Source organism: Chelonia mydas, chromosome 10 (assembly GCF_015237465.2).
Source record: "Chelonia mydas isolate rCheMyd1 chromosome 10, rCheMyd1.pri.v2, whole genome shotgun sequence".
Lineage (NCBI taxonomy): Eukaryota > Metazoa > Chordata > Testudines > Cheloniidae > Chelonia > Chelonia mydas.
Window position 1 is genome coordinate 26,435,659 of NC_051250.2, and position 72,089 is coordinate 26,507,747.

The following is a 72,089-nucleotide window of genomic DNA, read 5'->3' on the forward strand; positions in this document are numbered from 1 at the left end:
AATTGTGTAGATTTTTAAGGGTTTTATTGTTTTCTTAAGGTGAGAGCACTACAGAGAAAACATTAAAAACAAAAACATGTTTCCTAAGGAAGAGCTATGTGGTAACTACTGGCAGTTACACTGTTCATATCTCTAGAGCAAAAGCTGGCTTGTAATGTAGTTTGGCTTTCTGGGGATATCACGGTGTAGACAGGGAGCTGTGCAGAATGGAAAAATCCCTCGTCAGAAGAGAGAGACAGATATGGGTCTCTTCCCAAGGGAGGTGAAGGCTGAGGAGTTGAACCTAGAGTGGGCCTCAAGAGATCACAGAGGGGAACAGAGGTGCTGTTTCCCTGAACTGTGACAAGCACTATGCCTTGGTTCCGCAAAGGACTCGTTCAGCAAAGCACCTACATATGCATTTGGCTTTAAGCTTCAATAGGATTGAAGCACTTGCTTATGTACTACGCAGAATCAGATCAGGGCCTATCTCAAGGAGAAGGATGCTTGGCTCTGAACTTCATTTCTCCCCATTGTTATGACATAACTTGAGCCTAGTGACCTTCAATAAGAAGTTTTTTTTTTTAAATGATTGTAAATGGGCTGAGGCATACGTCTGAAAACAGATCACTAAATAAGTACAGTTCATGTTGTCCAGGCAGTGGAGAAAAGCACACTCTGCTCTAAGCAGCTCAGTCTAGTGAGTAGGTGTCACGGAGTCCCCAGGCAATGCTCTGGAACTGCTCCCTATGAAGCCAGTTAGGACTCTGGTGAAGTCTCCTCTCTATGAGCAGACTGTCTTCAGGGCAAAAAGCTCACACGGCTTCCACCTTCCTGGGTTTGACCTCAGAGAATTCAGCATCCTCTGCTCCTCCGTGCGCTTCCCACAGCAAGTCCGCCCAGGCAGGGTCCTGGGGAAGCCAGAGGGTCCTGCACCCCAACTTTACAGTCAGACGTGACTCTTAGTCAGCCAGCAAAACAGAGGTTTACTAGATGACAGGAACATGGTCTAAAACAGAGCTTGTAGGTACAGAGAACAGGACCCCTCAGCCGGGTCCATTTTGGGGAGCAATGAGCCAGACAACCACGTCTGCACTTCACTCCTCGTCCCCAGCCAGCCCAAACTGACTCACCCTCCAGCCCCTCCTCCTCTGGGCTTTTTCCCTTTCCCGGGCCAGGAGATCACCTGATTCCTTTGTTCTCCAACCCCTTTAGCTATCACCTTGCAGGGGGCAAGGGCCCAGGCCATCAGTTGCCAGGAGACAGAGTGTCGGCCATTTATGTACACTGGCCCTTTGCTCTGTAACAATTACACCCCCTTATCCCACTACCTAGAGACTTAATAAATGCATAGGCGAAATTGAGGCACCCCTACAGTATTCAGAGGAAACATTAAGAACAGTCCCACTTCGTCACAGTAGGGCATTGGACTGCAAGGCAGGAGATGAGGCTTCGCCTCCTTGCTTTGGTGCTGACTTGCTGCGTGACCATAGGCCAGTCACTTCCCCTTTTTCTGCCTGTTTCTTTCCCTCCTCTTTGTTCTCTATTTAGATTGGCAGGGACAATATCTCACTGTGTTTGTACAGCACCTACTGCAATCTCTGTTGGGTTTTCTATACACTATTGTAATACAAATTCAGAAAAAAAAACCTTACTATACTATAATTGTAAGGCTCAGTAAACCTGAGAGGTAAATATTATTCACATTTTACAGAAGGGTAAACTGAGGCACAAAGCAGCTGAGTGACTAATCCGAGGCCAAAACAGAAGCCTAGCCAAGAACTATCAGAGCTCAGAATAATATTAAATCTTATTGTAATTGCCAGCCACATTCCCCAGCTGGTCTATCACAAAGCCTGATGATTGTTAAACAGCAAAAGGAAATGGCAAAAAAATTTTAAAACTACATATATAGTGCGATATTTTGGATGTTAAACCTAAAACCATCATCAAGTAACAGCATGACAATTAATTTTTTACAAGTCAAATATATGGTAGGCATGGAGAAAACAAATCTTATGTCTCTCAGAGATTATGGACATAAAATCTTATGACAGATTTTCACAACACATCATGCATGAATAGCAAAAGAGCTGCCACTGTGCAGTACATTGCTAAGCACTCAACAAATGTACCTCCTTATCCCCTAAAACATACTACCATTGTACTTCGTTCTTGCTAAATCTTTTTTGCTTGTTGACTGATCTTTATATGACTAATATAAAGAGTCAAATTCTTAGCAAGCATCAAGCCATCCTCTGTTTTACATGCTCACTTTTGGGCACGCACTTGATTGCACCTACAGAAGTCTATGCATGCCAATGCCATACTCCATGTGTGCTCACCAAGCACTGAACCGGTGACTCATCTTCCCAGTTTGCAAAGGCAAATGGCTATGTGAATGTGTACAATAAGCGTGCATCCACTTTTGGAAGCACTGTTGTGTCAACGGAAGATATATACAACTGATCCAGGTATAGATAACAAAAAGGATGTGTTTTTCCAGGTAGTTCACTCAGAGGAAGCGAGTCTCTGCCCAGCTCATAACTGCCCACAAGAGACTGCATGTCATCTCTGAGCTAGAGGATAGAAAGCAGCATTGTCACAGATGTGGCATGCTTTAAGAGAGACAAACACATTGAACAGTGTTTGCAAACCAACTTTTACAGAGGCACAATGAATTGCACATGCACACATGGAGGCCCAAAGTTACGTGGAAAGTCTTTGTGCAAAAAAATTGCTCAAAATTCTCTACTTTTGTTTTGGTCTGCTCTGTTTCTGAGATGAGCTAAAGACAACACAGAATTCATAGGCAGTTTAATTTCCAAATTTGTACTTATCCATCTCCTGAATCCTTTGGCTGTGGCTCACACTCAAACACTCTGTCACAAAGAAAATCATCAGTTTATCATAATGATTCTTAACTTATACTCCAGCAGCTGTAACTCCTCCCTTCCCAGACAGTGTGAAATATTCTGCCTTTTTGGGGAAGTGTCAGTGACACCACTTCTGCTCACTCTTCATACCGCATCTACAGGGGGGAAAAATGACGTGAACTAATGAGTCAAAACTTGTGAGCTTGGATGGGCATGTTCTCCAGAGTCCACATCTCTGTTGGAATCACTCATTGCAGCTCTATTCAAAAATTATCAATTGATTAAGCACAGTGACCTTTACAGAATAATGAGTTAGGAATAATGCCAAATGTTGATTAACTGTCACGTCCACATGTCCTCCCTGTGACGGAACTACAGAGGTATCCATATGCAGTAAACAACTTAGCTAAGGTTGAAAAGTAAAGGTAAAAAGAACAGTCAAGATGAGGGACAGAAATTGTCCTATCTCCAAAAATACCACTACAGGAGCTACATATCAAGAGATGTCCATAAAGAGAGACTAATACCAGCAAAAAAAAAAACCAAAAACAAAAACAAACCATGGGTATATGTCTACATTGAAGCTGGCCTGCGTGAGCTGACTCGGGTTCATGGGGCTCAGACTGTGGGGCTGTAAAATTGCAGGGTAGATGTTCAGGCTTGGGCTGGAGCCCAGACTCTGAGACCCTCCCTTCTTGTGGGGTCCCAGAGCTCAGGCTGTTATCAATGCAATTTATCATATTCTCCCCGCCTCTGAGCTATCAACAAAACTTCTGCAATGATCATATAACAGAATCTGCAATTTTAAATGTAAACCAAAAACAGTTTACTTTGGAACAATTTAGTCATTTTCTCCTTCCAGTTTCCTGGGTTTTTCTTTCTTTGCTACCGTCAGCAACTTTGCAGTATAGAGGGGGGCAACTGAATTTCACAACCTAATAGAATTAGCTACCTGCAGATTTCCAAATAAAAACTCTCTCTCTCTCTGGAGCGATCAAAGACACTTTCTTTTTCATCAGACCCAAACGTGTTATCTAAATCATCATGACAAACACAGTACTACTGCAGTCAAATTTAAATGGCTGTTCAGTGATGCACAACAACCTCTTGATATCTCCTTTTACATTCCAGCTGCTTTGTTTCTCTAACATGACTAGTTACAATTATATTTTTCATTCTTCCCACACCCGCACCAAAGACCTATAGTCAGAGGCTGCGTTTCTCATCCAACCAGTTCATATTCTGTGCCTGCTGATGTGGAGATGACCTGAAGTAAATAGATAATACAACCCACCCGCTACCTAATTCTAATGTAGAGGAAACAACAGCTGAGTTTTTAAGAGCTTGAATAAGGCAGCTTCCAATTGTCACCTTAGGGAACATATACGAGGTGAGCAGATTAGGTCACAAGTGAAAATAAATTTTGTGGTCTCAGCTTGGTCATTATGGGCCTGATTTTCAAAGGTTCTAAGCACTTCCATTGACTTGAATTCATTGCAAGTGCTCAGTACTTTTGGGAAAAATAAATCAGGCCCAAATGTATCCACTTCACAGAAACCACCATCCAGTTTAACACAAAAGGGAGTCTTTAACCAAGAGAGGCCCATTAGGCCCCATATTGCAGGTAAAGAAGGAAGGCAAAATTGCATATAGGAACCTTTCACAAAACCGTTCTACACCATTCACAGCACAAGACAGGTAAACCAGTTGGGATAAAGTGAGAATTAGCTTGAATCATCTTAAACTCAAGACTGAATATATTCCTCTGAGATGCATTTCTGATGTAATTCAGCAATGGATTTCAGAGTCCTTCAAATTCTTCAAACCCTTTCTCTAACTCAAAACTAACTTCCTTTATGGAGTACTTTATCCAAATCTGCAACCCAGGCCCTCCCCAATGGCCCTGTCACATCTTTCCAGTGTCTTGGAATCACTGTTTTTCATGTTACCTTTACACTTGAGGTTACCATTTAATATTTCTCATTAAATAATACAGCTCAACTCTGAAAGAGTCTGATAACATCCAAAGAGGTACCAGATTAACAGCCTTTCAGACTTATCTATTTTTAAGACAAGGCATACAACACTATTAACAGAATGTGCTGCCTACACAATGCCCCCAGACTTTGGTGAACCAAGCACCTTCTTCTGCAAGAACACATGCAGAGGAAGATCTTATCTGGAGAACCTCAGGGCCTGAGTTCCATCAAAAGTACCTCCACATCTTTCCCTGCTGTAGACTAGGTATGTCAGGGCCCGTTTCAATGGCTTTCCGTTTGTGCATGCTCCCCACAGCAGTGGTAACACAACTCCAGTACCTATCATACTGCCATTCAAATCTATCTTGCAATGATGACCTGTTCTCAATATCTCAGGGCGGGAAAGTTACTGCTATTCAGAGCAATAGCAACCTATGATGCATTTTCGCTATAAGTTATGCTTCCTGGATACAGGAATCTAGTGCACAGAGCAGAGGTATTCCCAGTTTGATTATGCTCAGGTCCCACCTCTTCTACACAAATTCATAGAGCTTAGTCACACAATACAGCCACAGAAGGGAAAGAGATTACTATGCAACCATGTTTATTTTCCATGCAACACCCTGACCCAATTTATGCAAGAATTTTTGTTGATCTCCACAGCACAGGTGATCACAAAATAGGCCCCAAAAGGGCAACATACGGACTCAGAACCCCCTTCCTCTACCTACCATTTCTGCATGGCAGTATAGTGTCCTGCCACTTCACTGCAAGCCTCTGTTTGTCATCATCCCCCTCCTCACCACTGTATGATGGTTTGATTTTCAGTTAGTAATTTCTTATTCTCCTGCAGGAAAACAAGAAAAGAAAGAAATCCCTTGAAAACAGACTTAAATAAAACAACAAACAGCTTCATGTGATGTGACAAACTATCCTTTGGAGGACAGTAATATACAGGAGTGAGATGAAGTTAGCCAGAAGTATTTTGCCAAGGCTTGTGACATACTGTCAAATGTGAAGTTAGCACCTTGGCATATAACTAATTTATAGCTTTTTCAGAGCAATTCCAGCTCTAATCATGTTCCTCTCACACTATTTAAATATATTTTAAAGAACAAAGAGCCCTGCAACACTTACTCCCTCATGTGCATTTGCAAGCAATGCATTTATAGTTCTATCAAATCCCGCATGACTCACGTTACAGAGCAAAAGGGATAAGATGATTAAATAGACTAGCTCACCCAGCCAGTTTTTACACATCAGTAAATAACATCAACACAGTAGAAAGATGTGGCTTTCTATTTGGAATTAATTCAAGCCCTGGCTCTTCTTCAGATCTTCTACTCTGTGTAAACTAGATCTGGGCAAATAATTCATAATGAATCCTTTATCAATTAAGTTCATTTTGTTCTGTTTGCTCATTTGGCAATCTCAACTTCTTTGAACGTTTTCTTTACTGTAAACTATGAGGTAAACAGTTTCAATGAAACTTGGTCTGTAGATTTTTCACACGCACATGGATGCAAGAACTCACAATTGTAAATTCAAGTTGTGTCGATTAGTTTTAATTGGACACACAAATCACATGGTATATTTTTGTCCCCAGTTGGAGGAGTATAAAATCAGGGATCTGGTGCATACATTCAGATTTTGGGAGTTGCTTGCTATGCATATTTTCTAATATTCTTGTCAGAGGTAGTTGGCCCTTTGATGGGATCAGGCACTCAGCCTACCTGTGACAGGCTTTGCTAAGCCACCTGTGATTCATTTATTGCCTATATGGCTGGGCGACAGTTAATTAACTAAGGAATACTTGGGCCTAAGGAAGTGTTGTGATAGCTCAGATCAGGAAACCTCAAAACACAGGGAGCTTCTGAGCAGAGGGACTTCTGAGGGGAGCAGGCTAGTGGGCTCACCAGGAAAAGGAGTTTGAGAAAGGTACTGCTAGGGAGGAGGTCCCAAAAATCAAGTACCAAGTTCACAGGGAGGCCTGGTACATGTGAAAGTATGTTAAGAGACTGCGACAGGTGGTTCAGATTGCAAAGGCACACCATAGTGCTTTGAACTGCCCCTGTAGAGGTCAAACCCTTCTTATTGATAAGGAGCCTGGATGGAGGAAACAGATGGACTCAGGTGGGGCAGACAAATTAAGATTAACTCTGCCTCCCTCCAGCCACAATGCTGGAGTGGAGGCTTGCTTGCATACCATCTTTTGGCCTTTAGTTTAATAAGTTAGACCCCAGAAGGGCACTCTCCACTAAGCAGAAGTCTCACTCAACTCATTGAAAGCCCATTAGGGGAAAACAGATAGGGACACAACTGTGGTTCTGCATGCCAGGGTGACAGGTCAGCCTTGACACAAAGGGATGCCCCAGGGGTGAGTGCTCACCCTAACAATGCTTTTTAACAAAGGGTAGATCTAGCCTAACTCTTAGAAAATTAGAACACTAGCATTCTCTAGAGTGCCAGAGAGTAAGACACAAAGCAGTAACATTTAACTTCTCTTGCCCCCTCTATAAAGAACTCATGCCCTCCATCTGCCATTTTAGTACATAAGACAGAGAATCATATACAGTACAACAATGGTTGGGGCACAAGCAAAGAGAGCAAAAAGCTCTCCAATCTTCCATTGACTATGCACAGTAAACCCCTTCTGAATCAAGATTGAATTTTCCTCCACCCCCAAAAAAGAAATCCAGTGGCAAACATGGATATAGTCCTTTCCCTCCTACAGTCATTGCATAAAGGGGAAGTGTAACAGTGTTGCACTCACATCTTGCAGGCATCCTCTGGCTGAACACATGTGCCGTCACTCTCTCTCTCAGGGGTCAGCAACGTGTCTGTACACAGCCACAAGTGTCCATGGTAAAAATGTTGAGGTCCCTGGTAATTTTTCAAAAAATTGAATGACCGAATGACACCCCCTCCCCCACAATGCCCATCACTAAGTTCTGGTCTACACTACAGAGTTAGGTCGAAGGAAGCCACCTTAAGTCGACCTGTTAATTTATGTGTCTACACTACCGGGTCCTTTACATCAGTTGTTGTTGTCGACTTCTGTAATCCACCTCTGCAAGAGGTGTAGCACTTAGTTCGATTTTCATGGGCCAACTGTGAGGTAGTGCAGATGCAGAGTTGTATAATTCGACTTAATTGGCCTCCAGGTGGTGTCCCACAATGCTCATCTGTGACTGCTCAGGAGATCATTCTCAACTCTGCTACAATGCAGCCAGGTATACAGGAAACAGCCCCTTCCCTGCTAAAGACCCAGGAACTTTTGATTTCCCATTTCCTGTTTGATTAGCATTGGGAGTGTGCCAGCTTGAGCACAGCTGATCATGGAGACTACACGCTCCAAATGCTCTCCAGCCTGGTCTGCACAGGAGGTGGTGGATCTCCTCGCTGTGTGGGGAGAAGCGTCTGTGTAGGCAGAGCTCCAATCCAGCAGAAGAAAAGTTGACATCTATGCAAAGATCGCTCGTGGAATGCGGGAATTAGGCCACACGAGGGACACACAGCAGTGCCGTGTGAAAATAAAAGAACTTCACCAAGTGTACCAGAAGGCAAGGGAAGCAAGCAATAGTTCTGGTGCTGAACCCCACACATGCTGGTTCTACAACAAGCTGCATGCGATTCTCAGGGGTGACCCTACCAGCACCCCCACAAGCAACGTGGACACCTCACAGGTGTGAGTCTAGGGACAACAAGGAGCATGATATGGTGGATGAAGAAGAGGAGGAGGAGGAGAATGGGAGACAGGCGAGTGGTGGATCCATTCTCACTGAGAGCCAGGAAATATTTTTAACCTTGCAGTCCTGTGGGTCACAGGACATCATGGCGGCTGACCGTGATGCTGGGGAAGGCACCTCTGCTGAGTATACAATTACAATGAAAGTCCAGTTAAACTTTAGCGGGCACACACATTCGGTGGTATTGCATGTTTACTGTGAAGAAAAAGTGCTTACAAGAGGCCGCTCTAGCTATGCAGAGGGTTGGCCCCGGAAAAGACTGTTTATGTGGACGGGGATGGCCTGGGAATCCTTCATGGATATAGCTAGGAAACTTTCATGGAGGTACTCTGCAATCCTTTGCAGAAGGTTTCTGGGCAGGGCAGTCTTATTTCTTCCACCAGGACACTTTCCCACGCAACTCCTAAATTAATTCTGCTGGCATCATTGCCGTACACAGCATAGCAGCATAAGGACCGGGTCTATACACAGATGCTTGCAGCATCCCCTTCCTTTCCGCCTCTGTTAACCTCAGGAGACTGATATCACATAGGATCACCTAGGGGAAGTGGGGGAATTTCTCATTAAAAGTGCTCTTATATGGGAAAAAAAGGGCATGTGAACCCACCCCGCCCCTCCCCACATTCTGGATTGCCAAACCACATGGCCGCTAATGTGCCTTTACTGTGCCCAGCATTGGTTGGCAAGAAGTTTAAAGTGTCTGATAGGGGACTGTGGCCCCACATGACAGATTCTGCAATTTGGGAGTGAAAACATTCCCCTCTGCCCCGCCCCATTCGTAAACAGCTTCCTGTGGTGCTATGGGGAAGGGCCAATGTTCGACTAGCTACCTGTGCTCACTTCATTAAAAATGTGGTCACCATGGCTGGGGCAGCAAAATGGCACAGTGAACAGTCATGGATTCTGATTATGTTATGGCTTGCACCTAGTGTAATAAGGGTTTCTTTTTTATGAAAACAGCCTTGCTGTGGAAACATTTTATTCAGGTACAATGGCTCCTTTATTTTTTCCAACCGACAGCTGGAAATGCGTCCTTCAGCGTGTCATCAACACCTGAAAGCAGACTTTCAGTGATTAGGAAGAGGAAAAAGAGACCACAGGAGGACACATTCGCCGACATAATGAACGCCTCCAGGACAACTGACAGAGCTGAGATGGTGGAAGATTTCACTGTTTGAAAAGTTAGACATGGACATGGAGAGCAGGAAAGCTTCCAGTGAGCGGGAGCGTGCTGCACAGGATGAGATGCTTCGGATTATGAGGGACCAAGCAGACATATTGAGGCGTCTGGTTGAACTGCAGGAACAGAAGCAGGAGGGTAGAGTTCCTCTGCAGAGCCTGGTGGACAGCCAGCCAGCATCGCCTGCTGCAGAATCACCCTCCCCCAAGTGTTGCATGAGGTGTGGGGGAAAGTCCATTATCCCTTTCACTTAACTTGGTTGGGGGGAGGGTACAAGGAACAGAAGGTGCCCATTCACAGACCTTTGATGGTCTGGAATGAGGTGTTATGTTACACAGATGAAAATAAAACCAGGAGTACTTGTGGCACCTTAGAGACTAACAAATTTATTAGAGCATAAGCTTTTGTGGGCTAAAGCCCACTTCATCAGATGCCTTGAATGGAACATATAGTAAGAAGATATATATACACACTTACAGAAAAGATGGAATTTGCCATGCAAACTGTAGGAGGCTAATTAATTAAGATGAGCTATTATCAGCAGGAGAAAAAAAAATTTGTAGTGAAAATCAAGATGGCCCATTTAGACAGTTGACAAGAAGGTGTGAGGATACTTAACATGTGGAAATAGATTCAATATGTGTAATGACCCAGCCACTCCCAGTCTCTATTCAAACCCAATTTAACAGATGAAAATATTTCTGCCATTCCAACTTTACAACCCCTTTTCCCCCAAGGTTACCTTTTCTTTCTGTTCTCCCTCTTTACTTATGTTTGTTAAATAAAGTAAATGGATTCAAGAAATAAATGTTTTGTTGAGTAGAAGCAGTGGGCGTGGTTGGGGGGTTGGCTTTACAGGGACAGTGACACAAGACAGGTGAAGGTTTGGGAAAGCACAATGCAGAGAAGCAGCTCACATTACTGTGACTCGTTATTGAAACGGCTTTTCAAACCTCACGGATACGCAACGTCCCTCGCTGTGCTCTTCTTATTGCCCTGGTGTCTGGCTGCTCAAAAATGGTTGCCATGCAACCTGTCTCAACTGCACAACCCTGGGTAAAATTTTCCCCCTTTTTCTCACAAATATTATGGAGCACACAGCAGGCAGCTATAACCATGGGGATGTTCTCCTCACTAAGGTCCAACCTTGTTAGTAGACTTCTCCAGCACCCTTTCAAATGACTAAAGGCACATTCAACCACCATTCTACACTTGCTGAGCCTATAGTTGAACCGTTCCTTACTGCTGTCCAGACAGTCAGTGTATGGCTTCATGAGCCATGGGAGCAAGGGGTAGGCTTGGTCCCCCAGGATAACTATAGGCATCACAATGTCATCAATGTTAATTTTGTGGTCTGCAAAGAAAGTCCTGAACTGCAGCTTTTTGAACCGACCCAATTTCCTAAAGATACACACGTCATGAACTTTTCCCGACCATCCTATGTTGATGTCAGTGAAACGCCCCCCTGTGATCCACCAATGCTTGTAACACCATTGAAAACTCCCAGCAGCCAGCTTGGAGCACCATCCACTCTTCTCCAGCTCTAGCAAGGAACTGCCCTCACTCTTGCCCTGCAGCTCTTCTTATACCAGCCTGCTGGGCCCGGATTGGCTGCTTCCCACACAGCTGCTCTAGGCAGCTTGGAGGACCTCTCTACTGCCCTTTTCTGGGGCGGGTTGTGGCAGAGCCACGAGGCCACCTGCAGGGGGCCTCACTGCCTAGTCCACCCTGTCACAGGGAGATATACACTCACTCCCACTTTGCCAGAACAGACAGGGCCAGGAATAATAGTCTTCAAAAAGATTGTCTCTCCCCACATGAGTAGCTATGCATCTTATGCCTGCATAGTGTGTAAATTACTTTTGTTTGGCTTCAAAGCATCAGCTTGATCTTGAATAGGCAGGGTCTGTGCACACCCCATGTCTAATTGATGCGAACTTATGCTAACCATAGGGCTACATCTATGCTTCGCCAAATAGTCCTTAAGATACCTATTCTCATTGAGTTACAACTGACTCTGTTAAATGCCTCATGATAGTACATTTTAAGGATACGATATAACATAGTCCTTAGCTGCTTGAGTTAAAACCATTTTTATCTCAGATCTTGGAGCTTACCATATATTTCTGTAATATTATTTTCAGTCAAAAACAAAGAAATATTACCCTATTCTACTTTAATTCACATAAGAGCTCACTGGAACACAGTAAGGACACTTATTGATCAGCATCCCCAGCGGCTTTCTTAAATATTATGAGCCAACTTTAATTCAGTTCAGAAAAACAATCTTGTTCATTGCTTGGCGAGTGGAGTTTCTCCTATTAAAGCTATGGCTTACGTGTTACAGAAAGCAGAAGCTCTCGATGACAATAAGCATAATGAAGAGGCTTCATTCCTTACAGAGAAAGCTAATTAATCATTAGGTGAGTTCTAGTAAATTTTCTGAATCACCAAGCTTCTGACAGACCCGCTGTTAAGCCAGCAAACTGCCCACAGATGTTACTTGCCCTTCAGAGGGGAAAGTATTCTCTTGTGGACTTTAAGCAGCCTGTCACTATTTTTTAAACAAAAACAAAACAAACAAAACCGTGTAAGACTAATGTATCTGTGCAAGCAAACAATGCTCGCATGGAGCCTAATAGTGCAGGAGTTTAAGGTATACTGATGGAAGTGTGAATTGTTTTTTAGTGGATCAGGTATGGTGTAGGAGATAGAGCAACTACAGTTTCTGTTTAACACAGTTTAAAACCCAATTTAGAGAAAAAAGTTGCCATTCTAGCTGCAGAGCTGGTTGTTGAGTTTCCTTTGTCATGCCCTTAGCTCCTTTATTATGCTACTGGGTCACTCTCCACACTGAAGTTTTCTCAGCAAGGATCAGTAGCCTGGCTCACCCGCTCCCACAGAAATAAGAAGAGGATCTAGGTACATAAAAACTACCCCAACACCCACACAAGGGATGGAGATGGAGATATCTGAACGAGGCTGCCCCATCCACTCCCATGTTCGATAGGAACAGAAAGCTCCACAAGGACCTCATTATGGAGTTTTTCTGGGTAGTCCATGGGCGGGGGAGGGTTGCATGTCAGAAGGAGTGCCCGTGGTACAAGACGGGGGGGAAGGAAGAGGGCAGGGGGAAATGAATTTTAGCAGTTCTTCCCCTACAACTGATGGATTTGCAGGAAGGGGAGATCCATGTGAAGCTGACACACTGGAATCCCAGTCAGACAATGCCCATCGATACATATAAAGCCCAGGTTTGCCATCCAAGGCAGATGTGGGCCTCCAACTGAAGTCAGTGGGGCTGCAACAGAATGCCCAAGGTCAGAATTAGAACCAAAGTGCATGGATTCTGTAACAGATCAACTATTTTCACCCTATCATTGCAGACTGCACGTTATGGCAGTGTAGGTCTCAGAACTACTCGTGTGCACTACTCAAATAACATCCCCTGATAGATGCACCAATTTGTTTAGATTATCATACTCTTTCACAAAATGTCTCATGCTCACTTTATATTAATATTACAAACCTAATAGTGAGAATGATTTTGTTGTTATACTTGTGATGAAAGGATTTGTGCTCAAGTATGGGAGTCCAATCAGATCTTTTGCAGAATAACAAACTGGTTGGTTTTTTTTTAAATACTCCATTTTTCGTTGAACACTCTTGAGACCTTCTTTCAACTTCCACTTTAATGCATATCACAGACTATGGAGAATGAAAAACATTGTTTCATTTGTTTCCCCCCCCCCCCCCCCAGATATTAATTACCTTATAGTTCATTAGCTGACCTCATTAGGAGCATAGTATAGGTAGTAAGTAGGTACTTGGTAAAGTGCAGTTACTCTATTAATATAATTAGCAGTTTTATGCTTTATTCAGAAAGGTGACCTCTTTGGACATAGGAATGGACTAGCTGGATTGCAAGTGGGTGAGGTTTGAGTACCAATCTCCTTAGCCTACTACAGAGCCTACTGCAGAGATCATTGCACAGTGCATAAACAAGCAACATGCAGAAAAGCATGTTGTCTTATAGGGGATGTTTAACAGAAAGTAGAGGAAAGGGGTCTGATTTATCTTCCCATTAGATCAATATATCATCTCCCACTGACTTAACTGGGAGTTGGACCAAACCCCAAATGAGCAAAACAAAACAAAAAAACCCCATGCCCAACTATTTGGCTGTTGTCTTTCTATATGAAAATGTTTTTGTTTAAGCTGTAAAGCAATTTCTACAAAAGATGCCCCCTAAAACAAAAATTCCAAAATTGAAAATCTGAGCTGTGAGAGCCAAAGGCGCATACACCAATACAACTTCCATTAAGATGTGTTGCACCAAAATAAAAGGAGTATAATTTGTCACAAAAACTTGGAAAAAAAATCTTGCTTTTACTTGCTCCCATGATGCTTAATTTCAGGGATTTTGGAGTGCTGTGGTAAAGCACTTAAAAAAAAAAAGACTATTTTGGAGCTTAATATTTTTGTGGTTGCAGAGAATCACACATTGCTAAGGTGATAGTTATGTGCTTACCACTTTTCCCGTATATAACCTCCCAATATTCACAAATTCCATAAATAATGCCTATCTTCACTACATAATTCACATGGACCAGCAAGCAGCACTTCTTGATTCATGCTCTGTAATGAGAAAAGGAGTACTTGTGGCACCTTAGAGACTAACAAATTTATTTGAGCATAAGCTTTCGTGAGCTACAGCTCACTTCATTGGATGCATTCAGTGGAAAATACAGTGGGGAGATTTATATACATAGAGAACATGAAACAATGGGTGTTACCATACACACTGTAACCAGAGTGATCACTTAAGGTGTGCTATTACCAGCAGGAGAGCGGGGGGGAACCTTTTATAGTGATAATCAAGGTGGGCCATTTCCAGCAGTTGACAAGAACCTCTGAGGAACAGTGGGGGGTGGGGTGGGGGATAAACATGGGGAAATAGTTTTACCACTTTTAGGTCTGTAATCGAGTGACCAAAGAGATTGAAGTGTTCTCCAACTGGTTTTTGAATGTTATAATTCTTGACGTCTGATTTCTGTCCATTTATTGTTTTACGTAGACACTGTCCAGTTTGACCAATGTACATGGCAGAGGGGCATTGCTGGCACATGATGGCATATATCACATTGGTAGATGTGCAGGTGAACGAGCCTCTGATGGCGTGGATGATGTGATTAGGCCCTATGATGCTGTCCCCTGAATAGATATGTGGACACAGTTGGCAACAGGCTTTGTTGCAAGGATAGGTTCCTGGGTTAGTGGTTCTGTTGTGTGGTTGCTGGTGAGTATTTGCTTCAGGTTGGGGGGCTGTCTGTAAGCAAGGTCTGGCCTGTCTCCAAAGATCTGTGAGAGTGATGGGTTGTCCTTCAGGATAGGTTGTAGATCCTTGATGATGCGTTGGAGAGGTTTTAGTTGGGGGCTGAAGGTGATGGCTAGTGGCATTCTGTTATTTTCTTTGTTGGGCCTGTCCTGTAGTAGGTGACCTCTGGGTACTCTTCTGGCTCTGTCAATCTGTTTCTTCACTTCAGCAGGTGGGTATTGTAGTTGTAAGAATGCTTGATAGAGATCTTGTAGGTGTTTGTCTCTGTCTGAGGGGTTGGAGCAAATGCGGTTGTATCGTAAAGCTTGGCTGTGTGCCAGCAATGCCCCTCTGCCATGTACATTGGTCAAACTGGACAGTCTCTATGTAAAAGAATAAATGGACACAAATCAGACATCAAGAATCATAACATTCAAAAACCAGTCGGAGAACACTTCAATCTCTTTGGTCACTCGATTACAGACCTAAAAGTGGCAATACTTCAACAAAAAAATTTCCAAAACAGACTCCAACAAGAGACTGCTGAATTGGAATTAATTTGCAAACTGCACACAATTAACTAAGGCTTGAATAGAGACTGGGAGTGGATGGGTCATTACACAAAGTAAAACTATTTCCCCATGTTTATCCCACCCCTCACTGTTCCTCAGATGTTCTTGTCAACTGCTGGAAATGGCCCACCTTGATTATCACTACAAAAGGTTCCCCCCCTCTCCCCACCACTCTCCTGCTGGTAATAGCTCACCTTAAGTGATCACTCTGGTTACAGTGTGTATGGTAACACCCATTGTTTCATATTCTCTGTGTAAATACATTTCCCAACTGTATTTTCCACTGAATGCATCCAATGAAGTGAGCTGTAGCTCACGAAAGCTTATGCTCAAATAAATTTGTTAGTCTCTAAGGTGCCACAAGTACTCCTTTTCTTTTCGCGAATACAAACCAACACGGCGGCTGCTCTGTAATGCTATCACGTAGGGAGCTGCATTTAATATACTAAATTATCACGAGCCAAACATGTGGCAGAAAACATAGGCTTGTCAGGTCACCTGGAGCAAATTGGTATTATGCTGGAACAAACTGGAGTACTAACAAGCAATACAGAGGAGCTCATAGACGGGTGACGCAGATCCATAGTTTATATTCCAGAGAAAGCTAATGTCAATGTCAGTGGAATTTTCACAAGCAACAGACCCTCAAACTCAACTCTGCACTAGCTGACATTTCTCTTTGAAAATTGGCAGCATGAGTTGTGGAACCCAAATTTAACCTCTGGAGAATACGCCACATGACACTTGTGTTCCTTACATGTTCAGCTTAAGACTTTGAAAGCTAAATGTGCACCTCCTTTATAAGTAACGAGACTAGCAACAGCTGAACTTCTGTGACTTGTTAAGCTTCTCTAGTCTCAATCTTTCCCTCTTGGGGACCCATTTTTTAATAAGGACCATCCTTGGTCCCAGAGGATGACACTAAGTGTTTGAAAATGCCAGAAACAGCACTGTTCAATGATTTTTAAACAAACTCCACTTTTGGTAGGTGACCATTACGCTGATGGATTTTTGGATGAATTATGCAAGACTTGTTTTAATAGCTTTGTCTGAATTTTCACACAAGCATTTCAACGAACACACTTACAAATTTCAAAGCCAAATTAAAGATCTTTCAAGGTGATGCTTCCAGAGGCTCCATACTACAGTTTAAGGAAATAAATAAATAAATATTAGAAGGATTATTCTCTGAAAGAATTTCTGGTAAATGTGCAAGAGGTTCTCTTCCTTTTCTATTAAACCCCTTACCAATGTTATATCATTGGCATTGCTAGAAATTTAGCTGGAAATTCTATTCAAATATAATGAATCTCAGAGTTACCCATTCTCATTTTATTAATCATTCATTCAAACTTCTCTGTTCTAGACATTAACACCAATACTCAAATCACAGGAAAACTGAGCTATAAACAATTATACTGTGCTTCATAGTTTTTTCAGTCCAGTGATGGAACGAAGGACAATGCTTACCAATGAGGGGAAACCTGTTGCATCCAGAAGGATGGACATACTGCCTTGAGATAGCCAACAATCAGAGAAAACAGGCATTACAGTACAACAGGTCAACCAAGGACCTACTGGCCCTGGGGACAAGCACTCCTATGAGGATCTAGCCATTAGAGAGACACTAGAAGGAGTGAACTAAAGGATTCATGAGGGGTGCAGTAGTTCCGAGGTGACATGAGGTGTTTCAATAGGGAAAGAGGGATAAGCAATTCAAAGAAACAGGAGGCCAGCATCCACAACATCCAGAGAGAGCCTACCGAGATAATCACAGAACTAAGTGGCAGAGAATCAGTCAGAGACCAACCCCCTGGGGAGGGAGGAGACTCCACAGAGAGATAGTTTGCAAGACTTGAAGACAGAGATAGTTTCAGGAGTGGCCTATCTCAAAGATTATGTAACCAGCTGAGCCTATGGTGAAGATGAGACTGCAACTCTGCTATGTGCCAGCAACCTCTGGTTGAAGGCACACGGGATGGGGCTCTGGGCATCAGTTATTTGTAAAATAGGGAAGATGTATCATGATCAGTGGAACTGGAGTCAGGGGCTCATGTTTCATGGAGGGTCTATTATGGATGGGTCATCAGAGCAGTGGGTGGAGTTCGTCTGGAAGCAATTCAGCCAGGTGGACAGAGCAATGCACATGATTTAAATCAATTTCCACTGCAGTCAGCTTCACTCTGTCCTAATGAAACTCTGCTGACTCCAAAAAAGAGTTTACATTCCTGGGACTGGGGACAAAACTTCCTCTCAGGGAACTATGTCAGGGTTCCTTCCCATTGGGAAGGTGTCACAGCCTTTAGAGGCTCTCAGTGGATGTGCCACACAGAGGCTCAGCCGGCATAGTAATTCTGTTACAATATTCTGTTCTTGCAGCAAGAGAGGAGGACACATTTAGATGAGTTCTCGGTTCATTTCGCAGCTTCTCACAAGTCTCTCCATGTATGTCCTTGCAATAGTGTCTAGTTCCCTTTTGTCTCTCTTGATACTTCCTTACATCTTTACCAGACCTGCTGTGGCACTGCTTATGGAAGAAAAGTACATCTATTTCCATGCCCATGACCTTGCTGTTCTCAAGTAGTTACTTATGCCTTTCTCTGCCTCCCTTGATATTGCATAGACTGGCACTGAGCTGAGTTACAGAGAGCTGACATTTTATCTGGGCTTAGAGCATTATATTAGCTTGACTCTTTAATAACCATTGTCTCAAGTCAGCCTCTAAGAGTTAAAATGGCTCCCAGACAATGGCCGAAGTACAGAGAAAAATCAATGGGACTGACTGTAGAAATCCACACACATCTTTCATGTAGCCGAGAGGGCTCCAATAAGCTGAGTTCTGTGCCATAGATGGGGCTGCACACTTCCTGTGTGGAGCCCTTATGTTCCAGTGTAGCCTCTGTAGCCATGGAGATTGGGCAAGATTTGCCCCAGCATTTGTCTGTTAAACTGCCCCAGTCACTTATGACAGGGTTCCTCCACCCCCTCACTCACCACAGTGTGGTGCTTGTTTCAGGTAATATGCGCTGGTTAACAAGAACGAACTTTATGCTTGTAAAACTAAACTGCCTTTTTTTTTCTTCTTCAGAGAACTATTTAGAGATGCTGCAACTGCAGCCAGCATCCTAGCCATTTGCACACAAATGGACTTCCCTGTGCTTCCTCCGAACTTCTCTCCTGTTACCTGTGCTCCTTCCTCCAAATTCCATGCAGTTTGCTACAGTGCTTTCCTGCCTTTAGAGTCAATAGTTATCTCTTTGTAGCAATTTCAGCTCCTTAGCAATAATTCACATTCACTTCTGAATATCAGTAAACATTCTCTCTCAAGCATCCATGAACTTTAGTCAATATTCTTTCTGGGCAACGTTTTTCCAATGTGTCTAATTCAGATTGCCTTAGGGATATGTTGCTCTTTTAAGCTTTTCTTGGACTGAAAACATTACAAAACCCCATTTTTGATGAATGAGTCCACATGTCACCTGGGCAAGCTCCAGTAGTTCTGAGGATCACACACCCATGGCCAACAGAAAAAAAATTGTTCAAGATACCACACAGAAATTAATTCGAGAAAATATAGTAGGTGAAATTGAAAACTTGATATGTTGGGAGCACTTGTGAATAGCCCCACTTTTTCAGTATGTGTATTAAATAGAAGGATTAGGATGCTAGCTTGCATTTAGCAGAGCTGGCTTCAATTCCATATCGAGCCACAGATGTCCTGTGTACCACTGGACAAATCATTTCATCTTTGTGTCACAGGTCCCTATCTGTACCATTGGAATAATGGTACTAAGTTGCCTCTCAGGAGTGTTGTGAGGATCCATACATTGGTGCTCAGATTCTGCAGTAATGCAGGCCACATAAGTACCTTAGAACGATAGACAGTTACAACACTTTATATATCCTCTTACTCTTTCTTAAGGAAAGCACCAAACTGCAACCAAATATATTAGCAGTAAACCATATTCTATTGGAACATCATGAGAACAGGTAGGTGTTAAGATGATTCTTTACTCACTTCACATTTACCCTAGGGAGTACCTGATGAGCAGTAGCAATAGAAGGCGTAGTTTTAGAAATAATTAAATAGGTCAACTAAAAAGGAGAGAGAAAACATGGTCACACACAGTGAGAAAGTGTTACTGCATACAATATAGGGATCAATCTTGTAGAACAGGTAACTGTTTCTATCACATCCATGATCCATGCAACAACAGGACTAATTTGTTTCATTGGGAATCCTGCTGCCATAGCCTTAGGAAAACCGTCCGAACTACCCAACCTATTTGTGGCGACTGAATAACAAAATGCCTGTGGGTCAGCGGGCAAGCAACTCTATATTTGGAAATATATGAATGAACATCCTGTTGCACCTTATCATTGATTTAGGCTCCAACCCTGGAAACAATTAGCATATGAGTATCTTTACACGTGATTACCATCGCTGAGTCAAAGGGGTCTAGTCACATGCATTATGGACGTGAGACATGTAAGTGCCTGCAGAATCAAGGTACTAGATGGTAAGTTCTTTAGGACATCTCTTTAATACATATTGATCTAACTCTTAGCACAACAGGGATCTGGTCCTATAACTTAAAAACAGCATTTCCAAACTAGTTTGGCCCCTCTGTACAAAAAAAGCTGTATTCATTTTATAGACCAATACAAACGAATATATGAACAAGGCTTGGGATCCTGAAAACCAGGTCAGAAAAACAATTCAGGTCAAATAAAAACGATGGCTTGAAAGAATGGCCTTCATTCCACATTCTTAACTCAAGAAATATACTATCCAACCTGATGGAATAGCTGGTGAAGGGAAAAATGGCAGCTGCAGTGTGAAGAGCTTAATGTATAATTGCTGGCAGATATTAAAGATGAAAGGTTCTAAAGGTCAGAAGGTTTCAAGGTAGCCATTTCTTCCATCTGGCTTTCATCATTGTGAATTATTTGTTTATCTGTCTAAATCCTGTGTATACCTCTTAAAACAAAATAACTCACCCTTTTAAAAAAAACCCCTTTTGGTACAATTTATTTTCAGGGATGCCCATCAATGATTCACAATGAGATTAATAATGTATTTATATCACATGCTAGTAGTAGCAAAAATGTCTATAAATGTTTAATACATATTCTGTAATGCTTCTGGAGCACATGTTATAAATGATAAATAAGTAACAATAGATTCCTTATGAAATATTTATATGCATTGTGGTTATTGTTATGCTATAACTGTTCAAGGAGCCATTACTAACAAAGTGACTAGAGTTATCAAGGTTATAGATATGTTCAGTAAGCCATTTATAATGAAATGAGTAACACTAAAAATAATGTAAATGCATTTGTAGCAGTTGTTGACAAAGTATACCTGTCTAACAAACCATTCATACTAGGCTACATGCAGATATAAATGATATGTAGTCATTTAATAAGTCATTTATAGTGAGATGTGAAACCCTACTCTGCTGTAAATACATTGTTAATTATTTGTAAGGTATTGTATATTACTGTGCACTACCCATAGCATACTTATAAATATATGATTAATTCTCTACAAATCCTTTACAAGCCACTCTCTTAAATATTAGTGCTAGCTATCATATCCTGGCTACCCAAGCCACTCGGGGATATGGAGTGTGCGCCTCCACAGAACAAGGAAGGGAAAAAAAAAAAACCCACCAGCCACAGATTACTTCCTATCCTGAAAGTTGCTAAACAACCTCAGCTCTCTTTGAAGGCCATGGAAGCTGAAGGCATGCAGCACCTCACAGAATGAAGCCCTAATGGTCTAACAAGGATTATATTTGTCATGGAGGCAAAACCTGCTTTTAATCTCTTTAGTGAAATAGGGGCTCCATCACAGTTGTATTGATGGTGGCTTAAGAAGAAGTTGCACATGCTGTCAAGAAAGTGTCAAAATGGTGGCCAGGTGTATAGCATGATTTAAAGGGGGAGAAAAAAACACTATAAGGAATGTCTGAATGATGGACAACAGGGACATCTACCATCTAAGTTCAAGTATTTCACCATACATCTTATTATCAAAACATCCCTTATGTTTCAGGTTTCATAACATTGCTCTTTGGGATGAGAGGCACTGTGTTTTGTTGATGTTTGTTCACCATGTTGCCATTTTCTATGCTAGCTGCCTTCAGCACTTTTGCAAGTTGGATAAAGCATATTGATTTCTCTAGTTTTTGCTGCATGTGACTCTGACAAGCAATGACTCAGCTACTCTGCACAGTGGAATTTTTTACATGGCAGAAAAATCAAAGCATCTTCCTGTATTTGGAGGAACTAGTAGTAAAAGGAATTGAAAGGTTTGTTGTTGTTTTTAAATTTTATTTATATTATATATTATAAATCCTTTTAACCATTACTTTTTAAAAGCAGGAGAATTTCCCTCCTCTACACAAACACAGCCACTCAAGAAGAGCTGAACACTGAAGACCTAACCTTAAAAAATTGTGACAATAATGGAAAGCTCCGCCATTTCTGTAACTCAGTCACACAAAACACTGGTCTACAGTAGTCTGACAGAGAGATGCACTTGGTCACTCTGGATTTACAAAAACATGTTTTTCAGCGTGTCATAAAGATGACTATCTGGAGACCACTGGAAAGATGATGACAGCCCATGAGGCAAAGCAATCAAGTAACTTTTGTAATACCTGAGACCCCCATGGATACTAATTATATTCAACTTCTAACGCAATTCTCAATTTATTGTGCATGAATTTATCATTTATCATGGACAGTAGCAGCATGTAGCTAACTTTAGTGCTCAGCACTTAACAATTCACTCCTAAATATTTTGTATCAAGTTCTGCAGTTCTGAAGCTACAGTTCCAATAGGAAGTTTGCCTGGATAACTTTTACTGCAGAATTTGGCCATTCAATCCCCCCCCGCCCCACCCCACCACTTCAGAATAACTAAAACCTCAAATGTAAAAAAAGACATCCTTCACTGTAGCTTTAGCCAGCTCTAAAGGTAAATTCTGAGCTCAAACATTACATATATATCCCTGGCTTTATAGCAGCTCTAAAATATTAGAGGGAAACACTTTTTAATATTGATACATTAATGATAAATTAAGATGAAATCTTATTGAAATCCTATGACAGCAAAATTTATATTAAATGAGTTCATCATAATTAATATTGTACAATAAACAGCAAGAGAATTATCAGTAGTTAGGCTATGATTTTAAATTGTTAAACTTTAAGGATTTTATTTTGATGTAGTTTTAATAGAGGTTGAAAAAAATAATCCTCCATCCCACTCTGTAGAATTTCATGGCTAGTGAAACAGTGTGTTAAGGTTAACAGAACACATATTGACCCCTGTCCTGTAGTCCTTGTGCTGCCATAAGTCTCTCACTTCAACGAGAGTTTTGTCTGCACAAGAACTACAGGATTCAACCCAATATGCCCAAAGATTCCACAAAATAGTAACTAATAATTCTTTGCACTTCTATAGCACCTACCAAAGCACTTTATAAACACTCCTAAATTAAGTCTCATGGCAGCCCCATGAGGAAAGTAATGATTAGTTATCTAGATTCTGCTCTGCAGTAGAGCACTTTGACCCACACCCCCAGCATAAAGCAGCCGTAAAGCTAGCATAACGTGCCATGGGTGGATCACTCCAGTATAGAAGGGTCCTCCAGTGACTAAAAGACCAGAATGATATAAAATTTACATGGCACACATGAAATGGACTAAAAACTAGCTAATGAGTAGGTATCAAAATATATTTGTAAATGGGGAATCGTCATCAAGCAGGTGCGTTCCCATTGGGGTCCCAGAGGGAGTAGTTCTTGGCCTTAAGCTATTTAACATCTTCATCAATGACCTGGAGGAAAACATAAAATCATGACGGATAAAGTTTGCAGTTGACACAAAAATTGGTGGAGTGGTAAATAATGAAGAGGACAGGTCACTGATACAGAGTAACCTGGATTACTTGGTAAATTAGGCATAAGAAAATAGGATGTGTTTTAATATGATTAAAGTAAATATATACATCTAGGTACAAAGGCTATAGACCTAACATCTAGGATGGGTAATTCAATCCTGGGAAGCAGCGATTCTGAAAACGATTTGGGGTTCGTGGTGGATAGTCAGTAGAACATGAGCTCCCAGTGTGACTCTGTGGCCAAAAGAGCTAATGTGACCCCAGTATGCATAAATAGGGGAATCTCGAGTAGGAGTAGAATGGTTATGTATATTTGGTACTTGTGCAACTGCTGCTGGAATACTGCATCCAGTTCTGGCACTCACAATTCAAGAGGGATGGTGATAACCTGGAGAGAGCTCAGAGTAGAGGCATGAGAATGACCAAAGGATTAGAAAACATGCCTTATAGTGAGAGATTCAAGGAGCTCAATCTATTTAGTTTAACAAAAAGAAGGTTAAGGGGTGACTTGATTACAATCTATAAGTACCTACATGGGGAACAAATATTGAGTAATGGGCTCTTCAGTCTAGTAGAGAAAGGAACACCACAATCCAATGGCTGGAAGTTGAAGCTAGATGAATTCAGATTGGAAATAAGGTACACACTTTTCATTAGCCATTGAAACAATTTACCAAGGGTCGTGGTGGACTCTCCATCACTGACAGTTATTACATCAAGATTGAATATTTTTCTAAAAGATCTACTCTAGGAATTATGCTGGAGAAGTTCTATGGCCTGTGTCATTCAGGAGGTCACAGTAGATGATCACAATGATCCCTTCTGGCCTTGGAATCTATGAGCAGAGGCTCCTGCACTAATTCACCCCTCCACCCATGCTGACAGCACAGGGGACATGGCCAGGACAAAGGGAGAAGCAACAGGGCTCCTTTATACTTGGCTGAACCCTAGTTGACATATCTGTCTCTGAAGCTTTCTCTACATTACACTGAAGGACTTGTCCCTCCACTCAGCCACCCCAGGTTCAGGGGATGCAAAGTTGACTTTTAGGTCAATTTTCACCCTGTCCATTAGCTGTATTGTACTCTTCTTGGCCACAGCTGAAGATCTAGCTCACTGTGTCCATTTAACCGATGAGGACATGGACACTGAGGGTGAAATCTTGGTCCCACTGACTTCAATGATGATTTCATTATTTCAGATCCTGTGTTTTAACCGCTTGGACAGGTTGCTTGCTACATTTCAAATATAATAGCATAAGTAACAGTTGGCAGGTTAAAAGTTACCCTTTTAAAAATAAACTATTTTAGGGTGTGTCCTACAGCTGCTGCAGATGTCTTACAGTCATCAACAATAATGTATGGAAGGACTTAAATGGTTAGGTTTCAAAAGGAACACACACTAGGTATGCTGGCAAAAGCAACCCAGTGACACTAACATATCCTGTATGTGTTCCATCCTGTACATGCTTATTTGCACATGGATTTTTACGCATGTAACAGGTGAGAACACATTTCTATAGACACATACATTATACTCTCTTCAGGGAAGGTAAGCCAGAATATAAACAGATAAAAGCTGCTCCACTCAAGAAAAAAAAATCTCAGATCTTCTTTTTGTATAATTATTTACTTTTATAAAAAGCTGCATATTTTGTATATAAATATGCATCTCCCTTACTTTCTAGTTACATACATAACTCTCAACTAACCAGTGATTAGAGAATTCTAATAAAGTGAAGGGGAAAGCTAGCTTCCAAGTGCAGCTATTGCAAAAATTTCCCAATGTGGTCTTAGCAACATTTTTCATCAAAAAAGAATCTTTCAACCTAATGGCAGCAGATCCCAGGCATGGATGGACTGGTGAGAAAGTTTTTTAATGTGTTTGCCAACAGTCCCTAATCTGATGGGAGCATCCCAGGTTTACACTCTTGTTTCCTTCTGTATCCTTGTTGCTAGGACATGGGAAGTATAAATCGACTGAAGTTCTCAGCTCTAACTATTAGAGATGACTACTCCTCATACTCCTGATATTGCCTCTCCTGCTGTTTGGCCACAGAACCAAAGTAAGGGAGGTGAGGGACAAAGATGGTGAGGTCTCAGAACAAGGGTTTCTCCAAATTAAGGTGGCTTCAATGGCCTCTACTGTTGTGGCCAACTTCCTTCCCACAGCCATGCCCTCACCATGCTCCTTACATCACAGCTGCAAGGAGGTAGGGTAGAGTAGGATCCCTGTGTGCAATAATTTGTATTTCATGTCCCACTATTTGTACTTAGGGAAATTTTTTGGTTGGGTGTTTCGTTTGTTTTCCTTTCATTAAATCAATGCTTAAAATATAATCTTGAAAAAAACGTATAATGCTTCTGCATTCAGTGTCTTATATACTCATTCTTTGAGCAACAGTCTTTTGACAGAGGAACAACATGCAAAAATCCGTCATTAATAAAAGTCTTCAGAGTCCTACATCTATTATTTCATATGTTAAATGATGAAAAAATTAGAAAAAATTAGATAGTAAGTGAAAAGCTGCAAATCTGATGGAACAATGTGAGTATCAACGTTGATCCATCAGTATCAACAAGATACTAAATAGTTTATTTATTGCTGAGATCCATACAGGAAATTGGAGCGCTTCTTACCAAAATATTGCTCATACTTGGGTATTCAGATAATGCTATCTAAAACCACCATTTTATTGAGATACTCTTTATCTTTCACAATATCTGATAGGAGCACACAGCTCAGATTTTCATTTGCCTGCATTAGGAAAAGGACTGTCTGTATATTTGATTTATATTTTTAAGAAAATGCGTATTCTTAATTCTACTTTCAGTACTTTTTGTTCAGTAATGTAATATTAATGAAAAGTCCTGAATTGCAATCTTGGAGACTAGGGTTGTCACTGGTCCAGGTTTTCCCAGGGTTGTCCCTTTTTTGAGGTAGCTGTCCTAGCAAATCTCTAAGGGTGCTTAGTACACAGTGCCAGCAGTCCAGTTTTATGGTTGCCGTAAAATAGTGTTGCTGTAGATAGTTTGAAAGAAGCCTATTGCCCTAGCTTCTGTCACTTGGGGAGGTTGTGTACCTACAAATGATAGAAAAGCCTCTTCTGCAGCTGTACGCTGCGACTACATTATGGGGTTTTGCCAACATAGCTACAGCACCATAGCTATGCCGTTACAGTCCCTGTAGTGTAGACCTGTCCTTAGTCTGAACAAGACAGTTAATTCATGGACATTGGTGGTTGCTTTGTACTTTGGATATAGGGAGAAACAGGGCTTCCACTCTCACCATTACAAATCCTATTAAAGTAACAAGAGTTTATTGCAGGCTTTACTTTGAATTTAGCATGGAATTAGTTCTTAAAATAAAAGAATACAAGTCTACTATAATTAATGGGCCCTGTAGGTACCAAAGGAAACAGGCAGCTACTCTGAATTCATAGCATTAAAAACAAGATCAGATTGTGCCCTTGGGAGCGCTGCATGGAGGGGACCCACTCCGTGCAGGGAACTTCCCCATCCCACACAGAGATAGGAATAGCACTGCCCTCCACCTGGTTTCCAATGTCCCCCTGTGGGGGGTTGATGTTAAGGCTACATGGGGCACAGACAGGGAACAGATGTTCAGAGTGCTGGCACCAAGCAGGCCCACGTTGGGTGGGAGCGAGACAAGGCGGGATGGGATACACATCATTGCCTTACCATCCCTGTGGAGCTTCCCAGAGGAATGTGAATCAGCCTGTGGAAGGTCTACCTTTTCCATTAGCTGCCTCCCCTGCAACATCCAATTCTATTCCAGGCAAGGCCATTGGAATTAAGCATCTTGAACCTGGTTTCTGCCTAACGAGTAATAGTTTTCCTGGTTGGTTTCCTGAAGACCCTGCAACTGCTCCACACCCTCCATAACTGCAGCTCCACAAAGCAACATACAGACTTCACAGCCACCCCAAGGTGACTCTTACCGGGCTGCAGATAGAGGTCTGAAAATGGAACACCTGGTAAGGCCACAAGAATCATCTCATGACAATCCCAATTATGTACAGCAAGTTCTGCCTACTCCTCAATCATTGCAATGGAACTTGAGGAACTGATGACCTTATTACTTTTTTGGTTCTGGAGCCTGTCTAGCTGAAAGAATACAAAATTGGTCAGTTCAAAGTCAGTTAAATTTGGGACTGAACCTATTCCAGGAGTAGGCTGAATGGCAGCTTTAAAAAGAATAAGACCCACCCTGGACCCTTGGCTTGTCATTGAGGGCTGAACCTGACACCTCTGTGATACCTCTGTGGATTAGTTGGTCTCTGTAGACCCAACACATGCTGCTATGGAGGGAAGAATTGCCAGGATCCTCATCACTGATGCATGGATTCTAGACCCCAGATAGGATTATGGTAGTCTATACTAATGCTTTGATTTCTTAGCAGCCATTTTAGTTGGAAAATCTGTAGCACATGGTAGCTCCTAGATTAAGTATTACAGTGAATTGGGAAAGAACAGACTACAAAAATTATATCTGGATGAGAAGATACTGTAGCATAATGTGATCAACAGAAACAGGCTGCAGTAGTTTTGGAGGCTGAAGCTAATGGCAGATTGCATTAGAAATAAGCATATTGAGGTAATTTAACCACTTATAAAGATTCACAATATAATGTAAGCATTCACTGTATGCCATAGCTCTCCCCCCGAAGGGATGGATATCAGGAAGGCTTTGAAACCAAGATCTTCATTGTAAACTGAAATATCCCATCACATTGGGATTTTTGTCCCATAAACTGCTTGGTAGTGCAATCAGACGACAGAGTTCACTGAATGCACACAGGACATTAAAATTGCTGTATTGCTAGAGTGCTTGAGAAATTGTTTTTCTTTTCCCTTATTGTAGGAAATTAAACAGTGAAGCTTCTGTCTATTTAGATGCTAGCGGAAAAGCATTCCCAATTATAGAGGCCATGTACTCAGTGATTGCAATGTGTCATGATATTTTCAAGATGCACAAAATATATTGTTATAGGTGGAAGAAGATGCTAATTTTTTAATATGAGTCATTGTTTTTTCCAGGGTACAAAGAGTATTCAGTTTAAATTTGCTGGAAGACAAAAATGCAGAGAGTATCCAGGTAGCCTGTCTTTTATAGCCTCTTCCTTAATTCCTTCAACCAAAGTTTCAGGGCCATAAACTGACATCAATGAAAGTTGCACCTATGGAATGAGAGCAGTATATAGCCCTTAATGTGAGAGAGTTTTACACTTACACACACACAAAAAGCTGTTCCATACTCTGCAGTCATTCAGCATAAAATTACTTACTTGTTATTCATTACTATCTTTAAATGCTTTATTGAAGCATAATGCAAAAAGTATCTGTCCATATTTTAAAAATGAAATTTCATCAGGGCTTGGTCTTCAGAAACTATTAAATGGCTCCATTATTTCCCCTTTACTGACATTGCTGGGTCAGCGCACCAGCTTTCCCTGTATGTGACGTGGACAATATTACAAAGAATTACATCAGCTTTCCATTTCACTGCTTGCAAATGAAAGCTGGATCCAGGTGGATTTAGTAATACTGAAGGGCACCTTGATGTGCAATAGGACTTTTCAGCTACAGAGTTACAGAAACCTGCCAATTTGGGTGTACAGCTTCTGAAAACCCACCCTGGAAGTTCTAGATTGTAGTGGTCACTTTGCCTTGAGGCTTGCTGCTAGTTTTGAATTCATTTGAACCTAAGAGCTTCAAGGAAACTTTCTAGTTTCATAATGAAACCATTCAGTTCCACCCAGTCTCATCCATACAGCACTCTTCTGCTCAAGATGCCCAACTTATGTCGTCCAGCTATTGAAAGGTTTTGGGGAGGAGAGGAATAACCTGGTGGCCCCTGCTTGGCCCTCTCTCCTCCAGATGTCTCCAGAGATAGCTAATTGTGTTTTATCAGGGGAGAGGTATAAAAGCTTGCAAGCCCACCCAAATTCAAGAAGGAACTTCTGATGATTAGACAGTCTTCCCTGATAAGGAGCCTGGGGCTCTATCAAGCCCAGTGGGTAACTTCATGAAAACGTATGAGCAACACATGCCAACAGCTGTTTGCCCATTAGGTATTTTCACGCAATAGGTAAAAGCCCAGTATATGGAAAAGTGGCCAGAGTTAAGTGAAATCCACTGGTTTCAGTTAACGCATGACTCCATTAAATGGAATCAGCAATTGTGGGTCCTGTGATTTCAGGGCCCTTCTGAGTTTTGTTTTGAATCTCATGTTCATGCAACCCCCCAAAACTGAAAGTGATACTCAGGTGAAACCATACAGACCCCACTGTGTTTCTTTTAAAGTGGTGAAACTCACTCAGATTCCCCAGCCTCCCTGCCACACTTCTCTTTCCAGAAAATCTCATTTCTCTGATACGTAGCCATCTCCTGATTATAACCCCCCAAAAACAGACCTGTTCCATCACCACTCAAATGTCTTCTCCATCCGGCCTGGGTAGTTCAGTGTAGAGTGTGTCACACCCCAAGTAAGGTAAAGTCTCAATGTATGGTCAGGATTTGATGGAACCTTTCTCTGCTGCCGAATGAGAGGGTAGACAAGTAATTTGAAATATAACAATCTTTCCAGCTGAAGGATGTGGAAAGAAAGGGACAAAAAGCTATGCCCACAGCTGAAAACAGAGGACAAGCCATCTCGTTACCCCTTGAAGAGCCTAGGAATGCAAAAGGGAGGAACAATTTCACACCCATGCGCTCAAAAACACTAAGAAAGGAGGGGATTGCAGGACACTGCATCCTCACTGAAGAAGGCTCAACGGAAAAGGGCCCCAAACCCATTAAGGAGGGATGGTCTGGCAAGAAGGGTTCTAAGCTAAACAAAACCTCAGACTGGTTCAAATTCACCCAGTTTCCAGTTTGGGTCTTAGCCCCTAATTCACAGGAAGGTCAACGCATTTAACAAACCTTTTATCAAAAATCAAGTTGCACTTTTATATCAAAATGGGAAGCCAATCAAGAGTCATCTGATTTCATTACAAAAGTTTCCCAAATCCCTTATTATGAACTCCTAAATGTTACAGGAAGCAAAATTTATGATTGACACAAAATTTATGATTCACAAACTAACTGAAACCAGGGAGCTGATATAGTACACTTTGCACTCATTACTTAAAATTTTGCTCAACAAAGAAAAATCCCGCCACATACATAAGCATCATAGGGGAACTTGCCCTGCCAGGAGCACCCTCTAGATGCAGACTGTGGCAGAACAGTCATGCCTGCCTCAGTTTCCATCCTTCATAGTCCCCAGTAACTCCACAACTGCTCTCTTGCCTAATATATACCTCTTTGGGGCTGGTTTATTACCAAAAGTCTAGTGCAGATAGTCCATTTAATACCTCTTGTGCATGTAGTCCTTACGATCAGACAGCCTCTTGTCCATTGACATAGCACATACCATGCTGTGTTGTCTTCCGGCACACCTAGGCTCCCGGTTGGTCCTCTTCTGTCCTTCTGCCAGAACAGCCACCCCAACCCTTCCAACAGGAGTGTAACTCTGTTCTTCCTAGCAGGAACCCCTACAGCCCCTCTGCTGGGAGGGAGATCACTCTCACAAGAGGGAGTGGCCCTCAATCCCACAGCCCTCTCACGGCTCCCCTGGGTGCAGCTCCCCTGCATGGAGACATCAGCAGATAAGGCCCTTGGCTACCTGCCTTCCTTCTCCCTTTTTTTCCACTCAGCTCCCTCTGGTCCTTAACTTCAGTTCTCTGTCTTCAAGTCAGCCCAGAATTCCCTCTGCTGCTGCTACTGCTCTTTCCTTCTACTTTCCAGTCCTCTGGCCCTGTGTGTCTCGCTTGGGGAGGTCAGGCAGCAAATCCCTCTTGCTGCTCTCCAGCCTTCCCCACACAGGGAACCACCTACAATTTCCTTCAGGGAACTCCTCCGGTCTCCTACTCTCTGGCAGCTCTCATCCGCCCATCTCTTGACTCACTCACTCCCAAGAAGCTCTCACTTGCCCTTTCCTGACTGACCCATGCAGCATTGGCTCACCAGGCCTCTAAGGCCAGGGTGCCCTCTTTTAAGCCCAGTTGGGGTCAACTCACAATTCACAAGCCTGAAATGGCCAGTACCACCCTGTGACGGTAAGTTTCAGTGATTTGGGGGGTAACTGCCTAGAACATGGGATCTCAACCTGTGGGGTCACAAACAAGAGTTGGGGGTCACAACCAGCTTGCCCTTTCCATATTGTTAAATCTGAGGGGATCTTGGGTGCATCCCAGCTAGATGGGAGGATGGTGCTGGTATGGAAAAGGGTGAGAATCACTGGTACAGAACCTTACACAAGGGCTACACCTGCCACGCACAGCAGGTCAGTGGCTAGGTCAAGATCAGAACTCGAGCCTCCCAAGTCTCATTTCAGAGCCCAGCCGGACTATGTCATCTCTCAGATCTACTTTTTCTTGGTTTCTTTTCTGCCTCTTAAATGAACAGTGTCTGAGTTCAGTACAACTGTCATTTGACATGTGTAAATTCTGACATGTGCATGGTGAAGGACAGGGTGGGGTTCACGTTACAGAAGGGAGATTTGGGAAAGGCTGTTATTTAGACTGAATGCTCTTTGGGTCAAGCGCTGTTTTGGTTATAGAGTGTCCTTACCAGAATGCCCCCCTTCCAGCACTGGGCAGTGCAACAAACACTCAACCGATTGTTTCCCTTCTGATCTTTTGATGCTCTGCCTGCCCTCCAGTGCTTTCTGGGTTGCAGAAACTTAGCCTCTCTTACCAGCCAGGTAACTTACAGTTCTACCCCTGCCAGTGCACTTAAAGGCCAAAAGAAGCATGAATCATCATAAACATAAACTCATACCTTTCTTCCAGGAGATCTGCTAATCAATCTTTCCCCATTCCTGGCCCAAGCAAACTTTCTCTCCCACAATGAGAGCTCTACATCTATTCTTTCTGCCTGCTTACCCAAATAAGCAGGACTCTTCTTTTTAAGCCCTTCCTGGAAGCCTTTCTCCTGCTCCAGGTGTTATAATTAGGGCTAATTGGGCACTTTAACCCCTTCCTGTCTTGTATAGAAGCTTGTGTGCCCCATTATAGTCTCTTACTATGTGTTTTACGGTGCGTAACGCAGTGGATCCTTGACCTCTCATGGGACGTCTATGTGCTACTGCCATGTAAATAAATAAGTAGCAATAATCAGATGGCATTAGAAGTGCTAGTATATAGTGACTTACTGTATTATAAAGCATTGGTATCCTATTGTTTAATGTCAGCCCAGAATATGTTTTTGAGTAACTTTGTTCCATAAGCGGATGAACTTTCCCTTGTGGTAGAGTATTCTTCTTTTGGAAGTTTATTCATTTGGCATTTATTCCTGTGAAATGTAATTATGCAGCTGTGATTTATGGTATACCTACACACAGTTGGTTTAGTGCAATGTGAAGTACTTTAATAGGTCTTATCCATTAACACGTATGTTTTTTTCAGTTGGCTTCACTGTGATTGGACTAGCTGATAAATGTAACATAGTACACACTATTGCTAAATGTCTCTGGGCTAAGAGTAAGCTTACCACATGCCTTTCAGAAAGTAAGATAACTATATGCTTCTAGAAAATAACCTTCTAATACCAAGGTGAAAACTGGGACTAAAGATTTGTAAGGGACGAGGGAGGTATATTTACAGGAGTGAACTTCAGAAAGAAGCATTAATATTAAGAATCAGTGCTGGCAAAAAATAAAATAAAATAAATGTTTCCTTGCACTTCTGAACTTGTTCACATGCATAGTTTGCTGCATAACAAAATATTGACGTTGATGCTAAATGGCATTAATAATTGCTAAATTATATTAACTTATATATCAATCAAATTAGTAAAGCTTGCAATACTTGGGGCATTTAGATTTCTAAAAATCACTAGCATCTGCTCCTATTAAAAATGACAGATGATTAGCAAATCCAAAGTTTTGGTGGAATACGCTAGCTAACAAGGTAAAATTAAGATTTACATCTTGTTCCAACATAATGAAGATAATTAAAAAGAGTGATAAAACCCTTTGATTAACCCTCATCTCATTTTGCACAGTACTTTATTATGCAAATTAAATATTCAACATTGTAAACTTAATACCAACAAAAGAGTCCTATATAAATATATTCTAATTTAAAAATTAAGAAAATATACAAAACATTTGATTGGAATTTCTGTTGTGCCTTTTTTTAATTGTGAATATAAAACAAAACAGGGGGCAAGTGTCATGCTGAGATAAGTTATGTCTTGAATTGCTGTAGGCTTGTAGCTTGGCCCTGTTTCTTTCTTGCACCAGGTATTACATTTCCTTAGAATGACTTGGTTTTATTGCTTAATTAGCATTTTGCTATAAATCGAGCTATGTTATGTTATGAGAAACATCATACCCTACAAAACAAATATCTGAATCATTCAATTTAGGGATGGGGGGAGTGTTGAACTCAAATGTGTGGATGTTTTCAATGTTAAATGTGCAGCAAAAGTTGTATTTTCTGTTGTATCTATATCAACAGTAGAATAGTGCAATAATGTACTGTACTGTAGGGAGAGAGGAACAAGATTTAAAAGGGCCTGGTCCAAAGCCTCTTGAAATCCATGAGAGTCTTGCTATTGGCTTCTCTGGGTATTGGATCAGGCTTAATGAATGAAAAAGCATATCAGCAGTTTCAAGTTACATTTTCTTCTGTTTCCATCAGTCTGTAACTTGACTCTGAACAGATAAATCACTACCTCCATTTGTAATATTTCAGGAGGGTAAATATGTTCCTTTTGCCTAAAAACAGGAAACCTTACAAGCACACCATTAAAAAACAAAACAAAACAAAACTGTGATAAACTCCCAATATCCAGCTTGCAGAAACATCTATCAATCTGCAGGGAAATAGACGTGGTTACACAAGAGCTGTAGTCTACTGCTCAAATGCCAGCTGCTGCTTGTTAGAAATACTGTATATAACATTCTCTACCAAATCTACAGTAAGTCATTCACCAAACTACTTGTCTGGTTATCTCCCCCCCACACACAAAAAAAATTAGAGGTGCTAAGTTAATGAAAAATGATTATTTTTTTTTCTTTTTTATAGCTTAGGAGGGTCTGAACATAAAGCTCTTATCACAGAGGCACAGCTGCAGGAGGAATCCTTTAATCACAGCCTTCCTCCTTGAAGAAGAATATAGATTTATGACTGGACTTTGGTTACTAAGCGAGCAAGAAATATTGCCAGCAGCCACTATACTACTTCCCATAGGCTGTAAACAGCTTTAATCTGCTTTAGCTGTCATTTTGAAGTCGAGAGATATTAGAGTACAACGTAATTATGTGGTTGTGGGTAGGAATACAATTTATTTTCTTTAAACTGAAGTGGCAGGGGTAAATTTTTAGACTATGCTCCTAAACAAACAAAACAACCTCTGTCTTTCTGACTGCATGGCTGCTAGAATGCTATCCCTTTTGTGATGTCTCACTTGTTCTGCTGTTCTGTTAATGTACTTTTGTAACGACCTGGGCTATTCTCCATGGTGAACTGAGCTCACATTTCTCTCCCTCTCTCTCACACACACATGCACCCCTTCAGTTAGCCAAGTTAAAATGAAGAGAATCTCTTTCTAGGTAATATCAAAAACAAATGTAAATGCTCCATTCCGTGTATTAGGGGGAGAGAAACACGAAAGAAACTATTAGCTCATGCCCACTATCCCTGTGTCAACACAGGAGCATGTCTCAAACTCTGCCCCTCCACTACTTCCACATGTTTATCTCACACGTTGTTAGTTGCATTTCCTGCTACATTGGCCTCCCAGTTTGACTAGCTCAGTGTGCAAGTTACATTCATTTTTCAAATGCCCCACTTAATGCAAAACCAGTGTAAGTTTCCACTTACCTTTTATACCACAGCTGCATTTAGACCAGAGTCTTCCATGAGAGGTGTATTTATTCCAGGTCTGAACTTGGTAGCCTGGGTTTCAATTTCCCCACCTATAAAGGTTAATATCACCTCTCCCACAGGTGTTCCAGTGTTTAATGTTTTAACTAGTCACATACTCCCCTGTGCTACAGAAAAGAGGTTATGGAAATGTAGCCAGTTAGGAACAAGAATCTTTTTTTTAGGGAAAAGCTTCACCTTCGCTGCATTCTTCCCAATACCCCAGTGCCTGCCAAGGGCATGGTGATTTTTGGAATTCCTGAGGGAAGGCAGAGGTAAGTGCAGGGAGGCTCCATGCCTTCCCGCTACTCCTTCAACTCTCCCATCCCGCAAAGCAACATGGTTTCCATAAAAGCAGTGATGCCACACAGTACTGAAGCTCCATCTCATGCTAGTCAATGGCAGCATTCAGCCCTCTGGTCTGGGTGAACTGCCAGCTCAAGACCTATCTACCATACAAGTTACTTCGGCTCAGCCCAAATGGTAATTTCCACTCCATGGCTACAAACCATCCCCACCTGGCAAGGTGCCTAAGATCTGGGAGAAAGTGAAACAGCCACTTGGGGGAGATGGGTTGCAGGTCATCATGGCTTTTACATGGGTCATGCTGCCAAGGGGGGCAGGAAGAGGTCAATGAGCTATGCAGGTGCACTGAGCAATCACACAGATGCCACAGCTCCCCTGCAAATGCCCCACAATCTGTAGGGAACTTGGGACTTCTTCAGGTGTAGGGAACTGAACCTGACCCCCACCTCCACCATATCAGCTCATCATGCTACATCCTCCATGCCTCTTATAGGATGATTCAAAGGAAACTCACAAGTAAAACTTGCAGAACTTCCTAAGCCACTTTGCTCGAAAACCCACCTAGGGATACTATGTAGCACCCTGTGTCTATAAAACATTTTTAAATACTCTAAAGAAAGGTATAATGGACCCAATTCAGCAAAGCTTAAGTCCAACCTTATTTAGCAAAGCTTTTATGTCCAGGTACTCAAAGATAAGCACCTAACTCCCATTAGGATACTGGTTTCAGAGTCCTAGCCATGTTAGTCTGTATCAGCAAAAACAACGAGGTGTCCTTGTGGCACCTTAGAGACTAACAAATTTATTTGGGCATAAGCTTTCATGAGCTAAAACCCACTTCATCAGATGCATGGAGTGGAAAATACAGAGGCAGGTATAAATACAGAGCACATGAAAAGATGGGAGTTGCCTTACCAAGTGGGAGGTCAGTGCTAACGAGCCAATTCAGTTAAGGTGGAAGTTGGCTATTCTCAACAGTTGACAAGAAGGGGTGAATACCAAGGGAGGAAAAATCACTTTTGTAGTGCCAATGTAATAAAGGTGGCCCATTTCAAACAGTTGACAAGAAGGTGTGAGTATCAGCAGGGGGAAATTAGTTTTTGTAGTGACCCATCCACTCCCAGACTTTATTCAGGCCTAATTTGATGGTGTCCAGTTTTCAAATTAATTCCAGGTCTGCAGTTTCTTGTTAGTCTGTTTTTGAAGTTTTTTTGTTTGTTGAAGATTTGCCACTTTTAAGTCTGTTATTGAGTGTCTAGGGAGATTGAAGTGTTCTCCTTCTGGTTTTTGAATGTTATAATTCTTGATGTTTGATTTGTGTCCATTTACTCTTTTGTGTAGAGACTGTCCAGTTTGGCCAATGTACATGGCAGAGGGGCATTGCTGGCACATGATGGCATAGATCACATTGGTAGATGTGCAGGTGAACGAGCCCCTGATGGTGTGGCTGATGTGGTTAGGTCCTAACTAACTGGAATTTATTTGCAAACTGGACACCATCAAATTAGGCCTGAATAAAGACTGGGAGCGGATGGGTCACTACAAAAACTAATTTCCCCCTGCTGATACTCACACCTTCTTGTCAACTGTTTGAAATGGGTCACCTTGATTACATTGGCCTCATTAGCACTACAAAAGTGATTTTTCCTCCCTTGGGGGTATTCACCCCTTCTTGTCAACTGTTGAGAATAGCTCCCTTCCACCTTAATTGAATTTGCTCATTAGCACTGACCACCCACTTGGTAAGTTTCAGAGTAGCAGCCCTGTTAGTCTGTATCCGCAAAAAGAAAGGAGGACTTGTGGCACCTTAGAGACTAACACATTTATTTGAGCATAAGCTTTCGTGAGCTACTGCATGCATCTGATGAAGTGAGCTGTAGCTCACGAAAGCTTATGTTCAAATAAATGTGTTAGTCTCTAAGGTGCCACAAGGACTCCTCATGGTTCTTTTCATTAGGATACTAACTCTCTTCGGCACTTAAGCATGTGCTTAAGTCCTACTGATGTCAGTAGACCTATGCAACTTCAGTGAGTTTACATTATTTTTCCTGACCTTATTTCTCCTTAATTTATTGCAGTTAAGAATACAGGACTAGAAGGAACCTGCTGGGCCATCAAAGTCCAGTCTCCTGCTGGAGCAGGAAATCATGACATGTAATCCTGTTAATAAACTTATCAAGATCCCACTTAGAACCAGTTAGGTTTGTTGCCCCCCCCCACTCCCTTTGGGAGTCTGATACTTAGAAAGTGTCTTCTAATGTCCAGCCTAAATTTACTCATGGCAAAGTTTATAACCATTAGTTCTTCTGCCAACAGTGTCCTTTAGCTTAAATAGCTTTTCTCCTTCCCTGGTGTTTACCCCTGGTATATTTATTCCCCTTCCCCCAAAATTGTCTAACAATGACATTTAAACCAAACTTCCCTTATTATATGATATAATTTTGCTCTCCCTTCCATTCTAGCCAAGGAAACAAACAGCTAAGGTAAATTGCATCCTTTTTGCATTTACACTCTCCTGCAGGGTGTACTGCATTTTAAAAGTCATAAATTGTCAGCTCTGTTTGCCATCAACTGTATGCTATTACCTTTCCAAACAGCCTCTGTTACTTGGGATGGTGCAGCTTGTCTGGCTTTAGGATTCATTGTAATAATCTCCTCCGGATTGGCTGACCTTGCTCATTTCCAAGAGTCTATGTATCAAAGGTTATTAGTTGATTACAGGCCTGATCTGTGATGCGCTGAGCACCTTTATGCCTACTGGCTGTTGAGGGTGCTTAGATTGGATATCATAAAACTGGGGCATAGATGACCTTAGGAAAATATTGAATTGGTTCATTCATTTATACAAAATTGTCTCAAGGTTGAAAAGCCAATCTACTGGGTAGATTTAATTAAAAAATAGAGAGTTACACAAAGCTGCAGTATGGCACTGCAAATCGTGAATACCAAATTCTCTCTCTCTCTTTAGGATTCTCCTTGAAATGAGAATAAATTGTCTGATTGTGCTCTTTGCAGCACTATTTTGCATCTGTGTTCCAACAGTCCACAGATCTCCATGCAATCCAAACTATCATCCATGCAGATTACTCCTGCCAGGAGGAAAAATAGTCCAAGATGGGCATGATGCGTTGGTGCTGTGGGCAAATCAGTGGGGTCTACATAGATCTGGACCTCTGACCCCATAGGTTTGGAATGCTCCTTTGTTGCTGAATAGAAAGAGGGTAACCACTGTGGTTTGCGAGGAGCCAGTATCAGTCACAACAAGGTTGTCCCATTGCTTCCATGATGCTATGGATTAACGGGCCAAAATTATTTCTGGAGTAACTCCTCCAGAGATTAATATAGTACCATGAGTTTAAGGCAGCTATATAGATATAACTCTAACCAAAAGTTGATAAAAATTGGCTTAGAGAGTGTAGAAGATCAAGATAGATCCCATGGGTATGAACTTTGCCATACTGTCTCAATATGAGACCTCAAAGATTTAAAGGTTTAAGCAGGACTTTCATTAAAACTAAATGTTTTCCAGGAGTAATTTTTTGAAATTTGAATTGCTGGGCTTATGGAAAGCAAATGGAGACTAAGACTTCTATTTATTCTTGAACAGGGTCAGGACAATAGGATATAATAGATTTCTCCATACTAACCTCACTAATGTCCACCAACTCCCAGGGATGCATGTATGGAGAGTGTAAGGGGAATGGCACAGTGCCAACATGGAAAAGATCATATGATCTCATAGAATGCATGACGATGGCTCTACAATTCATCTACTTCAGTAGATTGGGAAGTTGGTCAGTTGCAGAAATGTTTGCAGCTGTAGATATACAAGGAAGGGATAACCATTAAGGGTGTCAGGGTAGAATGAATGCAGTGGTGGGGTTATACTGACGGGAAGTCAATGATTCTTTTTTTAACATAACCCTACTAGTAGTAAAGCTGTTTGGAAAGTGATTCTTTTTAATGACAAACAGATATATGCTGCATGACACGTGAACTCTCTCTTAAATGGTATTTTATTGTCATAGTACCAAGAGAGGAGGAGACAGTTGGTATGCTTAATGTTCCTTCTCCTTTTTCCAAGATCGAGTAGGGAAGGTGAAGATAGATGCCTATACAGATTAAATGGATGGTGAAGAACACTGAATGAGAAAAAGAGTGGTTTTGTAGAATTCAGCCACTGTACATTTAAAATAATAGAATTAATTTGTTTAACTCAGCTAATTATAGCAGCCACCAGGGACTTCAGGTGGTATATTATGTGTTACATACTTCCTTAGATTTAGCAAAGCAATGTACATGAGTATCTATTGTCTATGGCTTCATGGAGTGACATTGATTTATACCACCGAAGAATCTTGCCCTGGGCTGATTAGGAAACAGATTCTTTGGGGCCAGTCCTGATTCAGGCAAAACTCCTTTAGTCTCTTTTCTTTCCAGACAAAATAAACCTGCACCCTGTCCTTGGTCTTCATTGTTCCAGTGCCTCCAAGATAATTTGATATTTTAAAATGAGATTTGACCACTCATGCCTAGCTAAAGGTGGTTTTGGCGCCACCCAATCAGCTATCAAGGAGACTAGGATTGAATAGCTGGGAGAATTGATTTCCATTTTTCCCATTCATAAGCATGAAAATGAGAAGATTTTCCACAAAGTATAGAACCTTTGAAAGACAGACAGATGCTATAGAGTTCATTAGAAATAACTAAGCCAGGAGGACAGGACAGCTCAAGGAATTTGTAATGAGATTTGGTGCCTTTCATCTTTAGGTTGACAGCTCAAATCCAGCCCAGGTTTCAGTGGTGACTGAAATTTGCTAGTCTCAGGCGATGTCTACCCTACAGTTTATGTTGGCATAACATGTCTCTCAGGGGTATGAATAAATTACCCCCCTGAGCAGTGTAAGTTACACCAACATAAGCTCCATTGTGGACAGCGCTATATTGGCAGGAGAGCTTCTCCTGCTGACATGGCTACCACTGCTGGTAGGCTGGAGTAGTTAAGCCTATGGGAGAGCTCTCTTCCCTTGGCTTAGAGCGGCTACATTAGAGAGCTTACAGCAGCACAGCTGCATTGGTGCAGCTGTGCCACTGTGAACTCTCTAGTGTAGCCATGCCCTCAGTGTAGTGTCCAAAGGGGAGATGTCCACATCATAAATGGCGTCCTTGCTAGTAGTATTAGCTAAGGGGACAATGAATAAATGAGCCTGAGGGCAAATAGGGACTAAAGATTTAGTTGTTAATAAAAATGGGTTCCCTGTTTTAGGTTTTATTGTTCATGTAGGCTATTGTTTAGGGAGCAGGCATCACCCCTACATCATCAGTATAGAACATCACCAACAGTTGCAAGACATCCTCAGCAACTGGAGAAGCCATATGTCATAACAAACCTGGGATATCTGCAGAATTATTATTCATTTTCTTTTTTTAACTATCCAGGGTAGATGTTTTGGGAGATCCATAAATTGCTGGGATCTGATTTATTCTAGCATTATTTGATTTACAGTTGGCTGAACCGTTAGAAACTGCTGACAGTTGTGTGAGGGGATATGGGCAATACTGCAAGAGAAAATGGCAAGACACAGCAGTGCTCAGCTGTGGAATCATGTGGATACAGATTGCCTAAGGATATCCAGAGAGCCTTCAGCAGGTGGCAACATTCAATACCAGTCCTCCAGACTTAGCATTAGAAACTAGTAGGAATCATGGAGCTGTAGCAGTCTCTGGAGCTCATTGTCATAAGAGGACAAGAGCTTAATGGCATTCAAGATATGATTTGAAGAACAATAAGAACATCCAAAGATACAAAAGGAAATATTTAAAACAAAACAAAGTTTGGGAAGAGGTATACTTGTGGGTGTAAGCTAACTTCTAACGGATTAGTACCTTCCTTGTGGCTCAATTATTCTGTAACTGCCTACTGCAGGTTTTTTTGCACAATCCTTTGAAGTATCTGGTACTTATTACTGCTGGAGACAGGCCAGTGGACTAATCCATTCTGGCAATTCCCATGATCCTCGGAGAGACCAAGTCCTGAAGGACAACTATCATGAGGTGAAATTCATTCCTGTGCTGGTTCTCCGTGCAGGGGAGAATTTCACCCATTCAAGTCAATGAATAGAAACTTAGGATTTGGTCTAGTCATTAAAGCAACAGGCAGTGGATAAAAATGCCCTTTTTGTTCCAGTATGAAAGCAATCTAGAAGGACTTTAGTTATGTATTTTCTATTAGTTGGAAGAGATTTTAAAAATTAATTCTATTTTAAAAATCTGCATCAGTGCAATAAATTACTGCATAAATGACACCCCTAAGATGAGTTGGTGTTTATCTAGGAAGCTGTGTGTCTATACCCGTAAACATCACATATTGACTTGTATGTTGTACTCCTTATTCTTAATGTTGGTAGTGCACCACCTCCCACCATTTTCCCTTCTCTCTCACCCAGAGCATTGCAAGTCAAGTGTTTTCATGTCTGCAGCATCAACAGATTGTTTAATTTGAAGAATCAGAAAAAAATATTTATGATTATAACTGCAGGCTAATACAAGCATTCAAAAATTAAAATTACTACAATCCAAATTTGAATGCCAGTCAACAGTTTCTAAATTAATATTGACATCAAAATGACAAAGGATGTCTTCCCAGAAGTCTAATTCAGATTTTTAAAACTGCTTCATGTAGGCATCTGTGCAATACTTTAGATATTCTATGTAAGGGGGAAAATATAATTTACTGGGTTTTGTTTATTTTCCACACTGGTGGCTTGTCTGTTCTGGAGTTTTCTCTGCACAGGTGAAGCTATACCAATGAACTTCATCCATGCAAACAACAGTGACTTGCCCAAATTGCAGCTACATCAATGTAGTTACACCAGTACAAAACAACAAATCAATACCAACAGTGAAAGTAAGCCTGGGGTTTTGTATAGATTTTAATGTAATCACATTTTTAAATAATGAGCCTAAAGAATAAAGTAATGAAAGGGTAGGACTTAATCCACAAAACCAAGGATGGGGTTTGCCACAGGGTCTTCTTGGCATCTCGGATGGTTTTAATCAGTGGCAGCATGATACAAGGTGGCCCTGGAGGGGAAAGAATGTTGACCATCGGGTCGGCCTCCTCCACCACTTCAGGTTTAACGTTCAGGTTCTGGGCCACCCATCTCAGCAGCTGCTGTAGGACCCTGCTGTCCTCTAAGACTGGAGTGGTTGCTGAGCCAGCCACCACCTCATACAGAGATGAGGAGGATGAGATGGCAACCAGTACCGGAGCCTGCTCCCTGACCTTGGCCCCTCTGGGGTCCCTAGGAGTGAAGAACACTGGAGCCGCGGCTGGTGCCATGGATGGTGCTCTGGCCGGTGTCATGGATAGTGCCATGGTCAGAGCTGTGGACGTTGCCGCAGTTGGTGCCACAATCAGTGCTATTGACAGTGTCACTGGCAGTGTCGCAGTCAGTGTTGCCGCAGACGGAGCTGCGGTCGGTACCGAGGATGATGCAGCAATCTGCGCTGAGATCATCAATGTCGCGGTCAGTTCCGAGATTGTCGACATCAGTGCAGCTGCCAGATGGGTCCCCTGCTGCAGTGTGGAGGGCATGTGGCGGCCCAAAGGACACCGAGGCCACCAACGCCAGTCGGGAACCCTGGCTCTGGTGATAGGCCCAGGATGTCAAGTATGGCCACTGAGGAGCCTGCCACTGTCCTGGCCAGTGTGCTGGGTAGGGCTGTTGGTCATGGCGGGAGCTGGTTCTTCTGCTCCTACTGGAGCACAATGACTCCGCTTCTGACTCCAATGTCTCCAACTGTGAAGACCAGGGAGAAGCGAAGCCGCTTGGCGCCAGAGAGCGATGGCAACTGTGGGACCGGAGCAGCTCCCCCACATGGGACACCAGTGCCTGGGGTTGGTGCACAGCAGATGATACCCTCAGAGGAGATGATACCTGCCATCGTTGCTGGCTTGCCAACCAGTGCCAGAGACCTCTCCCACCATAGAGAGAAGGGTGGCGTTGTCAGCACCAGGAGGTCCGATGCCGCCTCGAATGCTTCTGGTGTTCAGAGAAGCTGTAGGTCCTCGTGGCGGCACCCTGGCGAGCAGTGGGGGTCTGGACTCGACTGGACACTTCCTGGGGCAGGAATTGGCAGAGGACCCACCGAATGGGCACCGGATGGGGGCTTGCTGGCCACCTGGTCTTTAGACCTGGTTGGGGAGCATCCTCTGTTGGCTTTCTTTCTTTTATGAGGCACCGGGGAGTGAGACTGGTGCCTGACCGATGCCTGGGATCTGTGCGTGGGGCTGTGGCAGTGCCGAGGGTCCTTAGAGGAATCCTTTCTTGGCACCGGCTCATGCGTCGATGATACTGGAGCACTGCACACCAAAGACGCGATGCTTGGGGCTGGGTCCGCCGCGCTGGGGTCCGACTGTGGCTGAAGTGCTGCCTCCATGAGCAGAACTCAGAGGTGCTGTTCTCTGTCCTTGAGGGTCCCAGGGTGAAACCCTCTACAGATTTTACAACAGTCCCCTAAGGTGACCCTCCCCAAGACACTTTGAGCACGAAGTCTGCGGGTCACTTCTCGGGATAAACCTGCCGCAGTCTGAGCACAGTTTAAAGCCTGGGGACTCAGGCATACCCTGGAGTTGGGGAAACGTGCGGGGGTGGGGAGGTGATGGACCCCCAAAAGAAACTTATGAGAGAAAACTATCTATACTAACTAAACTACTACTGACTCTCACTACATACACACGATACTGCGAAGCACACACTTGCTGAGACAAGAGCAATGGGGAGTTCCAGCTAGCTGTCACAGGTGATAAGATGGAACTGAAGTGGGGTTGGGTCAGCAGGGCTCTATATTGAGTGCCATGAGTGCATGACTCCAGGCAGACCCTACGGATACTGCTGGAGGAAAAATCTTCCTGCTCTCATGCATGCGGCACGCACACACCTGATTGGCATTGACATGAACAAGCACTCAAAGAAGTGTGGACTACTCAGCCCCAAGAGTGCCTTTCTTAAATTGTAAGCATAGGATGAACCTGTTGAACATAGTAGTAGGCATCCTTCAGTCTCGAGAGACCATGGGTATGTGCCCCGAGAGGTAAAGCATTTACTCAGTTGGTTTTATGGCAGCCATGAACGTGGCTGAAGAGACCCATTTGAGACTGCTGCATCTGTCACATTTAAAAATGATGTTTTGACCCTTTGGGGTCTGCCTTCTGCAAGCTCTTTTGTCCTCTGCTAAACTGGACTGCTTCCTCTTGTAACTCCAGAGACCTCTGTTAAGCTCTTGTTTCCAAAGGCTGCAGTCTTGAGTGTGATCGTTTCATTTGTCCACATATATGTCCATTTCTTTGAGGTCTTGCTTGCACACATCCCTGAAATGCAATTTTGGGCATCCTTTGGGTCTTTTTCCAGATGCCAATTCACCATAGAGGATATCCTTTGGAATGTGCCCATCATTCTTTCGGCACACATACCCAAGCATGCCCAAGCCACTCTGTTTGAGGAGTGTTTGCATGCTAGGTATGCTGGCCCATTTGAGCACCTCAGTTGCTGACTTTGTCCCTCTAGTAGATTCCAAAGATTCGATGAAGGCAACGCATATGAAAGCTGTTGAGCCTCTTTTCCTGATGAGAGTATAAGGTCCATGTTTTGCTCCCATGTAAAAGTGTGCTGATAACACATGCTCAATACACAAAGATCTTTGTGTGTTCTGTCAGTTTGTTTGGTTTTTTTTGCCATACCCTCTTGTTCAGTCATTGTTGTGGCTGCTTTTCCAGTGCAGATGTTGAGTTCGGTTCCAAGTGAAAGGCTGACTGCGATAGTGGACCCAAGGTACGTGAACTTGTTCACCACTTCAAGTTCATAATTGTTGATCTTGATGGAGAGTGCTTCCTCAACTTCTTGGCACATTATGTTCGTCTTTTTTAGGCTTATAGTAAGCCCGAAGGTTTGGCAGGCTTGGAAAAAAACTGTCCACTAGACTTTGAAGATGAGCTTCTGTGTGGGTTGTCACTGCTGCATCATCAGCAAAGAGAAGGTGTTGGATAAGGCCTCCTGAATCTTGGTTTTAGATCTGAGTCTTGCAAGATTGAACAGCTTTCCATCAGCTCTTGTGTGCAAGTAGATTCCCTCAGTTGAGGAACCAAAAGCTTGTTTCAGTAGCAGGGTGAAGAAGATCCCAAACAAAGTTGGGGCAAGTACACAACCTTGCTTAACTCTGCTACGAATCGGGAAAGCCTCAGACATTGAGCCGTCGTATTGGACTGTACCGTACATATTTTCATGGAAGGATTGAATCATGCTTAAGAGTTTGGGGGGACATCCAATCTTTTCTAGAAGCGTGAGTAGGCCACTTCTACTGACAAAGTCAAAAGCCTTTGTGAGATCAATGAAGGCTGTTCTGTACATTTCTTTTGCAGTTGTCTCAGCGAGATCATATGGAGCCTGCATACACATATGGGACCATCACATTGTTCTGTGTACTTATATGCCCCTCACTGTCATAGTATCCAAGTGCCACAAAGAGATAAAGTTCCTTGCCCAAGGCCGCATAGTAAGTCTGTGACACAGTCAGGAACTGAATCCAGATCTCCCAAGTCCTGGTCCAGTACCTGACCCATGTCATCCTTCTTCCCCTATTTTAATTTCTAGCAACTAATCTCTGAGTACAACTCTATTTAGCTTCCATGAGTGACTCCAGCGTATAATAAAAAATAATAAAAAACCCTCTTACTTTATATGTAAAACTTAACTAAATGCAGAAATGCTTTTAATTCAGGTTTCAGAGTAACAGCTGTGTTAGTCTGTATTCGCAAAAAGAAAAGGAGTACTTGTGGCACCTTAGAGACTAACCGATTTATTTGAGCATAAGCTTTCGTGAGCTACAGCTCACTTCAATCCGATGAAGTGAGCTGTAGCTCACGAAAGCTTATGCTCAAATAAATCGGTTAGTCTCTAAGGTGCCACAAGTACTCCTTTGCTTTTAATTCAATTCATTTACTTTGTATTACGGTTATTTATATAGATCCCAGAAATAAGCTAGGTGACTCTGTGCTGTTTTTAGTATATTAACTTCTAGTCCATCATTCCCCAAAACAGCCTATCTTCTCCCTTAACTTTTCCCCTACTCTTTATTCTTAAAATCCTTAAGACTCAAATCTACTCCAAAGCTGCCTCTGCTACATTTACTATCCTGCCAAGTGTACGGTTTCTATATCTCCACTCTGCTTTTGACACTAAACTCAATGATCAGTTGATCAGCCTAGCCCATCTGTCTGGCTGTTGACACTGAGCGCCTTCAAGCTTCTGTTTTCCCATTCTGTTTCTGTATCATTCAGCAACTTGTGTTTTCCTCTGAGGTCACCCTTAAAGGTCCATGTGTCATGTTTTTCATTTCTGCCTTGTCAGGAAAACCTTGCCAGTGCATCTATCAAAGTAATCATCAGGCCTTGATGTAAGAGTATGGTTCCTCTCACATTTTTCATTACCAGATAATTTATTAATATCCTTCTGAGCAACACTAGATTTATCTTGATAAAACTGCTATCAGTGGTGACACAGCATGCAGCACTGAAAATGTTCAGCTACTTTGGGAAACGCTCGGTGAAGAGGTCTCCTTTCACCTCTCCCACCCCTTAATACCCTGAGAAGACAGAAGAGGATTTTGCCTCCTGGGGGTCCCAAGACCCTCAATATTTTATCTCTTTGGTAAAGCTGACCCGGGGCAGCCTAATCAGAATGCTTTCTTTTCTCACTCTCTCTCTGTGTTGCGAGGAGGGAATGCATGTCAGTTTAATGGAATAAAGGTAGGGGAAGAATATAAAAGTGCCCATAGAGGCTTTCAGAGTTATTTGTTTCTTTTCAAATTATAAGTCCACAGCCAACTACTTTACCTTTTAGTTCAAGAGGCACCTTAAGTACCATGGCGGATGTTTTCTATCTAAAGGGATATTGTATTTTGTTCTTGCTCCTGAACCCCATACACATCACACACACACCCCTCAGCACTCTATTGCTCTAACAGCCGTTCCTCTTAGATTATCTTCGCCTGAGATGATGTTGTGAGGCTAGTCAGTCAGTTCCTTGGTCTATTATTCACTGAAATTAAAGCACAGGAGGCCTTTCACAAAGGCGACTGGCTAATGAGTCTCCTGGTGGACATTAGGGGAGAGAGATGCATTTGTGACATGAGTGGCAGCTGTGCAGACACCATTTTATGCGATTCAGTACAGCTATTTCATTAATTGCGTTTCACGGTTCATTTCTTCAGATTACACTCAAAATAAATAAATAAATAAATAAAAACACAAAGCTGCTGTGTTCTCTCAGCCATTCACCAAACAAAACAAAAAGAAAAAAATCCTTACTTTAATTGGCTTCCTCTGTCTTGCCCTATCTTAGGTGCCTTTTAAAATGTTAAGTTCAAAATAAAAAGAAAGTACGCAGGTTCAGCCAGCTAGCTACCACTTAAGCTTTCCACAGAGACTTACAAAGTTATAAAGAACCCTGATGCGAGGTGGCATCTTTTAATGAAAGTGAAAGGTTTGTGGCTGTTCACCTACAATGACACATCTACGTTTGCAGCATAGCTTTATATCATTAAAGTTTGTGTGCCAAACTCTACACTGAACAGTGTGCAATCATTGTGTAAACCTAGAAAGTCAATGATACATAAACCTGCACAGAATCTGGCACTGCCTATAGACATCTTCATAAATAGATACATTGGACAATAGATGGTACTGTGCAGCATACACAGCAAATAATGTGGGGATTTGGAGATATTAATGCACCTTTCACTGAAGGATCTCAAAGGGTTTTACAAATATTAATTAAGCCCCACAAGAGTCCTATGATGTAGGCTAGTATTATAAAACTCATTCCACAGATGGTAAAACAGATATCGAGAGGTGACTGGCCCAGCATCACAAAGCCAATGGTAGAGATGGAAACATGAAGTAGGAGTCTTGACTCTCAGACCCAAACAAGGAATGGGTAATGCTCCCTTGAGTACTATAAAGATCTGCGGTGCACAGATACAGCAGAGAAAACACTCTTCTCGTGTTTTGGGGCTGCTGCTAAGCCTCAAGCATTTCTATGGATGCATTTTAATAATGAGGCTCTCTTGCACTTCCTGGACAGATGGCCGTTCACACTTCAGTGCTCATTTAAACACATACGTTCAACAATGACAGGACATTTCAGCTGAGACCAAGCCAATTTAATCTTCCAAATTCACAACTATCCATCATTGTTGTTGGTTCTATAAAATCAGAGCTGGGTGAAACCAGGACTTTAACATTTGGCAAGCCAGAGAGAAAACAGAAAATTCCACTTGGCTTCGTGTCCGCATGAAGCTCATGCAAGGCTATTTAACATTATCTGAAAGGCTTGGAAGATCTGGCTTTTCTGATCAGTAGACAGATGTTCTCCAGTCCTGATAGGGAAATAGAGAAGCTAGTGTCAGTTTTTAAAAACAAGTTATGTTCACATCCATAAATTCTCTTGGGGAAAGATGGGCTGAGTAGATGGCTCAGAGGCCTGCAATAGGATGTAGATGTTTCATTTCTATGTTTCCAGTTCAATGTTGGTAATGAACAAAAATTATTACTATCTGACAGCTCTTCAGTTGTTTCTGAAGGCAATGGACAAGAGCCCATGATAAAAAAAGACACAGCCCTGCTGGCTCTCTCTGCAGCTAGTCCAAAGGCTGGTTGCAAATAGAGGGTGACCGATCTTCTTGACTCTAGAGGTGGTCCTTTCAGGTAAATGGGTGCAGAGGTGGGGCTCAATGGATCAGGCAGTATGGGGAAGATGTCATGTGGTGTGGATAAGTAGACAAATTAATTTTCTGTAGCTGTCAGGCCAGCACCTTTCAAAAATATTAAAGACAATTTGTTTTAATAATATCCTCTAGCGCTATAAGGAGCAGGCTCTGTTTAAGAAACAGAAGCCTGAAGTGTCAAAATATTGTGAGAAAGCTTGTTCTTGTGACACTTCTGGTATCTGTCAGGAGCAGGAAATACTCAGAATCTGGTGAGAATATCTGGCTTGATGTGATTTTTCAGCCTCATTCATAGATCCAAGAGGTTTGGCTAGTTCAGATAAACTTCAGGCAATGCTTAGGGAGTTTTGACAGACCAAAACCAAACTAAGAGCATTTTAAAGTTTAATCAATCAGTACTTGGCAGGATAAGGTAAACGCAATAGGGAATTTAAGAAAGTTTATATATAATTTGCCACTTATTATTAACATGGCAACAGGATTGTGGCATAGTATGATACAGAATAGATGGATAACACTCTGGCTATATGGGACATTATTACTCTCCGTGACAGGATCAGCTGCCTCCTGAGTGTCCCCCTTGTAGCTGGAGTTGCTCTACAGGACCCCGCCTCAGTTGCCTCTTGTGCTCAGGACACTCCAGATACTCATAACGCTCCCTTTATGGGGTCCAATTTATTAAATCTTGCATAAAGTCTTCCCAGCTCCAGCTGAGCCCACTATCCCTGAAGGTCTGTCGTCCCTTCCAAGTTATAACATTCCTCTGCTCCAGTTCTAAGCTGGGCACAGCTCTTCCTCCCTGAGTCTTAATGCTACTGTCAGCATAATTACTGCACATCTGTGAGAGGCAGAAGCTGTGTTGGCCCCGACATAGCGCCAGGGTAGACTGTGTTTAGGTCACTGTAACTTGGATCGCTCAGGGGGGTGGCTTTTTCACACCCCTGAGCAACGTAAGTTATATTGATATAAGCAGTAGTGTAGACCCACCCTAACAGAAATAAAGGATGAAGTTCAACAACATTTAATGAACTATGAAAATAACTATGATCTTTACTCTACCTCAGTATGTACGTTAGGCACTCTGGCTTCCCCAGCCAGAGTGGGATTGTGAGGCAGGTTCTGGAGGGTAGTCCACACCACTCTGGTCTTGTTGCAATTCCACTAACGGAAGTCAGGCATATGTATCAGAGGGAGAACAGACCCCTTTGTGCCTGAGTAACCTAGGGATAAGACTAACACGGCTGCTACTCTGAAACCTGTCAAAAGAAACAAACTGTCAATCTGCAACAATAGTTGCCATCCACACCTCTGCTTGAACGTGCAAGAAGTATGTGAACATAGCAGTAGCCAGATATACTCCATTTCTACTTGAGATTCATATGAATCTCAAAAATGTCTATTTTTGTAAGTGTGGGCGAGGCAATATCTTTTATTGGACCAACTTCTGTTGGTGAGAGAGACAAGCTTTCAAGCTACAGGGAGCTCTTCTTTAGGTATCCAATATCATGGGACTGACATGGCTACAACAACACTGCATATTTTTGTAAGTTCCCTGTCAAACTGCTAGCAATAAAGCTAAGTAGTAACAACTGGTCACAAGTCCTCGAGCCCCCTATCCCCCCTAAAGCTTACTACAACATTATTTAAACAGTCCCAGTCCCCACCATGCATTAGGCACTAGTCTTACCAAAGTGTCCGGGATCATTACTGTAGCATATTGTAGTCATTTATTTTTTGTAAAGGAGGATTTGAGCTCTACCAGTTGAAATGAAAATAAAATGTCCTCTAGTTCAACAGGACCCTGGCCACTGGCTCTCTAGGGGATTGCTCCAGACTTGAGGTAGAACAATTAGCTTCTTCCTCTTAATGACAATTGCTACTACATGCCAACTGCCAGAGAGGAAGCCCTCCTGAAGAGCAGGCACAAGACACAGTCACCAAATTGACCATGACTCACAAAGAGAAAGAAGGGGACTAGTTAGACCTTTTCTTGCTATCCCTGACTGAGATTTCTTCTGTCCCAACTGCTAAGAACATCTTGTATGTGAGTTGATATAGGGTGGAGGGCAGAATGGTCCATGTGCACATTTTTGTTACAAATTGTGTTTCTGCATTTTGTAAGATGTTTGTGTAGGACAGATGGACATACATTGAATATCATGCTTCTCCATGATTCAAACTTTTACGGGTTAGAAAAACTGTTCTCCTCTATCATTAGAAACTTTAATGTCTGAAGACAGTAGGAGGGTATCAGCAGACAACCAAAAGATGGACAGCTCTCATTTAAAATATTCATTTTCATAGAAAGCCTCATTCCAATTTCAATTTCATGTTTACTGTACTGAGGTGTCATTCAGAGTCTTGACAGCTACCGATAACTCACCATCTCGCTCATGTTAACTAATATGAATAGATTATTATGCTACCTCTAGCAACAATGGTTTATGGTCACTATAGCTTGGTGTGAAATACACATCAGATGACACACATCAAATGTGCAGTGTAGATAGTAAAAGGGTCTGACCTCTCTCTGCCTTCATAATGTAATTGAATATGATACAGAATTATTGAACTCCATCACCTCCATATAATTTAAATCGATGGCAATTTTTTCTGGACTTGACACTGCTATAGCATTTGACATGGCTAACAAGTGCGTTGAACTTCATCTTACAAGCTTACTGTTCCTGATATACAGTATAAACCCATGAAATCTGCAAATCCAAATAAAGGCCCAGAGCCAACTTTCCATAAATGTGACCACTTCTATGGTGCACTGTAAAATGAAATGTGCATGTTGGCTAGCAAGAGTCAATAACATTTAGCAATCTAGGTTAGAAATTGCTTTGAATATATAATTGCTCTTTAACATTCATATTTGCAACAGCTGAACAGTTTAAATTTTGCTAATTTATAATGCTATTAACTAACAATACTGACGCTATACGATCTGAGAGTTTTGTAAGGTGTATTTGTCTATTGATACCTAGTCTTGTAATGTTTCACAGAGACACTCCTATGAAATCTTGTATTTTATTCACTGAAGATTGTAGCTACATTTGGAGAGATGTGAGGAAAATACTTATAATGATTGCTATGGTTAAGATTTTAAAAGCAAAGGATTTAACTGTATGTCTTTCATTAAAAATTATGAAAATATGTAACTATATCACATGAATGGCTTTGACCATTTCACCTTATGTATAGCTCACAAATGGATGAAACAAGTTAGAAAAAATGAGAACCAGTTCAAGTACGAAACTGACCAATTATTTTAGCTTCTGGTCACATCAGCTCATGTGAGTAGCCCCTTCCCTGCCTCCTATCCTACAATAGGTTGTCTACAGTACCTGAAATCCATTGCCAGACAGGAACTCCCATTAGTTCAGCTGCTATCTCATTATTATTATTGCATAGGTGACTACGAGCTCCAGTCATGGACCAGCACCCCATCTTACTAGGTACTTTACAAACAAAGAGACAGTACCTGCCCCAAAATGATTACATTCTACACCCTTCAGAACTTCCCCAGGGTTGGGAGTGAAGGAGCCGATGCCTTTGAGGGTACTTTTGAACAAAAGAAGCCCCACAGTTCACAAGGTGGGGTTGAAAGAAGGGCAGGGAAAGATAGGAGATGGAGAAAAGGAGAGGGAAGGGAGACCTTTCCGGTTTTGGCTGAGTTTATATAAGCATATACATCTGAAAGGGGGGGGGGGGGGGAAATGGGGCTTATCGAAAACAAATCTCTGTGATTTTTGAAATTTTCTTCAACTAACAGTTACCTACTTAAATAACATGGTTGAATGTCTAGTACCCAAATAAAGTATACCATAAGAAGGAAAGAGAATCTGCTTCTGGTGGTGAGCAGTCTCTTGCAAAGCTCAGTTCTAATCCTACAACCGTCCTTCTTCTATAAAGCAGATTATTACTTGATTATCAGACACGCATGCCAAGTCATAAATTAATATTAAAGTCAGCAAGGGGACTTGAACCTTGATCTCCGGGCTTCCCAGGTGAGTGCTCTACACTTGAGGTAGCAGAGTAATTAGAGACGTTTTTTTCCCCTCTGAAGGATAATTGCTAATACATGCTGACTGCTGGAGAGCAAGTCCTCCTGAGGAGCAGGTGCAAGTCTCCTTCTTCATTAAATGAGAAACTTTACTTTTTCAGCTGCGAGCAGCGAAGATATTATTTAGTATATTAGCTAAATGGAGACATTCCCCTGAGCATCACATGATTAAACACCACAGATAAGGGGGAGATAACATTAAAATTCTGACACAAATCCAGAGTAAATGTTACCCACGTTGCGTAAGCATAATACACAACACTGGAACCCAGTGGCAAAGGACAACTGTTATATCTATCAATAAAAACAATAAATCCATAAGATAACATCCTGAGCATGCTTGTAAACATTCCATGCCTTTTTTCTGGTCTTATGGGTTTTGGTTTGAACTTTCAAAAGACATCATCCTGATGGGGATACTTATGCCACTGTGTGTTCTCAATTTGCATAGTCTTTGCGCTTAGGCTTGTGAGATGACTTTTACCATATTTTCCCACTTTGTGCAGGCATAAAGGAAATGTCACAATCTAGCTCCTTAATTTTTACTTTTAATGTGTATTTAGAGAGCATCATAAGCATATTTTGTATATGTAAATATATAGCACATTAGGTCTTTATACTGGAGAAACAAATTATAATTATGTAAACTTTATAAAGACATCAAACATAAGGGGGCTTTTAAAAGTCCAGCTCTTTACTAGTTGCTATTGAACAAGACTTCTTTTACAGCCAGTGAATGTAAAACCTAAAAATTAATTAATTAGGGACCCAATCCTACTCTACTGAAATCTAACAGTTTTTCCATTGACTTCAATGGAGGCAGAATCAGATCCCAAAGTTCTCTGGGCCTCATTCTCCATTGCCTTGAATTTTATGTAGTCACTAACATCTGTGTGCAATGAGTGTAAAGTGGATATAAAATGCTACTACTGGTGAATTTAATCTTGGGTTATTCAGTGCCAATATGTCTGTTGCCCTTGAGACTGGTTCACTTCCTTGGCGGAGACTGATGCAACATTAACAAAACATTATGCTGTGCTGGAAGTCCCAGCCTTTCCAAACCTTGTCTAAACAGTTGGTTTCTCTAATTCAAACCTGTCATGCAGCAGCTTAATTTTATGTCTAAACTACACAACACATTACCAGTGAAATTACTGCCCAGTTCCTGCCTCTTAAATTTAAACTGTCCAACAAATAGTTTTTCACTGGTTTCACATACACTTGCAGCTCCATGTATTTCATGGCCAAGGAATTTTCTGCACAATTCACAACTGCTGCAGAACTGTGCTCCAGAATTTCAAACTTTAATTTTAACAGTTTAAGTGTCTACCCCTTATAGTTGCAAAGAAAACCTTGAAAATGTGAACTGAGTACAAAGAGGTGCCTGTCTGAGCTTGCAGATAGCTTGAAACAATGGATCTGAGAGATATGAACTCTATGGCTGTGGAATCATTAAAATTTTCCCAAGGTGCCATGGAATTAAGTATGTTCACTGCAGAATTCATTTTGCTGCAGCCAAGGGCCTGTCATTTTGTTTTGTCTCCCTGCTTGCTAGGACCTGCCTACAGCTGTCTCTTACTCTACACCTTTTTCCACAGGAGGGAGTTAATTAGATTACAGTGCATATACAGTGCGCTGTTCCACAGAGTCAAGCAGCGGGAAGTCTGGTAAACAGGGTAAGAGTAAGAGTCCAGCTAGTGCCAGGGACAAGTGGGAGCCAGAAGTATAGACAAGCCGACTAGACTACCTAATGAACAGAACATCACCCAGGGCTACTAACGCTGCTTACAAGCTTTCCCTTTCCCCCCAACACACATGGGGCAAAGAGTTGGGTCATCTGGAAAACATTGTGACTGCTGAGGCCCAAAGAGCTCCAGCTGTCTGGGGAACACATCCGAAAAAGATCCCTCACCAAAAATAATAATTACTGAACATAGACGCACACAAAGTATGTTTAAGCCTGGAGACATATTCCGTGTGTAGGGGAGGGAAGGACAGGAGTGAAGGCTAGTCCATAGAGATGCCATATGTTAACATTGCCATGGAATTTAGAGGTTCTTGCTTCAGAATTTGGTCCCATTTTATCATGAAGTGTCCAGAGCCCTGTACATGTACTTATACACACACACACACACACACTCTCTCGAGTGAGGTCTGGATAGTGAAGATGTAGGACTCTGGTAGGGATTTTGTAGGTAAGGGGGAATGGTGGTAATTTAATTTTGTTATATCTGTGTTGCTGGGTTTGATGAGCTTTGGATACCTAATGGGCAATAAATAATTATACTGAAACAAGTAGGAGGCATTGCCATCTGGTAATCAGAGCTGCTTGGCACTTTATTTCTAAATGTTTATCACTGGAAAATACCAATTCATGAAAACCTAAACTGTTTGTGGGAAAAGGTCGGTTTTCACAAGTTTCCTGTTTCAACAAAATTTCTGAGAAGGTTTCAGAATTGTAGCAACAACCCATATTGACATTTTCAAAACAAAATATCAGGGTTTTGGGTTCAAAACGACTGTTTCCAAAATTGAAGTTAAAAAATTGTTTTAAAAAAATTAAAGTCTAAACAAAATATTTTGAAATTACATTTCAATCATCCCAATCTGAAATTTAAAACAAATTTTGGTTCACAAATATTTTTGAGATTTCAACTTTTCATCCTCATTCAGGGAGGGTAAAAAAATTAAATCTTAATTCTCTTGGGACAGGAAAACCATTTCCCATTCAAGTCTAATTACAGATTAATTACTGCTAATCAGCTTCGACTGTAGTCTGCAATTATAGAGATGGGTGCACTACAGCAATATAGATAATCAACTGAGGCAGATCTTTACCATGTACTGAAAAGGTGTCACTGAAGGCTGCCTCGTATCAGTTAATGAGAGGCACGGCTCTTATGCTCAGTACTTTGAGTAAGTCACTTATCTGAATACTACATAAATCAGAGAGAGACATTTGGCATGCTGGGTCAGTCAGTCTGTCTCCCTGCAAATGTATGATTGCTTTTCTATAGCATTTTTGTTTTGTCCAGTTTTAAATCTGTCTCTGAGTCTGATAAAGTTACTCACCCTGGGGCATCTATGATGGCAATTAAGTTGTTCATCCCAATAAGTGTGAGTTTTGATCTTTGCCCTGATCTATGTCCTGCTCTCGGGCAGTTATTTTTGAGCATGCCATTGAGATTTTTTCCCCCATTCTGCCTTTTTTTCTCTCAAGTGTTCTGTTGAATACGTGCATTTTATCATACAAAAGAAGAGAGGGTACGATTCTTTCCAACATTCTTTGACTTAAACAGAGAGGACATCCACTAGCATGTGCTCAACTTTAAGCATGCCCCAGTGGGACTTAAATCCTAATGGATTTAAGCACATAAACATGTGCTTAACTTTAGGAAAGTGTTTTGCTAAATTGGGGTATAAAGGAGTTAAATATGTGCAATGAAGCTAATTGTCAAACAAAGGAGGACATCTGTTGACAAATATGTGAGGGGTTGTTACTAACAGGGAGATCTCTTCTGGGCATCTCCATCCAAGAGCATTGATAGTGGAATCATTTCATTAAGCCTAGAGGTACAACATGGGGGTTACCTGTGGCTGACCCAAGTACAGCATGCTATAACAAGCCATACATTATTATGTCAAGCAGATAGTGGACTTCAGTGTGCTGTTACTCTGAATAAGAGTGACATGAATCACTACTGCTGAATTTCAGAGCCAACTTGAAATGGATTTTAGCTACAGTATGTCCCTTCCCTAATCCCATTTTATGACATTATATATACATTTCCTATACTCTGTCTGTTCCAACACCCCAGCATGCTGAACTAACAGTAACTCCTGTCAATCACTAAGAGGTAAGGCTGCTTCAAGAAATGCTGACAGGTTTCAGAGTAACAGCCGTGTTAGTCTGTATTCGCAAAAAGAAAAGGAGTACTTGTGGCACCTTAGAGACTACCAATTTATTTGAGCATAAGCTTTCGTGAGCTTCATCGGATGAAGTGAGCTGTAGCTCACGAAAGCTTATGCTCAAATAAATTGGTTAGTCTCTAAGGTGCCACAAGTACTCCTTTTCTTTTTAAGAAATGCTGAATTATTAGCACTGCAGGGACAGGTGGTATGTAAGCAGCAGTGGAAGGAGCCATATACAAATGGTGTTAAGAAAATAAAGGATAGTACTATTGGCCTTTTGGAATGGAGTAAAATCTCTAATGATTCTTTGGTTATGATTCCAGACTGCATCATAGTTTTCATAAAATAGAACAGAGTAATTTAGTTTCACTTGTTTTGTTCCATTGTTGCAGTTTACAATATCCATCTATAGTATTTCTGAGGCCTTGGCTACACTGCGGGAGGGGGTTTCGAACTAAGATATGCAACTTCCGCTACACTATTCGCGTAGCTGAAGTCAAAGTATCTTAGTTCAAGTTACCTGGCTGTCCTCACGGCGGCGAGTCGACCGCGGCAGCTCCCCCGTCAACTCCGCTTACTCCTCCTGCCGAGGTGGAGTACAGGCGTCGATTCGGGAATCGATTTATCGCCTCTAGATAAGACACGATAAATTGATCCCTGATAGATCGATCACTACCCGCCGAGCCGGTGGGTAGTGAAGACGTACACTAAGGCACCTATCACTGTAATACTCTCCCGTTTATGTATACATATCTGTCAAGATCTGACATAAAACTGAGGTCCTGATGATTGACAGTTATTAAGGATCCTTCAGCGCCTTTCACAAGTGTAGACAAGCTAACCCTCATGTACTGTTTAAATTCCAGTTCGGGGATGGTATGCTACATACATCCTACTTACTGTGAAACTACTTACTATGAACCTATAACTTCACTTGGATCCATAGTTTTTCCTTCATTTCCGTTCTTAAACTATTGTGTCGTGCTGCTGTGCGACTGTTTCATTTCAGTGGAAAGAAATTATTCATGCATACTCTTTATCTTGGTACTTATACCATTACCATAGCATCTGAGCTCCTCACAAACTTTGATGTATTTAGCCTCACAACGGCACTGTGAAGTGGGGCAGTGCTATAATTTCAAAGTTACAGATGGGGAACTGAGCCCCCGAGAAATGAAAGAGCTTACCCGAGTTTGCACAGTAAATCTGTTGCAGGCTAATTCCCTGACCACTGGACCATTCTTCTTCTCTAAAGACGACTTTGTTCTCAAAAGTGGGTATCTAAATTGTGCTCACCCAACAGCATGTACAACTGTGGTGCCTCAAGCCCACACCCTCCCTGTTTAAACAGACATATGAATGTGCAGAAAGTGTAACTAAACTTCACACTAAGGAGTCAATTGGCTTTATTATAGACATCATTGTTTGTATGACCAACACAAGGTTTAGTGGGTACTTGGCATGTTATATGCTAAAGTATCTGCACTGTTAATATATTTTATTTTATTTTTTGGATCAAGCTCTGGATAAACTATTATTTAGCATCATAAATCAGTATAAATACACAATTTTTCTCAGACTGGACATTTCTTTTCATGATTTTGCTTGAGACAATTTTTCCAGTGGCATGGGACCTATATAGCATAATTCAGAATGGGTCTGCCTTAATTTGCTGCAAGCATAGGCGTTTTCTGACCACATTATTGTCATTATCCATACAGACATTTAAATGTATCATAGCATCACAGCATCACATCAGAAAGTTTTTTTTTTCAAAGACTTGTTGAAAGGAATATTTTTGTCAATTTCTTCCTATCCTTTTAGAAGTACTTGGATACTTACTAAAGGATTTAACTGTTAGGATTGTGGCTTCCCAGCTTCCTTTTACATTTATTTCCACTTTTTGAAATCTGGAAGATAAGCTGGTAGAATAGATACACTCCATTTGACATAAGGACCCTTTCATAGAATAAGCAGACCAGGCATTTCTTAGTTTGTTGGTGATGTTTTTACTGAAAATGAATTGTTATTTCTTATATGTACTTTTCACATTTCTTATGTAGTAGAAGTGGCCTTCTAGGATGCTCAGTTCTCATCCACTTTTATTAACCTTGAAACCGAGTCAAAAAAGTACCACAAACACTTGCAAAAAGTGAGGAACTGTATAGTATTTATTACATTAAACTTTTCTGCTGAGTAATTAGACGTTTCTGAATATCAATAGTCCTAAAAGGATTTTTTTTAAAGATGATCATGCATTTTCTACTTAAAAAAAAAAAAGACTTTATTATAGCTACAATTTACCCCTTCCAGAATCAATTTACCCATTTCAGCTTTCAGAATAATAGTTTGTCCTAGAGGATCAAATTAAGGAAACACAAATCTAGAAACACTAGATTCTACACTACCGACTCTCTATTATTTGGGTAAGATCTGAATCCAGAGTAATTTAAGATACTCTTCTGATCATTAACAATCTGATAGTTTTCATAAAAGTAAGGATTAAACCTTATGCCTTGATTCCAGTTTGACTAATTGGATTTGCCGACATACTACCCCACCGCACTCAGCCCTTGGTTGTTTAAACTTTCAAGTCACAATTACAGAATCTGAATTGTCACAATACTTGTAACTAACAGCAAAGATGCTACAGAAACTCAAACTTTGGTAAAACACAGGAGCCTGCTCTCTGACAAAACTGCTTACAGGACGACATGACTCCGGTTCTCAGATGGAGAGTATCAGATTAAAGTCTGAATGTTGATCACAGAGGCTGACAGTAGGCTGGATCCAAGACCTCTCAGAAACCACAAAGATGTTTCAAGTTGGCCCAAAAAAATCAAAAGCCATTTGGCAGCTGAGCAGAAACTACAGTTTCACCTCCTGGTTGTGTCCTCCCACTCTTCTCTGTATTGACTGTATTTTGGGCTCTTTTTCAGTTAAGGGACAGTTTGAAGAGTTCCACCTGATTACAGTATATGTACAAAGTCTTTTGATCAGAATACTGATAAAAACAGAGACAGACATTATTCTTCCCACTAGCTTTCCACAGTTATAGATATTAAAATATACCAGAATAAGAAAAAAACTGCAATCACCAATACACTCTGATTCTTACCTGCCTATTTTCAGATATGCCTGGATACAGGTAGAGTTTTCCAATCCATTGTAAATAAAATCCATCCCACTTTCATCTATATCCATAACTTTCCTATGGCTGATGCTCCTTACACTTGGTTTCATTATTTGGATTTTTACAGAAGTGAGACAGTGCACCATCACTCAGTGTGATATTTGAGACTCATTCCCATGGCTCCCAAAACTTCAAATGAAGTCAAAGGAACTTTACCCAAAGAAGGCAGGATCAGGGCCTGAGAGATCATTGCAAAGCCTATAGCTCATTGCTGGGGGTTTTAATATAAAAGGACTCAAGATTCTAATCTCCCTGTTAAAACACCTGCTACCAAAGCAGTAAGGCTGCCACCTTTATACACACTGGGCCTGATCTTCGGGTCCACTAAGCTGTGCTCAGCAAACAAAAATGTAAGACAGTCATGCCATAACTTTGGAAATTTCAGTTACACCTGCAGACACTTTTTACTTTTTTTCTTGTACATACGATGCTAAGATCTGCTTAACTTCAACAAGACAGAACAGCTTTCCTAGAAACTAGACACATGCTCAAAGAAGCTAACAGACTCTTCATCTTCTGCTAATGATCCTTTTTTATGGAGCTAATTATTAATGTCTAGAACTTTGGTGTGATTCTAGATTCCAAATTAATTTCCATAGTACACAGCCATTCAGTTTCATAGTACTCCTTGAAGTCGCTTGTTAAATTCATCCTTTCTTTTTTCAAAAAGAATGCTGAAACCCTGATTGACACTTTCATTACTTCTTGGTTGAACTACTTTCATGTACTTTTTTTTTTGTCTTCCTGTATTCCTTGTGAAATGTTTTGCAATGATAGAGAATTCAGCAGCCAGCCTTCTTATCTGTTAGAGGTTCTGTTCCTTTAACTCACTAATTCTTTACCTTTCCTGATTACCGATGTGACACTGGATTATACAAGAGAGGACAAATTTATCCCCCATGTAACACCATAGATGTCAGTGGTGTTACATCAAGAATGAAATTTGTTGAGGTCTCGATTTTGACATGCAAGGATGTAATTTCAGTCCTCAACTTCTATTTTATTGTACAAACTCATTCCTGTATTGACATGCTCTACCCCTTCCTTTCACCCTATTCCTCTAACCCTACACTTAAAATAGTCTATAGCTTTATGTACCTGTATTCCTGTATACCTGTATTTTTGTATTCCATATTTGCTAGCTGTGATAATAGCCTTTGGGGGTCTGTTATAAACTGGAATAATTTTAGAGCAGCCCTGTGGCCACTCTATGTCACCAGGGTCAAATTAGTCCCTGGCTTAGCTGAGAAATTCCATCAATTTTGAGTGTGCAGGTGCTAGCTCCTGCAAAGAGCTGGCATGAATGTGTGTAGTTTTGCATACACACAAGTAGAGCCTAGGAAAAGTCCTGACTGGAAATTGACCCATAACTTCTCTCCTCATATTTTCCACCAAATTTCTAAGTAAATAGGTTTGAATTATGTTGGAAAATTGTACCATAGCAAATTAATAACACACACTAAGAATTTTTCCTTTTCTTTTTGTCTTACCACTTACACAGTTTATGGTTGCAATCTGCCAGCAATTTGTATTTTCATGCTTTATTCACATCAGTTGTTGGATTAATTTTGCCCTCTATAATTTTATGAATTTCTTGGAAGTTCTTAATGAAATTGAATTGATTCATCCAGCCCTTGTCTGAATCTAGTAATTATCAGATCGTATAAGCTGGCTGTAATGCATTCAGAATGCCCACCACCAAGGCTGGCGGTAGTTGCACATCAAACCTCTAAATACGTAATTAAAAAAAAAAGTCTCCCAATCAGCTTCTGCTGAAAGTGAACCATTATACTTGTTTCACTTTAGAAGGCTGAACTGCATGACTCTTCCGTTACACAATAAAGAGCAGATGGAAATTCTAGAGTGCTTTTGATAAACTCAAGTTCATGAAAGGAAGTCAAACAAGTTCATAACTGTCAGCCTTTTCTTTAGCAAGAAATAATACTTTCCCACCTCATTCCCCTCTCACAGCTGCCATCCAATTGACTAGCTAATTTTGGCTCCCTACCAACAATTGGAGCGCGTAGGAAGATTTGCTCACAGTCAAATTATTCATCCGTTATTACCTTATGAGTTACCATTGTTGATCCTTGAAAGTCCTTGCACACTGCACTGTACCAGATTATTTACCAGGAGAAAAAAAATTCCAGATAAATACACCTTGTTAACTATAAGGGAATATGAGAGACGTCGTTGTCTTTCCCTTTATAGCATTTGTGCAATTAAATATGTATACAGGAGAGTGTGTGGAAAACCTAGGATCAGACAATATTTGTCTCTGATCAAAGAGCAAAGGATATTCTTTATAAGCAATGCCCCAACCATCCCCTCACCCTCTCTCCCATTGCCTTCCCTCTACCCCCCCAAAATCAGGAAAGTAAATGGGCTTTTAATCATGTCCTAAAAGATAGCAGATTCAGGATCTGATAGATTAGTGGGGAAAACCAATTCCAGACAGTCAAGCCACTTCCACTGACATAGCCTGCAAACAAGCTCCACACATCTTAACTTAAAGGCTGTGTGCTTGAGTACTTTACCTGGCTAAGGCCCTAACCTGCCATCAAACCCATGCAGTTGGGCCTTACACCTGTGCAAAACACCAATGAAATCAGTTGGGTTCTACACAGACACAGGGGTCTGTCTGCATGGACCTGATTGCAGGATCAAGACACTCGCTCTTTCGGGCCAATTCCCATTATTACTGAACTGAGCATGATGGGTATTCTCTTCCCACTTCCAAAATTTGGAAAGGGCTGTGCAGTAGACTATGTAACCTTTGTACTCCACCTCCCTGAGGGGCAATTGCCAGTAGTTCTACACAGTGACAGATTCACCAGCCACTGACCTCACCTGACTCCCCTTTGCCCCAAAAGAGCTAGAATCTATCAATTTTTATGCTTGCCATAGTGCCGAGAGATCCTCAGATGGACAGTGCTGTGTAAATGCAGAATTATAGTATTGCTAGAATAAAGAATCTATTTCAAGCTATATTGCTTGTTTATTTGGATCTAAAGGCAACATAGTTTCAACAGAAGGTAATTTATTAGCAGTGTATTTGTACAGGTGGCTTATAAAATTTATATGCCTCTCTTTGAACTCGTAACTATTAAGGATTGCAGGTAATAGACAAACATGATCAATCCTATTGCCTGAAAATGTGGAACAATTAACATATTTTATTGCATACCTTCCTTATTTAATTCCAGTATAGTTATAAAGTTATGATCTGCAGTGCTTTGAAAAACAACTAAGAGTGCATTAGCATGCTGCTCACCTGAAAAAGGATGTTCTTTCTCTCTGATTATTCAGTTAAGAGGCCTGAAAAATTAACTAAGATTGTATTTGTAGTTTGATGGAAGGCACAATTCAACAAAATTTGGACACATCTGTAGACTTTGGAACCTTAGGGGAGACTCCTCCATGTAGCTGCAATAAATCTTACTCTGTGCTACCTTCAAGGATCTGTATCCTTTAACTAACTATAGTCAATTCCACTCCTTTTCCTTTCATTATAAAGAAGAGTAGTGCAGCAGAAGGTAATCTCCAGCTAAAGAAATGTGAAAATACTGCCACTTGGCTACGGAAAGACAAGGCAGAGAAAGGCACTCCCTGACTTGAAATTCATTCTCTCCTGAGGTCCAAAATAGCTCCGATCCTTTGAACTCCCACGCACAACCTAAAGTCCATCTGCTTGAGCAAGTATCTGGGAAGGGTTGAGTTGGACAAGGGCAGGAATGGGAAGGGTGGGAGAGTTTGATTCATACTATTCATGCTGACTGGTTGTTGGGGTGGTGGGGGACAGGGAGGGAAAAAAGTGCTGTTGTTTTGGAACTTTTTTTTAATTGTAATGTTTAATTAATGGCAAAGGCACCTAGAGCCCAGGATAGATGTTCTGATACGTTTATTACATTTAAAGCTAAATAAATTAATAAACATAATTAAACAATATTTTAGCAATTCAAAGATTTGCTAAATGTCCAAAAGACACTGTTAGCCAAAAGAATCCAATCTTTCATACATGCGTGTTGAGAGTGGAACCCATGTGAATAATCACTTGAAGAATCAATTCTCAAACCATGGTCTGTGGACCACTGGTGATCCACAGAGCACTTGCCAGAGAGTATGACTGGTCACACGGTACTGGCTCTCCTCCTCATTTTTTGCTCCTAAATCACATATGCAATGTTTTCCTAACATTACTTTTCATGCTAGCCACATGCTATGATTACCAAAAGAATGTTATATGATCATGAATGGAAGGGGATGTCTGCATGACTTGATAGGATGGTGGTTTATTATTGTTATTGTCTAATATTTACTTTATGGTAGTGCCAAAAAGCCAACTGGATTAAGGCCCCATTGTGCTAGGTGTTGTACAAACATACAGTAAGTGACAGTCTGTGCCCCAAAGATGTAACAGGTGGATGATGCAGACAAGCAAGCTTGGGAGGGGGAGTCAAGATAACAAAAACAAAATGATGTGCCTAAATCTTGACCAATAGGAAGCAGTAATTATAATTTAGTACCTGATGAGTCATTATCAGATTGCTGGGTTTTCTAAGCATTATATCTAGGGTATAAGCCATCTCTTAACACGTGGTTCACACTATTAAAAGATTTGAAAGCCCTTGTCATAGAGCAATACAAAATCAAACACCGAGCAAGCCAAATTAGCTGACAGTCTAGAATAACCGACATTCTTTGCTGGCTGCATGTCTCAGCTATAGTAAAAGTGGCACCATTTTTGACAGCAGACTCATGAATAACATTCAGATCAAGAACAAGTGAACGAGCAAGCTATAGTTCATCTTTGACCTGCAGCTCCATTTTCACTGTAATGAACACATTCCAGATTTCAGTATGGAAAAATCAGGTCAGGGCAAGCTTGCAAGAAACCCTTCCCCCCCCCCAAAAAAAAAAAACAAAAAAAAAAAAAACACACACCCCAAACACTACTCTTTGTTTATGAAGAGTGAAAAGGTTGGTAAAAAAATACATTTCACTACCAGTGTAGAATTTTTGGTAGTTCAGAAGAGCTGTTTAAGACCTGAATTTTGGGGATATTAGTAGAGTCAGATACACAAAAACACTATAAAGGATTTAAAAGTATGAAAGGCATAAGGATTATATAGACTTGAACTATGAACGAGGTTGAAGTGCATTCAAGGAAGCAATAAAAACTAGTGAACCAGAAGCACTCTGTTCACTTATGATAAAATATCTAGTTAATACCAAAGAAAAGATTCAAATAGACTTTTTCTGGTTCTTTAGAAAGTCACTATAAAATAATGCCTATATTCTTTGTATAAGTACTCTCACAAATGAAGAGGATTAAAAAAAAGAGATTGGACTTGGTAAGTAAAGCAGCTTAAGATGTAAGGAAAAAGTATAATACATTTATTTCTGAACTTGCAGAAGTGTTGAATTGTGATCCAGAGCCCTGTTCCAAAAACCTATATGAAATGACAACAGATGATATATATATATATATATCATGCACTAGGAATGTAACTCCCCACGTTTTGCATGTGAGACAAAACCCAAAAGGTTAATATGAGATAAAATGTCACTACAAAAAAAAAAAAAAAGGAACAAGGTGCGTAAGGTAAGATAATATCTTTTATTGCATCAACTTCTGCTGGTGAGAGAGACAAGCTTTTGAGCCACAAGAATACATCATAGTACAAAAAAGTAATTAACACAATAGTGCCAACAACCACTCTGTAAGTTTTTTAGACTCTTGCTCATTTCCTTGAACAGTAGGGAATTTCACAACTAACCTATTCCGTTTTTACTGGCAACACTGCTGATAAAGTGTAAAAAAAGAAGCAAAAAAAAAAAAAGGCAGACAAAAAACAACCACCACCTCTAGACTAAATGGATTACAGGAATATAATTTGACTAGCCAAAATAAGAGATTAAAAATGCATAAAATGCTTTCACCTTAATTAACTTTTACTTCACCTGAATATAGTCAAGCTCTGCACATTTTGGAGGAGCATAGCAGTAGATGCAGTATACTAAAACTGCTTTGTATTTTTTATGGGGGAAATATTACTAGAACTATAAGATTCAAGTAAACTATGCAAGAAATAAAAACACATTCTAGCATCACAAACATTTTACGCATTGATGCAAAACTCAGCATTTCCCCATCTGCTACTAATTCAAAATGTGATTCTCACCAATTTTGAATGTGAAGCAAATTTTGATAAATTAGCCTCTCTCTGTGTTACTGTTATGGGAGTATTTCATTTTCCCTCTCCAGCAAGAGATCTTAAATTGGAGACTAAGATTCCTGTTCCTACTAAGGCATGTGCAGTATTACCCATCAATTACAAAACATTTCACAATAAACTTGGCACCAAAATAAAGCTTGGAATCTTTCTTAACCTCTTCAAAGCTCTGGGCCTCTCTTGGTACATCTAGAAAATATGCTTTTAAATACAAGCAAAGAGACAATATTAAACTCATACAGATGCACAATTATGGTTCACCAAACCACCTCTAGGTACATCATCATCTGCGCCTGCACATTTGCAAAGCTCATTAGTAACTCATTAGGAACGCTAGACATGTTACAAAAACAAACTTGCTGTGGGAGAGGGGATTAGGGAGTCTGTACTAGTAAATTACATGGGAAACCTGCACACAGTCAAAAATGATAGTTCAGAGAACATCCTGATAATTAAGCAAAAAGGTAAATCCTTGTTTTAGCACAGCATATAAAAGAAAAAAAATGTACCTTTTTAGCAATCCAAAGGTTAAAACAAAAGGGAGTCATTGTCAGGGTGAAGTGCTGATTTATCCTCGGATCTGCAGAGTGATAACAGGAAGAAATTATTAGAGTATATATTTAATGCCTTTGGGAGACACTGATTTTATCTGAGGTCAGTCAATGGTTCTATCAATGGAAAGTCTCCTTTTTATGTGGTATAGAATTCCTGTGGTCTTTTCCTTTTCTTTTCAGTTTTTGTTATTTATTTATTATGTTTGCAAAAATTCCATTCATTTTAAACCTGCTACAGATTAACGAAATGTCTGTTCATAATTAGCTCAAGCCTGCTAGGGAACTCAATGGCCAAATTCTCCTTGAATTCTACGGGAGCAGCATAGGACCCAATGAATTCCAGTAGTATAATTCGACCTATCAGCTGAGCAAAAAAGATCCTTTTAAGTATAGAATGTCAGGAGACATAAAGTTAGAAAGATGCCAAACATTTCTGGGGCCTGCACTTATAGATATTACTCAAGCAAAACTCCTACTGAAGTCAATTTATGGGACTGTGGCCTGGGTGAGGACTGCAGAAACGTTTGGGTTGAGTTGTGCTGGATTTGGCAGTAGCGGTGGAAAAGATAAGGTGCAGGGAAATGTCATGCCTTGTGTGTGTGTGTACAGAGAATGGTTCATTAAAATCAGCATATACCCAGAAACACCTCAATAGTTGGCACAAGGGAAATACTGACTTGTTATTGAAGAGAGCAGAAGCTTACTACTTTTTTGTTTTCTTCAATTTTTGTTTTTGCTGGAGAAATCTTTAAATTTGAAAACCAAATTCTACCCTGACCTGCAATCATGTTGTCCCCATTCTCCTTCCACACCTGTTTTACACTGGTGTCCCTCCACTGACTTTATACCAGTGTAAATGAGGAGAGAACCAGGCCCATCCACCTCACAGTGTTGACCGGGATGTAAGTCTAAGTACACAGTGAGTGAATTTGGTGTACTCAGTTTTTCCATTCTTTTATGCTACCTCTAATTGCTCCTCCACATAATTTGAACAGGATACTATTGATTTGAACTGAGTCCCAGTTATCATTTGACCCATTAAGATAAACAAACAAGAAACCAAAAGTTCTGAGAGCATCCATGGAGTTGCCATGGAAATCACTGTTGCACACACATATGGAGTACATTTATCTCACTTTGCTTCTAGTTCTCGGAGGGCCAGCAACTGCAGTGTTGGGTCAGGAAAAAAATAAATAAAAATGAACTGCGAAATGTGTAAAACCATTAAGAAATATCCAAATGAATTAATTTACAACTTTGTTGGTAATACTGGGACACACAGAATGGCAGTAAAATCATCAGAAATGTTCTCTGTCTGGCTTTCCCAACCCCATTCCTATTTCCGTGTTTCCAGCTGTCACCTACAGGATAATATACTAATTGATACTCTGGAGAGACAAGGTGGGTGCGGTAATATTTTTTATTGGACCAGCTACTGTTGGTGAAAGAGACAAGCTTTCTAGCTAGACAGAACTCTTCTCCAATACCCTAGTCAAGTTCAAATAAAATGGATATATTTTATTTCTGGATTATGTCAGAGGGCAGGGCCGCAAGGGTTACTTGCCAACACCCCTCTCCAGGCAAGCACATCAGAGAACGAATTGGGAAAATATGGACTAATTAATGTAGGTAGCATCATCTGGACACATACAGAAAATAGAAGACACTGTCTCTATGGCAACAAATTTGGGCGAGATCCTGCCACCTGTACTCCTGTTCAGTAGTATCTTTAATCTTAAAATAATCCCACCTACTACGAGGAGTAAGGTACCACTCACTGTGAACAAGGATGGCCCATTGTTGGTCTGAGTCTGACATTTAAATTCCACACAAGAAATCTAATAGGATTCTGAATGTGGAGTCAATTGCCTACCACATATTCAAATTTACGAAATTTAGAAAATGGCTCTCTGCTGGTATCATCGATACAGATGAGCATTCCCAAATGAAGGAATACTGAGAAGTGTTTCTCTCTCCAATCCCACACATACACACATTTTCAGAAGTATAGGCTAACTGTATTTCTCCACCTGCATAATGAATGGTGGAAGCGGATCTGAAGAGTCACACCTCAACTTACTTGCAGAATATTCTCACTTGATGAGATCAGCACCTGTCAGGAATTTAGGTGGCCTGACAAATACCTGTGATCAGTTGAGCTACAATTTAGATTCTAAACATAGTAGGATTTAGACATAATGATAATCTAGCCTTCAGAAAAGAAAAAAAATACCACATCCTTATTAGAGACTGTCTCTTTCTTAGGATTCAAGTTTACTTAAATATTATTGTTCTTATCAATTCTCTTGTCATAGATACAATGTTTCCATGAGGTTGGAAAGATTTCTATGACCTGATGTAAAAATTCTCTTTTTATGAATCTTTTATTTTCAATAGCCACAATGTCAACTTTAGATTCCACACATCTGAGTGACTCACAGGGCCTTAACTCAGAGCAAAACTGCACTACTTCTGAAAAAAAATATTTTCTGACGATTCATTCAAGTCATTTCTATCCCACTTGTGTTCATTTTCCAGAAGTGTTCCAAAAAAACTAGTGGTTTTTGATAGAATGTTTTCCAAAACAAACGTTAAAGAAATACTGTAGAATATTCATGGGAAATTAATGTTTGTAATCAGAACAGCTTGAATTCTAAATTTCACATATTGAAAAATGTGAATGGCACTTACAGAAACAATTCAACAATTAGATGATCAGATACATTCAAGAAAGTTACAATCTGTTTTCAGAAAATTCATGACGTGAAAGAGAAGCAAAATTTAAATAAATTATCCATTGCAAATTATTAGCTTAGCTGTAAATAAAATTGAACTGAAACAAAATTGGGGAAGAGCTTTTATGTTACCAGAGGTGGAATTATAGTAGTAGTTCTTTTGAAGCCATATGAACATTAACAACGCATTCAATAAGGATTAAAACATTTAGAAGGGATATAAGCTCTCATGTTTCAGGGCATACATCATCCTCTAACTTAGTAGATCAAGAAAATTTTTTGTCTATGGCCAGGTTATTACATAATTGCCCTCTTAGGGTTTCTTGAATCTTTCTTTGAAGCACCTGGTCCTTACCACAGCTGGAAACAGAATGTGATGAGATGGACTACAGGTTTGATCCAATATAGCAATTCCTGAGTTCTTATGGTAATTTTAAGGAGAGAGTCATATAAAGATGAACTTAATTTCATGTTAACTGGGCTGAATTTCACTATGTGAAAATCTCTTGTTTGCACAAATGCGAATGCAATATTCTTGAGCCTCCCTTGAAAGGAGTCATGGGATCTGCAATGCATTAATGTCTTTTTTAAGCACTGTTGTTACACTTACGCAATTATGCACATTTCTTACCATGCAGATTTTACTTTGCATACATTTCTTTAAATTTAATAAAGTCCTCCAGTTTTTCTAGGTAATTTATATTCAAATTTCCATTTATAGGTTATGTTTTCATTAGTTCACATGACTCCCTTATCCTTACGTAGAGCCTGGCTTTCTTCCCAACACATAAAATGATCTGTATTCCGCAGGAGGTATTTGCCAGCATTGATTGCTCTATGTTCATTACATTAATGACACAGCTATACCTCTCCTACTTTCCTCCAGTTGCCTGTCAGTTTTCTTGATGTCAATATTTTCACAACTGTGCATTAATCTGAAGACAACCCTTTCCCCCATCTGAAATACATATGTGTTTCCCTCTCCTCTTTTCTGTGATAATGGCACATCTGTTGGCTTGTTTTTGTTTGTGTTCTCTAATAACTTCACACAATAAAAATATGATAAACTGTATGCTTTGACTTTGATATATTTCCTGAAGGGTTACTTTTTCAAACCTCATCTGTGAACATAGAGTCCTTATCTGAGTGTTCTCCACTCTAGATTCCACCACTGTGTCTCTCACTGGATTATAACTTAGTCTGTGTATAATCCCTATTGATTTGTGGGGTATTGATCCTTCTCAGCTGCTGTGTGTGGACATTGAGAAGGCCAAGCATGTCACAAGAGGCTCACAGCACATATTTGAAACTAGCCCTTAGTGCTTATCTGCATCCTGGAGACTGAAGTTTATTTATTCACAAAACAAAGGTAGCATATGTAGCAGCTAGAGTGCAGAAGATGGGAGGGGGACATAGATTATTTGCACACTAATTTAAATTCAGCCCAGTTCACAACTCTTCAATGCTTACTTTCAAAGGAGAGTTGAGTGCTCAAGCTCTACTGGCAAGACTACTCGAAGTTTATTTCAAATTATAAATTCAATTTTAGAATTAACAAGGTGGTCATTTCCACTATATTTGTTAGTCCCCTGAAGTCATCCAGTCAAATCCAAAAACAATACCACATGACTTAGAGACTTAGCACCCATATGTAAGGAGAGTAACAAAGAGAACCCAGGGAATTATAAACCCAGCCAGTCTAACTACTATACCTGGAAAGATACTGGAACAAACTATTAAACAATTTGTAAGCACTTACAGCAGGGGTGGGCAACCTATGGCATGTGTGCC

The 72,089-nt window shown here is 41.0% G+C and overlaps 1 long non-coding RNA gene across 1 annotated transcript; it reads right to left on the reverse strand.

Annotated features, from left to right (window-relative positions):
* Positions 1-28,606: 28,606 nt before the first annotated feature.
* LOC122462015 lies at positions 28,607-32,522 on the reverse strand. The gene is made up of 3 exons (XR_006284336.1): positions 32,417-32,522; positions 30,007-30,128; positions 28,607-28,770 (listed from the first exon to the last, which is right to left on the reverse strand). It is a non-coding gene; the product is annotated as an uncharacterized LOC122462015 (long non-coding RNA).
* Positions 32,523-72,089: the final 39,567 nt, after the last annotated feature.